General features: G+C 43.2%; 2 protein-coding genes across 6 annotated transcripts in view; both read left to right on the top strand.

Moving 5' to 3' along the window:
• Positions 1-19,088, top strand: part of PRKAG2 (protein kinase AMP-activated non-catalytic subunit gamma 2) — a 190,402-nt gene extending 171,314 nt beyond the window's left edge. For all 5 annotated transcript variants that reach the window (XM_081038101.1, XM_081038100.1, XM_081038102.1 and 2 more), the window contains 9 exons: positions 131-189; positions 2,798-2,843; positions 4,474-4,528; positions 5,566-5,692; positions 8,430-8,595; positions 8,880-8,917; positions 9,992-10,138; positions 15,340-15,433; positions 17,940-19,088. In XM_081038101.1, the coding sequence (XP_080894227.1) occupies positions 131-189; positions 2,798-2,843; positions 4,474-4,528; positions 5,566-5,692; positions 8,430-8,595; positions 8,880-8,917; positions 9,992-10,138; positions 15,340-15,433; positions 17,940-17,971 (764 nt within the window). In that variant the 3' untranslated portion in view covers positions 17,972-19,088. The remainder of the gene's footprint in view (positions 1-130; positions 190-2,797; positions 2,844-4,473; positions 4,529-5,565; positions 5,693-8,429; positions 8,596-8,879; positions 8,918-9,991; positions 10,139-15,339; positions 15,434-17,939) is intronic.
• A 9,279-nt stretch (positions 19,089-28,367) lies between these two features.
• On the top strand, positions 28,368-59,677 carry RHEB (Ras homolog, mTORC1 binding). The gene is made up of 8 exons (XM_081038713.1): positions 28,368-28,892; positions 44,183-44,254; positions 47,084-47,151; positions 52,866-52,948; positions 53,615-53,671; positions 53,791-53,838; positions 54,563-54,644; positions 59,167-59,677. The coding sequence occupies exons 1-8, from the start codon at positions 28,841-28,843 to the stop codon at positions 59,257-59,259; spliced, it is 555 nt and encodes a 184-aa protein (XP_080894839.1). The 5' UTR covers positions 28,368-28,840; the 3' UTR covers positions 59,260-59,677.
• Positions 59,678-71,750: the final 12,073 nt, after the last annotated feature.

Raw genomic sequence — 71,750 nt, 5'->3', positions numbered from 1 at the left:
TATATTACACAGTGCTTGATACATATGCTTTCAAAGCTTTTCTAGTAAATACTCCAGGTTTGCCTGTCTTTTGAAATCTTTCTTTTATGTTTTCATAGTTTCCTATTTAACACATAATTCTTTGTTCCAGGAATGCTAACAATTACAGATTTCATAAATATACTACATAGATACTATAAATCACCCATGGTAAGTGCCAGAAATCCTTATGTCACTGATTGGAGCTGTGTATTTCTGTGTGTGCACAGGGTTTGTGTATGTGTGTGTACATTTTAAGATGTTGTGTTTGTTTGTTTTTTTGGTAGCGGGGTGGAAGTGCTGGTGGTTGATTTTTCCCAGTCTATGGAATGTGCAGGGAACGTCTGTGTAAATCATAGTATGTTTGAAGCTTAAAGAAGGTAGTTTCAGGAAAAATAAAAGGCACTAGCTTCATTATTCAGCCTTCAGGAGCTCTCAGGTTAGTGGAAATCTGTGTGCTTGTTTATTGCCTGGAGGCCCTGTCAGTTTCGCTGAGTGTAGGGTCTTGAACAGCGTTGTGGGCATGTTGTAGCATTGCGATGCGGCCCAGACCCGTGGATGAAGGTGGCCCCTCACACCTCTCTTGCCCAGGTGGCTGTCACCACTGACGCCCTCACTATTTGAGTTGAGAATGCCACCGGGCTATGTCATGGGCCTGTTGATGGGAGTGCAGTGTGGTTTTAAAGAAGTAAGAAATTAAAAGTGAAGAAATTCAGTTTTGACATTTTTCTACCAGTTGAAAAAAAGACTGCTATGGGCTAATTTTAGTGGCAGATCTCCCTGGTCCAACTGTTTTAGAAGAGTGTAGTTTGAAAACCATATGTGGTCTTTATCTAACAACTCTGATTTTCATCATTCCACCAGCTTGTTTGGTTTTGGGTTTTGCTTTTTACTTTGGGGAGGGGAGCAGTTTGTTGTGGGTTTTTTGCCAAAAGTAGGGGAAGGAGAGAGTTGTATATTTTGTTTCTTTAACTAGTACTCTTGGGTATCTAAAAGCTAAAAGACAATCCAGTTACTACTGTTTTTACATGTAATGGCCAATATTGCCCAGTAATTAAATTCCTTCATAAAACGAGTTTCTTCATACATCACACTCTTAAAGGGAAATTTTACCAAAGACCTTGTAAGTATTCCATATTTATTCCACGTGAAATATCTGATGTCTTAAATACTACCAATGCAGGTGAATACTGGTTTTCCTTATAATGGTCATAGCTCTGCTTTGGACTAGCAAAATTAGCACAGAGTATGATTGTTAAGTGGTTAGGTTTTGATAAAATGCAGCTAAACCCCACATGACAAATGTCAGCGATAGTTCACTAAATCAAAATTTCTAAAATGCAGTTGTGTTTTAACATGCAGTCTGATTTTTCTTAATACTTGAGGATACATGTTTTTTTCTCCACGTTTCACTTCATTTTCTGATTATGAACAGAAAAATGCTATTGTGAAAGCTATAGCTTATTTCATTTTCTAAATATTTATCATTAGTATATAAAAACACAATTGATTGTGTTTTGATTCTGGGCCTGATTATATGGACTGATTTTTTTCTCCAGTTTATAGGTTACGTTTTCCTGCTTCTTACAAATCTAATAATTTCTAATGGATGCTGGACATTGTCACTGTTGCGTAGCTGAATTTCTGTACTGTCTTCCATTAAAGAGTATTGGAGTTTGGGCAGGCAGTTAATCTGCTTGCAAATCAGCTGGATCCTTTCGAGGTTTTGTTTTTTTAAGTTTTATTCAGATAGAATTCATATACCCTTTTTTTCACCCATTTAAAGTGTACAATTCATTGTCTTTTTTATAGTCACCCACTTATGCCGCTATCACCACAGTCAATTGTAGAACATTCTCACTGTCCCTAAAAGAAACCCCACACCCCCTACGCCCCATCCCCTCCAGCCACAGGCACCCACCAATCCCTGTCTATGTGTATATATTTGCCTGTTCTGGACGTCTCACGTAAATGGAATCAGGCACTCGGGGGTTCTTCGTGACTGGCTCCTTGAAGCTTCAGGAGGCCAGGCTTGCTTATTGCAGGAAACCCCCACCCACAAGGCTCCCTATAATGCAGGTGTACGGCGGCGTCAGTTTTTTAAAAGCGGAGTTGGGAGTGGGAGGCTGCAGAAGGGGTGGTGGCGAGCTCCGGGGTGTTGAGTAGCAGGCACGTTGTCTCATGTGTCCTCACAGAAGCTGAAGTTGGAGGGCCTTTTGATCCAGTCATTTAGGGAGGGACACAGATTCAGAGAGGTTACGTAATTTGTCAATAGCAACTAAGAAGCGGTAAGGCGGGTGTTGAGATTTGAAACGGCTGAAGGCGCCAAAGTGGCTTTGTATGACACCAGGCCATCTAACCTCCCAGGCATTTTTCCCTTTCTACCTCTGTAAAGACTGGGTGATACATATGGTCCAGACACCAAGTGATCCGACAACTTAATTTTAGCCCATGATCTAACCAATGGCCCTTTTAAAATTAGAGATGCTACCAACCTCCCGTATCCTCAGAAAGAAGGAATGAGTGTGTATGTCCGTGTGTGTTTTAAAATTTAAGTGTATCAGAAATTTTCAAATTAATGAAAATACAATATTATACTGGTTTATGATGTCTTAAATTTATAAAACATTTATCTTGAAAGGTATTTTGTTTATATTGCCAATATTTCTGAATTACCTTGATTGTTTCCATCTGCTGAATTATGGGACTCAGCAGTAGTTATGAAATAATTTCTTATGTTGTATTAACATTTGTAAATGAGGATTTTTCTTATCTTCAGGTACAGATTTATGAATTAGAGGAACATAAAATTGAAACATGGAGGGGTAAGTACTGTTGGGTATTTAAAATCTTTCAATAGAAGAGAAAAAGTTCTACTTAGTGTGTTAAAATGTTTTAATATCACAGATCCTTTTCTCTGCTTAATGATAAACTACATTAATTAAAACACTTATTTTTATCTTAGTTTTGATAGCATGCCATACTACTGTACATAGTATCTGTCCTCTCTGTTTAATAGGAATGTATAGAGAAGCTGTAACAAGTCTTTATACTAAGGCTGGGAATGAGACGATGAGTAAGCTAAGCAGCACCCAGGGCTCTGCCGGGGCCCTCCCCCCCGCAAGCCACCATTCACTACTAAGTATTACTCCCTCAAAATGTGCCTTTGTATAGAAAACACACCAAAGCAATGTCTAAGATTGACAAAGGCAAAGATCTGTTCTTACGTAAACTTAATAATTATTTCTTTACAAATCATGGAGACACATAGGACAAGTGAATCCTAAACTAAATGATTTGCATCAGATAATATGAAAAGAACTTCAAAGTAGCTTTCTTTTGTTTGTAACCCTGAAGTGTACCCTTTACAATCATAACACCCTCTTCTGAAATGGAGCCAGTTTTCAAATTCTGATTTCACGATTGTGAAATTGTTCTGTCTTAATGAGACCCGTCATGCTGGTAGAGAGGGGACCGAGGACTCGTCAGCAGGAAGGCACAGATACAAGCGCGAGATGAGAAGCACTGAGGCGGGAGCCTGCGTAGGTGTTCAGGGAAAAGCCTGGCTAGAAATGGAGGGACCAACTGAAGGCAAATTTTGAATTTAAAATTGAAATTTAGCTTTGTACCTCCCATAATCTGCTTGGTATGATGAGCAACCTTTGTGGCTGGCTGCGAACTCTGAACATCGGTTAGAATTCCCTAAAAGACCAGGGCTCTTTCAATTTCATATGGTTTGATGGCTTTATTGATTCCTAAACATAGTAAGTTGACATGGGGTCCATATCTTAGCACTGCCTTTTATGAAGTGAACATATAACTTAATACCCAGACAGATACTTCTGGTCAGATTCTACTGTACAAGTAACAGTGGATTAAATATTTACATTTTGACATTGCATGGCTGTTGGGTAGTAATAATAAGGTCAGCACACCAGAAACCTCAGCAATTATAGTTGATCTTTACAAAGATAATTTCCACATACTAGAAAGATTCCTCAAGATGCAGTAGATTTTGAGCATTAGTTTGGTAAAATAAAACTAAAGAACAAAGTCTGTTACAAGTTTTGTTTTATTGTTTAACTTACAAAAATTGTTTTTAAAGGATTTTATAAAGACTTCTTCTCTTGAAGGTGATGGTAACTTGGTAGAATCGTAGTGACCTCTGCTGGTATTGCTTTTTTAAAATCAGATTTCTTCATTCTTCTTCTGATTTTTACATCTCTTGTCATACTGTTTCTAAATATTTCATTTTTCCACAGAGGCAACATCCTGAAAACAGTTTGGTAGTTGTTTAAAATAGCCATAACTATAACAGTAGTTTTCAGTATATTAAATTTGATTTGGGTTTTTAATCCTTTTAATTATCAATAACTTGAAGGGTATTATAATTTATGTAATAACTGCAAACAGTAAATGTGTTACTAATTGCATATTTTCTTTCTATAAATACAGAGCTTTATTTACAAGAAACATTTAAGCCTTTAGTGAATATATCTCCAGATGCAAGGTAAACTTGTAAAGTTTTTCTGTTTTGAAAACATTCATTCATTCAGGTTCATTTCCCTTGTTACCATGTTTGATTGATTTTTTTTTAATATAGATAAGAGCCAGCCTCCTTGATTCCAAATATTAAACTTGATAAATCTAGAGACAATAGAAATCACAGCCATTCTTGGGGCAAAGGATGGATAATGGATTAGGACGATGGTCGTACTGAGCAGCTTTGAGACCCAGACCCCTTGCAGCAGAAAGCATCCAGGGAGCTTGTTAATACTGCAGATTCCTGGCTCTTCCCCCAACCTGTTAAATCAGTCTTTGGAGGACAGTGCCCGGGAATGTGCAGTAAAACAACTCCCCCAGTGGTTCTGACATACACTGAAGTAGAAAGATCAGTCTCTGTTAGACACTGGTCCAGAGGCAGTCAAAAGGATGGGCTGCCCTCTCAGTAGCCATACATTTTGTTCTTCTAGACTCCATACATTTTGATCCAAGCTTTCTGAAAGACTCTGGTACATTTCCAGAATTGTATGAAAGCGTTCTTAAAACTCTAGAGCACTAGCGAGAAAAGTGAAATCCTGATTTTTACTATTTTATCTCCAAGTCCCAGCAGACAGATACACTCACCATGCCGCCTGGTTGGCAGTCACAGGAGAGGCCAGAGTGCCTGGAAGTGAGCTGGCCGAGTAGGGAGGCAGCAGCAGGCTGTGCCATCAGCGGCCAGCCCACCACAAGGCTAGCTTTCCCCCCGGGGATAGTAGCTTCTCTCATTTCTCAACTAAAAACATTAAACGCGCTACTAAAAAACTGCCAAAAGTTTGCAGCTCACACTTGTATGTGAGATTCATTAACGTAGATGGTGAAAAAGAAATTCAGAAAAATTTACTGAGCTCTCCGATTAAAACTTTTCCAAAACACTGTTTTAAGTCAACCAACCGTTATTATTGTAACATAAAAACACTGAAAATGCTTTTAAAGCAGGGGTGGTCCAGAGTTGTCTCGTTTTTCTCTACAGCCTCCTAACAACTTTAATGGCTTTTCCTGCAGCCTCTTCGACGCTGTGTACTCGTTGATTAAAAATAAAATCCACAGATTGCCAGTTATTGACCCGCTCAGTGGGAATGCACTTTACATACTTACCCACAAAAGAATCCTCAAGTTCCTCCAGCTTTTTGTAAGTAGTAGTCAGTGTTTGTAAATACACGGTTGTATCTACTTTAATTTACTTCATGTAAATTGGTTCCTGTTTCCCTCGGTAGTAGAAGAAATGATTAGTTTTGGGTCTCTACTTCTAAACTTCAGTTTCTCGACTTACTATTTGAATTGTACATTCTCAGAGTGGATTCCAATTAAAAAGCAATCACCTTTCAGTGCCAGTATCAAAGTAATAAAAAACACTTGGCATTCTCAATTTAAATTGGAATCTTTTATCACCTAAAATAGGGGAAATAAAGCAATTTGCAAGTCAGTCTAATTAAGGAACTGCTATACAAGATACATTGAGCCCAATATTTATAGCAAATTCCTCATGATGCTTTATTGGTATCATGGTTTTGGAAACACGTATTCAAAAAGTACTGTCCTCAGAGTTAACTTCTTATTAACTGCAGCAGTAAGAGGAAAACCCAAAGCAAATAAAATTTTGGCGAGAGACTACTATCATGTTGATCCAAATTAGGGCTATGTTTTCTGTAGGTTGTCTCAACTGCATTTGAAATGAGATGGCTTCATAATCATCCAAAGTTTAGACCCTCTTTGGTTGGCCTTGTGTTAAAGGAAGGACCAGACTGTTTACAAGAGGGCTTTATCTTTTCTTCCCTTTTAATTGCATGCACTCAATTTGAAGTTATAAGTAATTGGTCAACTAGGACGAGTAGGAGACTTCATTCATGGTTGAGAAGAGATCATTTGAAGAGTCTTTTGTAAAAAATACAATTTAATAGACATGAAAAGTCGACATCCAATTACTTCCCATTTCCTTCTGCACAGCTTCAAATAAAGAAATAGACTGGCATTCTGGTGACGCAAGCAGCTACAGCTCCTCACCCTAGAGCACTGCCACTTCTGCTGGACAGACGCTCAGAGGGCTTAGTTACTGGGAGCAATCACCTGTCCATCAAACAGTCCTATATTGTAATAGTCAATGTGTAAAAATAATACTCTTCATGAATAAGTAAATGCTAAGAAAGAAGATAGGAAGGAGAAGAGTAATTTATAGAACAGCGTGAAGTTTGGTAAAGGGACAGTCTAGGGAAGGAGAATTAGGGACGTATCGATATTGTTGGTCAGACTTCACATCTGTCACGCACAGGCACTTGGTCTGTTACGGGCTACAAATGCAGTTGCCATGGTATTGAGGTTTAATGCCAGGGGCAGGGGTGGGCTCTTAACGCAGTTAAGGGGTCTTAGAGTAATCACTGTAAAATAATATTAATCACTAGAGCTCTCAGTACTATTGAGCATTTTACAATAAGTCAAGCACTGTCCTAAGACTTCACAATAAATGTAATTCTCACCACCACCCTCTCAGGGAGGTATTTTTATTAATCCATTTTATAAGTGATGAGACGAAGCGAAGTTGAGTAACTGCCACGTCACTGCTGCTGGTGGTGGTGGTGCCGCGTGTGAGCCAGCAACCCTGCCAGGTGGCGTGTTAGCTCCTCTGTGCAGGGGCGCCTGGCTCAGAGGGCTAAATGCACCCCGAGTCTCCCAGATGCTGAGTGGTTGGGTTCCAGCCCATTTCCACACCGCGCTGCTGCAGAAGAGGAGAGACAGTTTGAGACAGGCCTTTGGTGATTTTCTCTTCTATAAAACATCCGGGAGGTGGCTTCTGCCGGTACTGTCTTATATTTGGGCCAACATGGTAGTTAGAATCGTGCTATTAGAATATTCAGCTAGAGGTTTTCAGATAAAAACACAGAATTTTTAAGAAATTTCAACCTGATTTTTACTGGATTGTGAAATCATTTTCTGAGAAAAAGTAGCATTACCCTTGGAGACATGTGACAGTTGGCCTAAGTGTACAGTATGGATTGGAACGGGTTATCCAGCACCCAGATGGCCCCGATGACCTAATAGGTCTCTTTTTTTTCTCTAAATTTCTAGGAGTCTCATGATTTGAATGTTGATGAACTCTTTGACTTGAACATTTTGTTTCTTCTAATTGTTCATCTTTTCCTGATAATTATAAGGTACACCAGGAGGATGGAATCAACTGTACCCTTTATAAAAGGTGGATTTTTGAAACCATAGACCTTATTTTGTTTTAGTCAAACATGATCCTAGATGTCTCTCTTCTGCCTTATCCCTCCTCCTTTAAAACAGCCTGTGGGGGGGAAAAAGTTAACTTTTAAAGGTTTTTTTAATTGTTCAGTTGACTTGTCCTTTATTCCGAGTAGACAAAAATTGGAGTCCTCCAAAGGAGAATTCAGGATGTGGAGGTGGGATGGTGTGAGGACTATTAGTAGCTCAGACGGCCACCATCACACACTTGGGTTGGAAATGTGTGGCTTCTTAAAAAATACTGCCTAATGATGACCACAAAACCAGGGATTTAGCATGAATAATTAAGAATAAAGGCTTCTCGGTGGCTTCTGGGTCTTAATTGCCAAATAGATATGTTGTACCCTTCTGCCCTCTTTTTCAGTAGGTGAAGAGAAGGGGAAAACGTTACATACAGTGTTAGACCTTTGCAACATTTTACTAAGTAGTGAAATGTAGGACACATAAATGGTTTGAACAAAAGACAATTCTTACGTGTAACGTTTTCATATTAATTCAGACTTCCAGGTAGATCATTAGGAAAGACTGACATTAATGTGTTGCGCATAGCTTTTCATTCAAGTGTGGACATATGCACAGGGACAGGTCCATGTGGGCTCTAGAGCTTGTGTGTCCGTCCTCCCATTTAGATGTCTGACATGCCAAAGCCTGCCTTCATGAAGCAGAACCTGGATGTACTTGGTATCGGGACCTACCACAACATTGCCTTCATCCACCCGGACACGCCCATCATTAAAGCCCTGAACGTGTTTGTGGAAAGACGAGTGTCCGCCTTGCCTGTTGTGGACGAGTCAGGTCTGTGTTTGGCCATAAACAGGGTAGTTACTGCTAAATGACCTAGCACATGAGATACGTGGGGGGGAAGGGGGGAGAGGCGGGGAATGAGCTCAGCACCAAGGAGCACTCAGGATAATAAGAATTGTAAACCGGCTTATTTTCTCATTTTCCATTAAGATATGATTGCATGTCTATTTAAAAATAGACAAGCTTATGTAATTCCTAGTGATTTCCTAGCTAAGATTGATTTTAAGTGTTTTTTGTTTCTAAAACATTATCCTAACATGTATTTTCATTTTTAGGAAAAGTTGTAGATATTTATTCCAAATTTGATGTAATTGTAAGTATTTTTGATTTTGTTAAACCTGTCATCTAGAATGCCTTTAAAATGTTAAATAATCTGTTTTTGTGCTTTTTTCTAATTGAATGATTTCTAGCTCTTTCGAGTATGAGGATCTTATAGGCTCCCATAGATAACTGTACCTTTAATATTCATTGGTTTAGTGATGAATTATAGATTAGTAGCGGTTTATATTTAAACAGTCCTATTTCTATGTAGGAGACATTATTTATTCCACTAACAGGCATGTGTTTGGTGCATACGTGAACTTGTAGATACTGGTCACATACCTCCCATTGTTTGATGATTGGGAACAACTGTTCTAGAGAAGACAGAAAATGTATTAAATAGAATTATGCAAAGTCCTAGTTTTTAATCCCTGGTTTAAATCTACTAGGTTAATTTTGGTGCTATATCTTCCCTCTCGATGCTTTTTTCCCCATTCATTTTAAATGCACTTCCTTAGAGTTCTACATTATTTCTAAGAAAGGGAGCTGAAACTCTGATAGCCCCCATGTGCACATCATTTTTTGCCATAGTATGAACTCCTGCATGAAGTATTCTTTTGTAGCTGTCTCAAACCCTTTTGTTTCATCCTATTCTGCTTAACATAATAGACACCCCAAAAAAACCAAAAAAACAAAACACCTGGCTTATTGGAATTTGGTTGAGTGGGACCTGCTAAGTAGATGCGTCAGAACCGGAGGGGCTCCTAGGGGGAGTCCGCGGATGCAGGTTCCCCAGCCCCATGGCACTTCTCACCCTGTGTTAGTTAGTCCGCCGCTCAAAAGACTTGATTCGTTCAGGTATAGAGCCTTGTAGGGTAAGAATGGGGGCATCTTTGACAGCACACGCAGCCAGAACTTAGCAAGGCTGCTTCATGATTGGGTACACCTTGTAAGCTTTAATCATTATTGATAAGATAATGGCATGTTATAAAGCTGGGATGGTGGTACTAAATTAAGATAAATATTAATGTGCTTAAAAATCAGGTTGCTTTAAACTTACGAATTTTGGTCATTAACATGAATGGAAATGAAAGGATATGTAATTGATTCTGTTACTTTATTACAGAACCTTGCTGCTGAAAAAACATACAATAACCTAGATATCACGGTGACGCAGGCGCTTCAGCACCGTTCACAGTATTTCGAGGGTGTCGTGAAGTGCAGTAAGCTGGACATACTGGAGACCATTGTGGATCGAATAGTAAGAGCTGAGGTAAGATGGCTGTACCAGAGCCCCGCTCCCCCACGCCCCTGCCCCCCACACACCCCCGCTCCCCCACACCCCTGCCCCCCCACACACACCCCCGCTCCCCCACACCCCTGCCCCCCCACACACACCCCCGCTGTACTGCAGCAAGTGCAAACTAGGGGTGGTGCCTCAGGAATTTTGAATCACAGGGACGGCCCCTGGGGCCGCCTTCAAGGTCAGTGGCAGGTGCAGTTTCCCTGTTCCAGAACCTGGTGCATCACTTGGCACATAGTAGGTCATCTGTAATTGATCGCTGAACGGAATTGAATTCCTAAGTCCTGCTGTCATAGTTGAATCAAATAAACTGGTGAAAATACATTCGTGGTTTAAACAATACATACTTGAGGAAACAAAAGGCCCAAGAGCGTGAGGGCCTGCTAGGGTATCTATGAGGTTAACGTTCAGAACCTCTCTCTCTCCTGATTTGGACGGATAGTAAATGTCTAGTAACTTCGTCTACTGAACCTCGGCACTCGTGTCCTGTTACACTTACTGCCTGTCGGATTTTTTAGTATACTTTTCCTAACACTTTAAATAAAACATGCATGAGATAATTGTATAGCATAGCCAATTCAGTATACCCATTCCCCAAGTCATTGTTTTCCTTTCTCATTAGACAGGGAGAGGGATATTATCCTGCTCGTCACTCGACGGTACTAAAGGATACAACTATGTTCCTTCTGGAGCAACAACTAATAGGCAAAGTCAATTCATAATGATGAGTCTGCTTTATGCTTATTATAAATGCAAGAATACAGTCCAAGGAGAAAAGCACCTGCTTATTTTTCAGGGCAATAACAGGCAACCGTAACTTGCTTTCTGAACGTTATATGTGTAGTAGTATGTTGAGTCAGGCGCCGTCATGATAGAAACCCCCCCTGTTTACCATGTGTGTTAGAGTCCCTCCCTGCCCCATCCTCTTCTGAGGTGATTCCCCCGGCATCAGCTGTCACAGCTTTCAATGTGTTTCACTAGCATCTCTGGGTGTTAATATACATGCATATACATAGAAAATAGGCTAGAAAGATACGCACCACTCTGTTCCCAGCAGCTGTTTTCTGGGTGACGGAGTTCTGATGGTGCCAAAGTTCCTCCGTGTTGTTAAGCGCTTGTGTGAGCTTGTATTCCTGTCACGTAGAAGGAAAAGGAACTGGCTGGTCAGTTCATCTGGTGAACAATAGAAATTTCATTGTAATATGAAATGGGTTATTGAGGAAAATAAAGATGGAATTGAACAGTTTTCTCAAGTTATGCATCTTGATGTTTTTCCTCATTAAAATAATTTCTTTCACCAGATGACTCCTCACTGGGCGACAAAGACCAGTTTTTAGCTTCTATGTATCTTGCTAGGAGAAGGGTATGGAGTATCAGCTGTGATTCAGTTTGTTTATATGGCATAAATGTCACACAAGCTTTTAGATAACCGCAGACAAGGAACATTCACAAAATTTAGACTCAGCAACAGATGACAAGAAAATATTTTTGGTAGTCATCTCTGTCTGGTAATTAATTCTCCAGATGAAAGGGTTTTTCCTTGACCTTCAGTAGTTCAAAATTTAATAACAAAATGTGTCTCTTATAGATTCTAAAGCATGCTCTGTTCTAGATGTACACTGTCATTTTAATTTATAATTATAGTTGATAAGTAATTGTTATGTCACAGGATTATTGAAGAACCCAGTCTTTTTAGAGATGTATGTTGATTGTCATGAAAAAGATGACAAAGTGATTTTTTTTAACCTAAAGCAAGCGATGATGTCAAAAGCAGCCTCAGCACGGTATCACTCCAGAGAAAACACAGAGAGGTCCAAGATGGCGGCGTGTAAGGGGACGCTGAACTTGTCCCTCCCACCAGCACACCGAAATACATTCCTGTACATAGAGCAGTTACTCCTGAGTGACAGCTGAGGGCTGACTGAACAGCTTCTGAGCAGCAAATGAGGGAAAGGGACTGAATGGAGAAGGCGGGGACACTGCAGGAGCTCTCCCAAAGTGCCAGTGAGCACCACTGATCACGTCCCCTCACCTCAACAGGACAGGCAGGAGCCCTGTCGGGAGCTTTGGCCTGTCTGCAAGGTCATTGCAGCACGTTCCCAGCCACACTGCCCAGAGCCCATTTTGGCTCCGAAGAAAGGGAGCAAGCAGGATCAACAGGGCATCACCACACACACCTGGTCTCCCTGCCCAGCACTGCTCCAGCCTGGCAGGCCAGCGCCCCAGGTATAAATTGATGTAGCCACTATGGAAAACAACATGGAGGTTCCTCAAAAAAATTAATAGAACTGCCCACCTGGCTCCAACCAGCTTGCCAGAGTCACTGGGCACACACAGCCTACACAGAGGTTGCTTCTACACAGGGCCACTTTTTTAAGACTGAGAGAGAGCTATTTTGTCTAATTTATATAAACAAAGTCAAACAAAATGAAAAGACAGAATGTCTTAAATGAGGAAAGAAGAAAAATCCCCAGGGGAAAAAAAAAATACCCTAAAGAAATGGAGATAAATCATTTGCGTGGTAAAGAATTCAAAGAAACCGCTATAAGTCATAAGAATGCTCAGGGAGGAATAGAAGAACTCAGGGAAGAACTTCAACAAAGACTTAGTGCAGTAAAGAACTAAGCAGATCTGAAGAATACAATAAGTGAAATGAAAAACATACTGAACTCAGCAGCAGACCATCTAATACAGAAGAATGATCAGGGACCTGGAAGACAGACTAGTGGACGTCAAGCAATCAGAACAGCAAAAGGAAAAACAGAATTTTAAAAAATTAGGATAATTTAAGGAGTCTGTGGCACAACATCAAGCATATAAACATTCACATTGCTGGGATCCCAGAAGAAGAAAGAGAAAGGTACAGAAACTTGATTTGAAGAAATAATGGCTGAAAACTTTCTTAACCTAGGAAAGGAAGCAGACATCCAGGTCCAGAAAGCACAGTTTTCCAAATAAGATGAACCCAGAGACCCACACTTTTACATACTGTAATTAAAATGGCAAAAGTTCAAAACAAAAAGACAGTTTTTAAGGCAGCAAGAAGAAAACAACTGGTTACATGACAAAGGAAACCCCATAAGGCTATCAGCTGATTTATCAGCGGCAACTTCAGAGGGCAGAAGGGAGAGATAGGGCATCTTTAAAGTGATGAAAGAAAGCAACGTACAACCCAGAATAATTTACCTGGCAAGGTTATCATTCAGAATTGAAAAAGATAGTTTGCTTGGACAAGCAAAAACTACAGGAGTTTATCACCATTACAAGAAATAGTAAAGGGTCTTTTTTAAGCAGAAAAGGAAAGTCCATAACCAGAAATAAGACAACATCAGAAAGGAAAAATATCTCACATGTATAGGCAAATAGTAAATAGAGCAATTGAGACATATAAAACCTACTACAAAGGTTAAGGACTTAATTGTAAGACCGGGAACCATGAAACTTCTAGGCGAAATCATTGGCAGTAAACTCTTTGACATTGGTCTTAGTGGTCTTTTTTTTTTTTTTTTTTTGATACATCTGCTTCGGCAAGGCAATTGCCAAAAGAAAAAAGAAGTAGGACCACATCAAACTAAAAAGCTTCTGCACAGCAAAGGAAACCATCAACAAAATGAATGGACAACCTGAATGGGAGAAGCTATTGGCCAATAACACATCCAACAACAGGTTAATATGCAACATTTATAAAGAACTCGTACAACTTAACACTGTAAAAACAATGCAATTAAAAAATGGGCAGAGGACCTAAATAGACATTTCTTCAGAGGACGTACAGATGGCCAATAGACATATGAAAAGATGTTCGTCACTAATCATTAGAGAAATGCAAATAAAACTACAATGAGATATCATCTCACACCTGTCAGAATAGCCATCGTCAAAAAAATCAACAAGTGTAGGTGAGGATGTGGAGAAAAGGGAACCCTCATACATTGTTGGTGGGATTGCAAATTGGTGCAGCCACTATGGAAAACCATATGGAGGGTCCTCAAAAAAATTCAAAATAGAACTACCTTGTGAACCAGCAATTCCACATCTGGGTATTTATCTTAATCCAAAACACTAATAATTTGGAAAGATACGTGCACTCCCATGTTCGTTGCAGCATTATTTACAATAGCCAAGATATGGAAGCAACCTAAGTGTCCATCGATAGATGAATGGGTAAAGATGTATACGTGTATACAATGGAATATTATTCAGCAATTAAAAAATTGAAATCTTGCCATTTGCTAAACACAGATGGACCTATTACACTAAGTAAAATAAATCAGAAACACAAATACTGTATGATTTTACTCACATGTGGAATCTAAAAAAAAACACACACAAATGAATAAACTAAACAGAAACAGGTTCATAGAGAACAAGCTGATGATGGTCGCCGAAGGGGAGAAGGGTGGGGTACACGGTGGAAAAAAAACAAAAAACATAAAAACCATTTCCCCTTCTTTCCATCTCCTTCCTATGCCCTCCATTGTGTTTGCCCTCCGAGGTAATTGACTGGAAGCAAGTTCTAAAGTTTTAAATCCGTGAAGCGTGCTGCTTTCTCATTCTTGTCCTGCTTTAGGATACTTTGGTATAGTAATACCTCAAAACATCCACTCATTTATAAAAGACTTTCGAGTAAAAAAAGAGATGTGAATATAATCCATTTCACTTTATGATGGTTCATTTCTCCTTTGAATATTGTTATTAACATATAACTTAATAGAGAACTTCATAGAGAAAAGACAGGATTAAAAAATAAAAAACATTGTAAGGGCAGTAACCTATTACTTAGTTTCAGTGCTCATTTGACCTTCTTTCCCATGTAAAACAGTATCTGATACTTATCAGAAATGGATACTTTTTAAGAATTTAAAACTGTTTAAGAGAATATTATATCTACATTGTACTTCATGTTTTGAGTTGTGTCTTTCATATACTAGTATTTGAAACTCGAAAACTCACCAGGACAGGGCTGGCTAGTTTTTCTTAAAAGTAGTCGAGCAAATCATCATTGTTTCAACATTAGAGCCAAGACCTTTATAGTGTTCTTTACGCTGTGACTTTCTCTCATTTGTGGATGGATTCATTCTATAGTATATGAAAGGGAATTTTTTCTAATATGCGTTGCAAAACTTTTTATGTAAACTTTCTCACATGGCCCACTTTTCTCTCGTTTGCAGGTCCATCGGCTGGTGGTGGTAAATGAAGCAGACAGTATCGTGGGTATTATTTCCCTGTCCGATATCTTGCAAGCTCTGATCCTCACACCCCCAGGTAGGGTCGCCAGCTTCTGACTTTCACCTTCTCACCTTCACCACCTCGAGTTAGGACTGCAGAGCACAGCACGCGGCTGTTTCTCCACTTCCCACCTGCAAGTCCTGGCTTTCTGGGTATCCTCTGTGAACCATTTGCATTTTCTTTGTGGTTTTAAAGTTCTCCTCTTCTATGGGGTGAGAGAGAAAAGTTTATGGGAAGTATTCTGACTTAGCGTCATATCAGTGTCCTGACAATCGAGGATTCACTGTTGTGTTCATCGTAACCTTTTCCATTAAAAAGCTAAGATCTCTTCGGTTTTGCTATATTTTTAGGACTAACTGGAAAACAGGAGGGAAATTCTTTGGGTTCTAACTATTGAAATCTTCATCTACCCTTTAAAAAGAAAATAAGCTTTCTAGTGTTTTAAGGATACAAAACAAAAGACCTAAACACAAATTTTTTTCATTGATAGTATATGGAAATTACATTAACTACCAAACAGTGATGGCTGACCTCATTTTTTGCCAGATTCACTCTGAGCGCGCCCTCAGGTCACAGTCAAGGAGCACAGCAGGGAGAAGGGGACTTGGGGAGGGTGGAGTTGGGGTTTCGGTGTCACACGGTTAATAGTGGGCTGGGCTGAAGGGGTCCTAAAACTACCGGCCCTCCCTTCCTTTCTCCTTTCCCCTCTCCTCCCCACCCCCATTAAGAACAAACAATGCAGCCTTGGGACGCAGACCACAGCCAAGACCGAGGCCCAGATGGGAGGCGGTGAGGGGAGAGTGAGTGATGTGCACTCTGGAGTTAAGCATTAAAGTGTGCGTGCACGACGGGATTGATTTTCTCACGTTCAGAAATCAGACCAGCTAAGAGTAGTTTTAATATCGACCTGTAACCTAAGGAAGCCCCGTCTCCGGTGAGAAAGCATCCCATTAGCTGAGAACACGAACGGCCTGCCTGCAGTGGAGCCAAAGCAGCCGCGGCAGCCAGGACCCGTTAGAAATGGACATTGAGGGGCCCACCCCACATCTCCTGAATCAGAAACTACACATGGCCCTGCTGCAGCCACTTTAAAACTTCAGATATTAGAGAACTTGAAACACATGTCATCTTTAGAATGACGAAATGTTATAAAATGCCGAGGTGAATGTCAGGTTGTTCACAGCCATACACGGGGCCTCATCCAAACACCTCTGAGCAGAAGAATGGCCAGGTTGCTTATGTCTGTCCAGGGGTGCTACAGGCATTGACCGTGGACGCGCATTGACAGTGGCCGACCTCACAGCAGCGTCCAGCAGGAGCAACCAGGAGGGATCACATTTACAGCCAACCAGGCACGTTAGGAAGAGGCCTGCTCTCTGGGCAGACTCACCCCCGCGGGCACCTAATCTGGCACCTTCAGGAAATGACACCCCTTTTCCGGACGCTGGCCCTGGGCCAAGGCACAGTTTGCCCAGTGGGGTCGGGCTAACTTCAGCTCGTCTGTCCTTGCCCCCAGGATGCTCTGTGCATTGCAGACTCAGTGCACAAGTTCTCTGGCCTCGCGGTGCCTTCGTGTTGCAAACCATAAGAACGTTGGGCTGGAGGAGTTGAAACTTCCATCCAGATTTGGTATTTCAGCAAATCAGTCATCAGTGCCCCTTGGCAGGGAGGAACCTGTTGCGCCGCGAGCACCTGAAGTCCCTGTTACCGGACATGATGTCATAAAGATAGGGTAACACCGTGTGCGAAACGCTCTTGGTTTGGGAAAGTGCTCCGTGCTCCGAATGACTGGGTAACTAGTGAACACTAGGAAAGCTCTCTTGGAACGCAGGGAGTGCACGTCCCATCAGCAGCTCCTTCTGACTGCACTGGGCACAGAGCTGGCCTGGGACGAGCATCAAGCAGGGGGTCCAGCCTGGAGAGCCCGGCCAGGTACTCACACTGTCCAAATGAACCTGAATGTCTACACATGCAACCAGTACGTAAGCAGTGATGGTGGCAGCGACAATTTTGTAGTCCCTTTTTTTAGCCCCTTTTTTCAAAAGTCTGTGTCTTCTGGTATCTGATGAGAAATAGGACAGAAGCTGCTGCGATGAGAAAAATGGTAGCAGTCCCTACCAGCCCATCTTAAAATATCCTAGCCAGATAGGAGTAGGTGTTACATGCAATTATCCTGAAACACGTTCTGATGCTTCTTTTTACACTTTTACAAGTATGTGCAATGGGAATACTTTACACCTTCACTGAAACGTGAATACATTTCTTTTAAAATATTTTAGCAGAACCCTTCTCTTTCCCAAATTAAATCCTGCGTATTTAGAATTACAGTATATAACACAGATTAAAAGCATGCTGCAGTCATGGTAGCAGTGGCTGGGGAGCTTGGAGCCCACCTCTCCATCCCCACCAGCCTCTGGAGCGTCCTACTGAGGCACTGCCAGGTATGTAGAAACCGCCGAGGTGGAGAAGCACTGCTGCTGTCAGGGAGGGCGTGCAGCCGAGTTTTATGGTGCTCTGAAACTTTTCGTTTTCCCTCTGCCAGGTGCCAAACAAAAGGAGCCGGAAACGGAATGACGGCTGTGAATGGACAAGCCCTTGTAGAAGAACTTGAACAAAGATTCTGGGTCACGCTTTGCCTCCTGAACACTGACCACAACAGAAGAGAGGAAAATGGCTAAGAATGTATATCAGGGTTTAGTGATGGGTGTTTCTTCCAGTGATGTGGAAACTAAGCATAAAAAAAGGAAAGACTGTATGTGTGTGAAGATTCGGACTTGCATTAAAAGACTGTTTTTCAGACCTTTGTCTGAAAGTTTTCGAATGCTGTATGTCATTTAAGTGCACTGTATCCTGAAATGTTTGATCATTTTTCATTTCAAAGAATTCACTGGTATGTAACAGGTAACGTGACATAAGGCGAGTGTGTGGCATATTCAGATCTAGTGCCTTATGTCAGAACTCAGCGCTATGTCATCACTACTGCCCATCGCAGCGGGAGCGTGGACTTGTGTGAACGGACACTGAGCTCGCGTGTGAATGTCTTTGAACCTTTACCAAATCAGTTTGTTTTCATTAGATTCGTTGAACAGCTGTAATTTGAAGATAAATAATTACTTTTTAAAACTTTAATGACAGTTTTATGTCTAAGTGTTCTGAACTGTCGTGTAAACGAGACTGCTTTACAACAGCTTTATTTATTTTTACTTTCATGCAATTTTTTTACACATCTTTTGGTGGGTAAATGTCACCATGCCCATTAATAAACCATTGGTTGTTATTTTTAAATGGCAAATTTTTCATTATTTAAGTTTGGATCTGGAAAGGATGTGACTTCTAAAATAGCCGCTGTTGGGATTTCAAAGCTGAAGTTTCTAAAAGCATGTGTGGAAGCCCGCTCTGCTGGACTGGGAACAGGCAGCGGTTTGAGGAAACAAAGTGCCGGGAAGATGTCTATTTTTTTCTTGTGTACTGAAATGTAAACTCATGGTGTCTGTATGACTGCTGATGCAATCGTTTGTCTAAATCTTATTGTGGCATATACAGTATTGTCATACAGTTGAAGAGAAACAATGTTTCCTAATGTAAGTGCTCTGAAAATGCTGACACTGTATATATGAGTATAGTTTGTTTTTTTGTTTTGGGGTTTGTTTGTTTTTTCAGATTGAAAAATTAAAATAAATCTTACTGTCTACCATTTTGTTAAAGAAGTTCTTTAAAATACCATGCATTTCAGCATATATTAAAATTCCTCATGCAGTTTCATGAGGAATATCTGAGAAATATATATGAGAAATATATATATATATGAGATATATATGAGAAATAACACTTAGATATTTCTCCCCAAATAAAGGAGAACATGAATTCTCATATCCTTTGCTCCATTATCAGAAAAAAACCTTAATGATTTGATTACTAAATTTTCTATTAAACAGAACATATTTCATTAAAAATTGCCATGTAGATTTCCTGTGCTTAGATGTCAATTTTTTCAATTCTTATTAGGTCAAATATGACACAGCATATATATATGTGTGTGTGTGTGTGTGTGTGTGTGTGTGTATATACACATATGTATATATACACACACACACATATATGTACACATATATATGTATGTATGTATATGTATACACACACGCACACTGAGGGTGCCAATAAAAATGTCTCCAAGGGGACACTTTGGTCAGCGTTGCTCAAGCAGTAGTTCACCATAATCAGAAGTGTCTGGACGCTGATGGGAACCACTCTGAGCACCTCTTGTCATTGCAGAAGTCAGACGTGACTTGTATCCATCTTTTGTTATCAGTGTATATTGAGTATTACAATTTTAATACAGTTTTCCTTTCTTAAAATGTGTATACACTTTTTTGGCCCCCTCTTGTTAAGTTACAGACATAATTTAATTCATGTCTAAAGACTGTATTAACCTAACGACCTTTATTTAATATTAGCTGGCAAGTTACATCTACATCTCAGCAAACACCGAGATGAACCTACACTCCTAATCGGGGTGGAATACTTCAGCGCTGAATGTATGGATTGCTAAGTGCTATCAGGTAATCCATTGCTAACCCAGGGCACAAAGCTTATTCCCAAAATTCTCCTGTTTCACTGTTAACTATTTGCAGATGACGTGATTATATATATAGAACCCCTACAGACTCCACCAAAAGAACTTTTAGAAACAATGAATACAGTAAGTTGCAGGGTGCAAAATTTATATACAAAACTAAAAATTATATACTAACAAATATCAGAGAAATCAAAACAATCCCACTTATAATTAACAACAAAAGAATAAATACCTCAATAAACTTAACAAAGGAGATGGAAGACCTGTACACTGAAAACTACAAGACATTGTTGAAAGAAATTGAAGAAGACACAAAAGGAAAGATATTCCATGTTCATGGATTGGAAGAATTAACATTAAAATACCTATATTACCTAAAGCAATATACAGATTTTATGTAATCCTTATCAAAATCACAATGGCATTTCTCACAGAAATAGTACAACAATCCTCAGATTTGTATGGTACCACAAAAGACCCTGAATAGCAAAGTAATCCTGAAAAAAAAAGAACAAAGCCAGAGGTCTCACACTCTGACTTCAAACTATACCTTGTTTACCAAAAAATAAGACCTAACCAGAAAATAAGCCCTACCATGATTTTTCAGGATGACATCCCCTGAACATAAGCCCTAATGCGTCTTTTGGAGCAAAAATTAATATAAGACCTGGTCTTATTTTCTGGGAAACATGGTACTACAAAGCTACAGTAATCAAAACAGTATGGTATTGGCAGAAAAATACACAGACAGATGGAACAGAATTAAGATCCCAGAAATAAACCCACACATATATGGGCAACTAATTTTCAACAAAGGGGCCAAAAACATACAATCAAGAAAGGAAAGTCTCTTCAATAAATGGTGTTGGAAAAACTGGAAAACCACATGAAAATAATGAAACTAGACTGACACCATACACAAAAATTAACTCAAAAATGGATTGAAGACTTGAATGTAAAACCCAAAACAATAGGATACATAGAAGAAAACATGGGCACTAAACTTATGGACCTTGGTCTCCGAGGGGTTTTTGTGAACTTGACCCCAAAGGCCAGGGAAATAAAAGCAAAAATAAATGAATGGGATTACATCAAATTCAAAAGCTGCACAGCAAAAGAAACCATCAATAAAACAAAAAAGACATGGGAAAAAAGGATGGGAGAAGATATTTTCAAATAATATCTCCGATAAGGGGCTAATATCCAAAATATGTAAAGAACTCATGCAACTCGACAACAAAAAAAAATCCAGGTAAAAAATGGGCAGAGGACCTGAAGAGACACTTTTCCCAAGAGGACATACAAACGGCCAACAGATAGTGGAAAGATACTCAACTTCACCAGCTATTAGGGAAATGCAAATCAAAACCACAATAGGATACCACCTCACACCTGCCAGAATGCTATTATCAATAAGACAAGAAATGACAAGTGTGGGAGAGGATGTGGAGAAAAGGGAACCTTGGTACACTGCTGGTGGGAACGTAAACTGGTACAGCCTCTATGGAAAACAGTATGGAAGTTCCTCAAAAGTTAAGCTACCACATGACCCAGCAATTCCTCTTCTGGGTATCTACCCAAAAAATTTTAAAACATTTATTCGTAAAGATAATCTGTACTTCCATGATCATTGCAGCATTATTTACACTAGCAAAGACATGAAAACCTAAGTGTGCTTTGATGGATGAGTCGATAAAGATATGGTACGTATACACAATGGAATACTATTCAGCCATAAAAAGATGAAATATTGCCATTTGCAACAACATGGGTGGATCTTGAAAGTATCATGCTAAATGAAGTAAGTCAAAAAAGGACAAAAACCGAATGATTTCACTCAGGTGGGATATAAAACAGAAAGCAACAAATGAACAATAACAACAACAAAATACAAACAAACGAGAAAACAGGCTCATAGATACAGACCAACAGTATGGTGGTTTCCAGAGGGTTAACGGGGTGCAGGGAGGACGAAGAAAGTAAAGGAGGTCAAATATATGGTGACAGGAGACTAGACTTAGGGTGGTGAGTACACACTAGATTAGACAGATGTCATAAAGTTATACACCTGAAATTTATATAGTAACCAAAGTTACTCCAATAAATTTAAAAAATAAAAATATTTTAGGTATAAAAAACTTGTCCTGTTTGAATATTTTTACTGTTTACAATATAGCAACTGAAGGACAAATTTTCTTGAACTATAGGCAGCTGGCTAATTTTATGCGTGCATTAAAAACTGTATGCTCATGGAAAGAAATTAACAGCCAAAATTTCTTGTACACAATAAATTAAAGCTGGCTTCTTTCTTATAGTTTATCTGGGCACATCACCATTTTTCTTTTTTGGTTTTACATCCCATCCATTTTGTAAGTTTCCTGTTTGACCCCTACCTTGGTCCTGCTGACATCCAACCAACAAAGGAGCTTAGACCAAGCCTGGCTCTGACCAGTCCAGGGAAGACTTCCGTACAGCATGCTGAGGCCAGACCACTTTCTTCCTCCAGCCAAGAGCTGCCTCTAAGGCTTTTCATTGGTTCTTCTCCAGCTGGCTGTTCCTCTCTCTTCTGTTAACAAGTAAAATCAACTGTAGTTGGTTTTCTTTTCTTCTGGTTGGTTTTCTTTTTCTCCTTCAAGGTCAAGCAGTAAGAGCCTTCCCAGCTTTAGAAGTTGCAGGATGGAAACCTTTTAGTTCAATGAAGCATCTGACACACCTTTCATCTTTGTGTTTTGGTTGACTTCCTTTAATTTCAAAAGATTCATGTAGTTAATCTTTCCTCCATCAAAATCAAAGAAAAGTTGGCCTTTCCTTGGAAATGAAAACTTTAACGAAAACCACATTAAGGAACAAACGACAAGACAGGAACTACTATTATGAAAGACGTCAGGGAAAAGTAAAATATCAGAATAATTTGAAAACACGGTTGAAAGTTTGTATCAAATCATATGCTGTATGTCACACTGAGGACAGAATCAGACATTTAATCCAATCCCAGAAGAGAAAAGAGGGAAGGCAACGGAAAGGGACAGACGACAGGCTGAGCCCCCACCACCTGTTAGCTTACCTGGCCCTCAGCTGGCCTTCACGGCACAGGAAGTAGGTATAGGGTAGCTTGTCCGAGACTGTAGATTTTAGGAGGGGGTACTTCAGAACTAAAGGGATTGCCTTGGTGAGAGACCGTTTCTGGAATAACACACCACTCAATGTTTCTTTTTTCATGATTGAAGATACAAATATCTCTTGTTAAAGTCTGGGAGACTGAGCCAATTGTGTCTTGTCCTGGGGCAAATAAACACTATACTTCATGGTGAAATGTGGAGTGCTTCCCCTGTAAGATCAAGGTCAAGACAAAGATATCTGCTCTCATCACTTCTCTTCAGCATCACAGTGCAATAAGGCAAGAAAACTATATAAAAAGCATCCAAAATTAAAAGAAGTAAAAAGTACATGATTATGTGGAAAAGCCAATGGAATCCACACAAAAAATCTAAAAGTGATAAATGAGTTTCGCAAATTTTAAGGATACAAAAATCAATTGTATTTCTAGCAGCAAGCAATCAAAAATTTAAAAAAAACCTTAAATCCTATTTGGAACAGCATCAAAATATATGTATAACCTGTACACTGAAAAGTACTAAATATTGCTGAGAGACATTAATGAAGACCTACATAAATAGGGTAATTAATATACTTGCTCATGGGTCTGAAGACTCGATGTTGCTAAAATATAAATCCTCCTAAAGTCGATTTATAGATTCAAAACAGTGCCCGTCAAAATCCCAGCAGGTTATTTTGTAGAAAGTGACAAGCAGATTCTAAAATTCGTATGAAAATGCAACGGGATAGTCCATGACTCGGTAAATACTGAAGTAGATGATGAGCCTGGGGCTCAATGTACCAATCTCTTAACTTTTATACATGCTTGAAATTGAAAAGAAAAAAAAAGTTGCAGAAAAATTTGTAACGTCTTCGGTAGTGTTTTGGATGCTTAGTTGTTGTGGGATCCTTACTACGTCTTGAGCTAATATCAAGGTCTAATTACACGTAGTCATCATTAATGCCAGTGGATGCGAATCCATATTTTAAATACGCCTCTTGTTAATTTTTACGTGTTTGTAAACATTTTTGTCACGTGATTAGATTATCGGGTTTACCTTTAATGTAGCTGATAAAGAGCTCATTCAAGGAAGAGGTGATGGCTCTCCCATTTTTCTTAGTGTGTGCTCATATTGTGTTTTTATTCTCATCATTAATTCATGGTTTCTTTGAAGGAATCTTCTAAGACCAATGACCATTTTGTTAGATTTAATTTAGTTTAACAGAACTTACGTAGTAGATTCTGTAATTCCTCAGAACCAGAGGCATGAAAAGCAATACATTATAATATTCTGAGCACAAAACAGTGAGGGCACTACTGCCAACCCCTCCCTCTTGTGGAAGTGCCACCCAGGATACCTCTCAGACCAGTCATGACCTAGCACCATCTGTCTTGTCATACAGGCTATGAGGGTGCCATAGTCAGTCCACACGTTACATATTAGCAAAGCTCAATTCTTTATTTTTAAAATAAAAATGTTTTAAAAATAGGAGTTCTATTTTTTTTTTCTGCACACCAAGGAAAGAAATTCCAACACTGAGACAAACCCTTCACACAGGAGGAGGAAGCAATACTGAACATGTCCCTCACCAGTAATTACATCCTTCGGTGGCCATGAACACTGTGACTAAATGCCACATCTAAGGCACATCTGCAGAATGTAGGTGACCCAAGCCTCTCTGGCCAGAGCCGTCCCTTGTTTTATTGTAAGGAATTGGCCGCTTGCGTCGTCCTGAGTATCCCCCACGTGCTGTCATCGCGCAGGCTTTGGCACAGTTCTGCTCCGGCCATGTGACCCTCAGAAGACTTGCTCTGCTGGGCACGGCAGCCCATCTGCTGGCGAAAGCTGCTATCAGGTGCACTGTGGCTTGAGGGGCTTGTGGAGAAGACCCATTTCTTCCGCAGCCCAGCAGCAACTAGACTCGAACTTCTAATGAAACTTTATTGAGAATTTTATAGTTGATGTGTTAGTTTTCTAGGGCTGCTGTAACAATGTACCACAGACTGGTGGCTTAAAATAAAATAAATTTATTCTGGAGGCCAGAAGTCCCAAATCAAGGTGTCAGCAAGGCCACGCTCCCTCTGAAGTCTCCAGGGGCGGATCCTCCTCACCTCCTCCAGCTTCTGTGGGCCCAGGCCTTCCTTGTCTTGTGGCAGCATCACCCCAATCTCTCATCACGGGGCTGTCTTCCCTCTGTGTCTGTGTGCCTGTGTCTCTTCTCTTTTGAGGACACCAGTCATGTTGGATTAGGGGCCCCTCTATTCCAGTATGGTCTCAATTAATTACCTCTGCAACAGCCCTATGCCCAAATAAGATCACATTCTGAGAGGGTTAAGACTTCAACATATCTTTTTTTGGGGGTTGAAGATGTGGGTAGGGCACATTCAACCCCTAACAGTTGAGAACAATTTACAACTACTGCATCAGCCTGGACCTGTCCTCAGAGCTCCTTCCTGGGTCAACCTGCTCCGCCATGCATGTCCTCCCTACGTAGACTTGGGCTGGCTGACCTCACGCCCCTCTCCTGGGAGCACTCCATGCAACTCCATACCACAGGTTTGGGCCAGACTGATCCCTGGCTTCAGAGAGGAGGAGATTCTTTCATCCCAGTGTTAAGTCCAGGATTTGCCTTCCCCAGGATGGCCCCATACTAGGATGCTGAGGGCAGGCTTAGTAAGGACCTGCCGAGGAAACCAGGACTCCCTCCACAAGAGCAGGATCTGTCCTCTGGACTCCAACAAGATGACCACACAATGAAACGACCTTGGCCTGTATCCCCAAACCTGCACTGTTTGATTTGAACAATACCCACGTGAGACATAACAGATCAGTCTGGTTTGGCTAATCCAAGAATAAGATGAATCTAGTTCTTTTCCATTCATCCTCTAACAAACACTTAAGAAACTAAACACTTTCAAGTCTATTTTCATTTAGAGGTACTCTTTCCCATGTGAAAAAGGTAAAATAATTTCACAAACGTCCTTTCAGGAAAAAACAAGCATTCTTTCTCAGTGGAAGGGAAAAAAGGAAGTTTTGTATATTACCCCTGGGAATTAAAAAACTATGTTGGAATTAGAAATCAGATGTCATTGGACTTGTTAATGCTCACAGCAAGTTAAATGATCCTATGATAGTGGACAGTTCCAGCTTCAAATAACTTCCATTAACTTCCTCATCAACCAACGCAGGTGGTTTAGGCCAGCGGAAGCTTCCGGCCCATCTGCAGGTTTAGTATGAGCTCTTCACTCGAGCGATGATGGTAATGAGCTGAACCAATCATGTCCTCTCTCTGGAATTTAAATGGAAGAGACGGAGTTCTTGGTTCCCAGGGAAACAGAAGGCAGTGGAAGAAAACACAGAAGTTAGCATGCAGGGTTCACAAGACAGAGCAGCCCTGAATAGAAAGAAGCAAAAGTTCCAGCTGCTTAAAAGGTTAACAAGTGATCTCATCAGTGGAAGTACTTTGCATTTAGAAGCAAGTCCACTTCTCCCACCCATGTTCCTGTAAGATTTGGCTGCAATCAGTTATTTCTATGTGAATTCATACCGTCAATTCCAATTATTTTAGGTAATCTGAGTCATTTCTTAAACCGAATTCTCCCCACTCTGGAATAAAGGAATGTTCAAAACTCCTGGGTCTGACTAACCTTAAAGGGCTTTAAGACGATTGGAACATTTCTTAAATGAATTTGTGCTGGACAACTGCACTTCTTGGACTGGATTCCTAATATTCCTAGACTAGGGCAGTGCATTCAAACTTTTTGAGGCAACCTCAGTAAGAAATAGATTTTACCATGGGACTCAGTGCACAATACACATATATACATATCACATCTGTAAATATCTATCCACACAACAAAAATGTCACGAAACAATACTTACTGTAGGCAACATACTATTTTCCATTGTGTTCTATCAAAAAAAGAAAAAAGAAGGTAACACCCACTAAGCTGATTTCACAACCCACCAGGGAGTCGAGTACTATCAGTTCAAAATACTGTGGTTGGGGATATCCAAACCCACGGGCTAAAAATGACACATGTCCCTGGAGAGTCCATTTTTAGACCTGAAGATTTTACATATTTCAACGAATTCGACAGTGGAATGCAAAACTCCATTGAGATAAAACACAGCATTGCAAAGACATCTCTCCCAGCTGCATGCCTGGAGCTTCAATCTGTGGCCACCCGCCTCCCTCCAAGGAAAAGATGCATGTGGCCCTTCTCGCAGGAGTAGGCGGGCGGGGCAGAGAGGGGCTCAGCCCTAACGCCAGGGTGCCAACTCCACAGGCACGTGATGGGACAGTCACCTCCAAAGCTCCACACCCAGGAGTCCCATCTTGCCGCTCGGCTTCCTGGGCGCTCAGCCTCCGTGTTCACGGGAAAAGGCCAAAAGCCACGCATGACCAGCAAGCTGTCCCACTCAACAGGTCAACCGTGTCAAACAGCCGGAGGACGACAGGGGACATTCGTACGAGTGGCGGGGTCGCCGCTTTTTCAGCAATCACCGAGGGCACGAATATCGACCATGACGGAAGTCCCCCTCGCGGGAAACCTCCCGACTGGCCTGACTCCCGCGGCCGGGCTTTCCCCGTCACTTCGCAGGACGCGGGCCCCGCCCGGGCTGCTGTCCCCGCGCTCCGCGTCGCTGCCCCGCCGAGGGCTCTGCTCCAGCACCAGGAAAACGGCGCTGGGACGTGTCTGGGACGTCCTCAGCCAACGACAGCGAGTGTTTCAAGTTTGTCTACTGAGCGGGGCCGCGTCGGCACGTGGCAGGGTTGAGACCGGAACCGGGGAAACGCACACATTTTGAATGAAATGAAAAACAACTTGAATTAATGCACTGTCCGTTCTTCTCCCGGCCCCTCACCTTGGATGACGTTTAGTCACCACGTACACCTCCAAACCCAGACTTAAACGCCAATATGCAAAGGGGCTTTTAAAAAAAACCAACACGGCCAATCCACGGGCCAGAAGGGAACAGCCACGCGCCTCGCGTCTCGCGCCTTTTAACGGCCGGGTGGGAGCGAGTCCACCGACCGCTCGTCGTTTGGCCAATCACCGCGCCCCCCACAGCTTGCTCCGCCTCTCAACCTGCTCTAACCAATCACTGGGAAGCTAGCTTCTCTCCGCTCCCGCCCGACCCCACCCCGGCGACTTCCGAAGCCTTCAAACCTCACTGGCGCACAACCGCGCGGTCGCAGCCTGTGTTTATTTTTAGCTCCAGGGCGAGCAGCCCCGCCCTCAGGCTCCGCCTCCTCGCCACCCCCAATGGGAAACGGAGTTTCCGTCGCGTCATCGCGCGGGCGGGCGAAAGTTGTCCAATACACAGTCGAGGAGCACTGGCGTAATTAAAAAGCGGCGGAAGACGGAGGGAGGGTCATGACGCAGCGAGTTTCAGTCGTGACATTTCCGGGGGTAGCTCGGCGTCGCCTTTTTCTCCCTTTAAAGTAAAACGGTGCCCGACGCCCCCCTGTGCTTTTCGGGGGCGGGGGCGGCCGCCGCGGTGGGGGCGGGGGCGCGGACGCGAGTCGCGGGGACCCGGCGGCGGCCGGAGGTCACGTGGGCGTGTTTGGGGGCGGGTCCTCGCGGCGGTTCCGGGCGGTTGGGCGCGCGAGCTGGGAGCCGAGGCAGCCGCGCCCGCCCGCGCCCGCCAGCCCCGCCCCTGGATGCCGCTCTGCCCCGGCGCGGCCGCCGCCGATCGCAGCACAGGAGCCGCCGCCGCCGCCGCAGTTGATGTGGTTGGCCCGGGCCTGAGGAGGCCGCCAAGATGCCGCAGTCCAAGTCCCGGAAGATCGCGATCTTGGGCTACCGGTCCGTGGGTGAGTGGCGGGCGCCGCGCGGCCTCCTGGCGCCCGGGCCCGGCCTCGCCTCGGCGCCGGGACGCGGCGGACCCGGCCAAGTTTGGGGCCGGCGCGGCCATGTGGCGGCCGCGCGTTTCGTAACCAGCCGCCCGCCGCCGCCACCTCCATTTTGAGCGGCGCCGGCGGCGAGGCCGGGCCCCGCGGGGAGGACGCGTCTGGGGAGGCCGCCGAGTCGCAGGTTCGTTCGGGCCCCGCGTGGCGCGGGAGGGGCCCGCCGCAGGGCAGCCCCCCGGGGAGACGTCGCACCTGTCTCGCCGCCTCGTCGCGGCGGGCGGTCGCGGTCGCTGCCATCGAGTCCGTGGGGTTTTAACAAAGGAAGCCTCACCTCGGGTTGTTCCTGTCTGTGAAGTTAAACGCGTGGAAGAACACCCGGGGCCTGCAGGACGGTTGGCTCCGGAGAGCGAGTTTCCTCTGGAAGAGACCCCGCAAGAGCCCTCGTCGGTCGCCCCGACCCACGTAGGAGGCGGGGAGGAAAACATTTCTGATCTCGCGGCGTCCTGGTTTTTTTTTTTTTTTTGGTTTTTTATTGTTTTGTTTTTTTTTTGGTTTTTTATTGTGTTTTGGTTTTTTTTTTTTTGTTTTTGTTGTGGTTTTTTTTTTTTTTTTTTTTTTGCGAAAATAAGGTCAAGTACTTGTAACCGGGCTGGTGAAGTAATTCAGAAGTTTGTTGTGGTGGGTTTTTTTTACCCCCACCCCCAAAAGGTTGACATACTGAAAACTGTTCCCGGCAGCCGCCTTTTCCCCGAAGTGAGGGGCTGTGGTGGGCGTGCGGGGTGGACCGCGTACCCGAGAAAAGGGGTCAGAGAACAGGACCGGTCAACTTCACGGTGCTTCAGGGGCCAGGCTTTCTTGTCTTTGACAACCGGAAGCCTGGGGAGATGACATTTGTCTTTCCAAGTTGTGTTGGAGGAGTAGCTGTCCAAGGAAAGGGGCGCTGGAGTGCAGTGCGGGGAAGGAGCTGCAAGCCAGGGTTTGGCGTCGGTGGTGACGGCAACGGGGGAACTGGACCTGCTGCAGGAAAGCTTGTAACTGCCCGCAGCTCTGGAGGAGCTCCCGGCGGCACTTTCTGTTCCCTTCCTCCCCCCGTTTTCCACCGTGGGTTCCAGGGTCTGTGCTCTTTGGCCGAGATCAGCTACAGCGAGCGTGCTTACTCATCCTTTTATCATCTCTCTGTCAAAGGGCTTTGGGATGGGGGCATCCATCCAAAGCCCTTTGACAGGGGGGGGGGGCTCCAAGAGTCACAGCGATGACTGTTGTGTGATGCAGCGCCAAGTCATGGGTGTACGAGGGGGAACAATAGGTGACAGCCGTAACAGCGGCCGCCAAAGGGACCCGTGCATCAGAGTGAGGCTTTCACAGTCACGAACAGCGCTCTCCCGAAATGTCCGTGTGGAACCCCGCATCCATCCATTATTGGCAGCCTGAATCATCCAGCCCTTGTTTCTGTGTTCTTATTTCCTCCTCCTCTGTGTTTTGAAGACTGGGACTGGGACATGTCTAATCAGATACTTAGTGCCCACTAAATGAAGATAGCAGTCTCTGAATAATCACGTTACGGGTGACATGTACCTAGGCTACCAGATTTCAACTCGAGAAGGTCCCAAAGATCCTGCCTTATTCACACCTTGAAATTCTTGAGGTGGGGATTCTGGTCTTCAGTAAGCAAGTCAAGTGTTTTATCCCTCTTTTGCTGAAGAGGTTCCTTATGTTCAATTGAAGTCCCTCTGTTTTCCTTCTCATCATCCCCTTCCTAAAGCTCCAGATGTGACAGGTCGCCGGTCAGCCTTCTCTTCACAAACGTTTATTTTAAACTGTTTATTTTAACAAACAGGCTGTTAAAATACGGTGCTAAGTTAGCGTCCAGTGGGACACAAAGTAAGTTCTAGTCCCTATTTTCTGTGCCCTCAATATGTCCTGTTACTATATTCTACTCCATTTTCTCCATATTTATTTTCAAGTGTAGTGATGATTAAAGTAAAAGGTATTTTGGAAAGATTAAATTACTCCCAGTTTTTGCATTTGATTTTCAAGTTCTTAACCTTTGTTTTGTGGGGTCTTTTGTTTTGCCAGCAAGGAAAAAGAAAGTGGGTCCCTGATTCCATGCACTGGCCAGTCTTCAGAGAATTATCCAGTGTATGGACCTCTAGGAGGTGACTGACGTGTGTGCTTGCGAATGGTGCTATACTAGAGAAGATTGAGCATATTTGTTTCTAGGTTGTGTTATTTTGTGATGCTAATTTGTTGTGTCAGATTGACTGGGGGTAGAAGTGGTAGATAAAAGGCATAGCTAGAAACCATGCCTTTCTTAGAATGGTCTCCTTTTTTAAAAATGTTTCTTTTTTTTTTAAGTTTACCTTCAGGTAAAAACTACTAAATGCTATGATTGTTTTATTACTTGACTTTCAAATTTTGTATTTTTTTTTAAACACTGACAAAACTTCCAGTAAGGAAAATAAAATTCTCAGGTAATTTATACAACTCTTCTTTTCCTGAAGTACTTTTTCCTGTTGTTTACCATGTGACGCTTTTAAGGACACGTCACCAAAACGCAAGCTGGCTTTCAGGGAGTGCTTTGTATTAATTGTTGTAGTGGTGGCCAAATGTACCAGCTCCCTTACATCCATTGTTTCTGATACAAACAAGTATTCCCATGAGAGGGGGTAACTAAACTTAATCAAGTTAAAGTTGTAGTGTGGGGTAACTATCTTCAAATAAAATCTGATGCATCTTTCACTGGAATCTTCTACAGAGGCTGTGATAATCTAGTTAACCACTAGAGCATAATCAAAGGTTGCTTGCCATATATCAGCCTCTGAGGTTAACAAGAGAAATGGGATCACAGGAATGTGAAAGATCGTGAGAAAAATGAAACTGTGTGGTTTGATAAAAGGCAATTCAGCAGAAGTAACTCAAATTATTACCTTGTCAAATGTTTTATGTAGTAAGGAAGATACATCCTTTGATTTGGGTACTTCATAGGGAATGATGTCATTAAATTTGTTATAAATAGCATATCCAATTGTATTCTGATTTACTATTTTTAAATTATCTTGTTCTTTTCTGATACATTTAATTGGAAAAATTGAAAGGTCAAACATTGTTTGCCGTGTGAAAAATCTATTAGTATGTGAAATTGTGTGTTCTGGCACTTAATAGCATTTTGAAGTTGTGTACTCGTGGGTGGGGGGGGAGTCCTGTAGTGACCACTTTTTGTTGAAGCTTGACATTAACTGTTTTTCAGTCATTCATTGTTCTGTACAAGAGAATAATCAGAGCTTACATTTGTGGTTACAACTTTCCAGTGCCAATTGTTATTTGAATGTCCGTATGGGTTACATCTGCCCATATTTACCTTCGTTACCCACAAAAGAAACTGCCTATTTACCGTCATTCCCATCTTCCCCTTACCTCAGCCCCTGGCATCTACTGATCTTTTGATTTCTATGAATTTACCTATTCTGGACATTTCATATAAATGGAGTCATACATGCATGGTCTTTTATGACTGGCATCTTTCATTTGACAAATATTTTCAGGTTTCATCCATGCTGTAGCATATATCAGTAATTCAATTTTTTTGCCAAAGAAGATTCCATTATTTGAAATATACACATTTTATTTATACACTCTTCAATTGATGGGCATGTGGGTTGTTTCTACATTTTGGCTGTTATGAATAATGCTGTCATGAACATTCCTGTTCAAAGTTTTGTGTAGACATGTTTTCACTTATCTTGGGTATATTTTAGGAGTGGAATTACTGGGTAATGTGGTAACTTTATGTTTAACATTTTGAGGAACTGCCAGACTGTTTTCCAAAGCAGCTGGACCATTTTACATTCCCATCAACAGTTGAAATTGGTTTCAATTTCTCTTGTAATTGTCTTTTTTATTCTATCAATCATAATGGATGCAAAGTAGTATCATACATGATTTACAAATATTTTGTATTCTGTGGGTTATCTTTTCACTTTTTTGATGATGTCCTTTAAAGCAAAAAGTTTTAAATTTTGACAGTCTAATTTAGTTTTTCTTTTGTCATTTTTGCTTTTCGTATCTAAGAAACCATTGCCTAATCCAAGGCCATGTAGATTTACTACTGTGTTTTCTTCTAAATGTTTTGTACTTTTAGCTCTTACATTTGGGTCTAAGATATATTCAGAGTTAATTTTTGCATATGGTGGGAGATAGGAGTACAAATTCATTCTTTTGCATGTGGATATCAAGTTGTCCCAGCCCCTTTTGTTAAAACTGTTCTTTCCTCATTGAATTATCTGACACCTTTGTCCAAAACTAAGTGACCATAAATGTAAGTGTTTTTATTCTGGACTCTATTCCTTTGATCTATGTCTGTCCAATATGCATTATCACTCCATTTTGATTACTGTAGTTTTGTAGTAAGTTTCAAAACAGGGAAGTGTGAGTCCTCTAACTTTATTCTTTTTCAAGATTGTTTTGGCTTTTCTGAGTCCCTTGCATTTCCATATGCATTAAACTTCCTAAAGGACTCTTATCAATTTCTGCAAAAAAGCAACTGTGATTTTGATAGAATGTTTTACGGTTTTGCAAGTACCTTTAAAAGTCTGCTTTTAAAAACAGCTGAATTCTCCTATCTGCTTCTGAATTCATTCCATTGCAATGTGATACTCTAATGAAGTATATGAAGGAAAATCCAGTTTTGCAGAGGTACGTAGTTGGGAAAGGGAGGAGTATTTTAATAGCTTTCTTAGATAATTGTGGATATTCTTTGATACTCACCTAAACTGCCAGAGGTGGTGAGTGTCTTAGAGGTTAGTTGTAGTATGCAATCTGAAATCATATGGATGAATTTTCTGTTCTGTTACATTGAACTCTATTGGTTTGTTTTGCATTTTGAATGGATCTACCCATGCCTGGTTTTATAATATTGTACATTGGTCATTTGGAAAATATTGGTTCACTATTATGTAGATCCTTCCACATTTTGACACGTTTCAACACAGTGTTTTTTAAATCACTTTTTTAATATCACCACCGGTCTCCTCAGAAAAATCTAGATAATGGGAAGCTGTTAAGCTCACCATAAGGGATGCAAGTTTTTTCCAAAATCCTAATTTCCTTTTGAGAGTTTGATTTTATTGTTAGCAAAGTGCTAGCAGTTATACTTGGAGTGACAGTCTCATTTCTTTCATTTTCAAGAAAAGGCCTGCCAAATACCCACATTTGAAATAATGATCTTTTGTTGGTAAAATGGTGTTCCATGATAAAAGTGGCTGTTTCAGATCACTTGTCAGACAATTGCACATGCGCTTTACTTTGAGACAGCCATCACGCTTATGCATACACCCGCTTTGTCATGCAGAATATTAAGAAGACATGTTCTTAAGGGTCAAGATTTAGTAACATTAATTTTACTGCTTTCTCAAGGACACTGTTAAGTGAATTTTTTTTTTTTTTTTTGTAATGTAAGTACATGACCACTCTTGATTCTTGCTAAGGGTACCAAGCCCGAAGTTTTACCCGCCATTGCTTTTGCACCATTAGTACAAATATGAACATAGTGACAAAGGCAGATAATAGCTTGGCTTTGTTATGAAAATAGTTTTGATCTCATGAGCCTCCTGAAAAGGTCTCGAGGACCCCCAGAGGGTCACAGATTACACTTTGAGAACCATTGAACTGTGGGTACAGAATCTTGCTAGACAGCTGCTCAGTGTTCGGCAGAGTTGACTCTGAGAGAGTGGCTGCATCCTAGATGCTGTTCAAGGGAATGTGGAGAGCACAGTCTTGGGGAGAGGCCCTGCAGCGTGGGAAGAGGCAGGCATGGGAGCAGGAAAGCAGGCGGGCGTGGCCAGAACATCCTGAGGTGTAGGAAAGGTAGTCAGGAGCTGGCTTTCCCAGGAACATGAGGGGATCATTCCTTCTGAGCAGTAAGTTACTAAAGCCTGAGGAGACTTAGCATATCTCAATGCCAGTTGACTTGACCTCTGATCGTGGTGCAATTTGGGGTGTGTTGTTTTTTTTGACCTAATAAGGGCGAGGCTCCCAAAGAGTAATAAAAATTGCCAAGGGTGGCAACGTACCAGGACCTATATACCACTACTAACGTGGTTTTCAAATATAGCTATCGGGATAAAAGTAAAAACAGCAACTTTATCACAAAATGAGAAACAGCCATCTCTCCCTAAGATGATGAAGTCAAAAATGTACACCACTTTCCTTAGCTTAGGGTAAGGAGTTAGTAACTTCAGTATTGTTCATGAGTAGATGAGTTATTTGAATAAATCAGAACTGAACTTGGGCATGATTGTGTAAGTTAAAGCATTATGAAATCTTTAGTGATCACATTTGAGAGAACCTTTATTCTTGTGTCTAGTTTATCATAAAGTACCAAGTTAAGTCTTACCAGTTGCTAGAGTACTCATTGTCTGAAACTGGGAACTGTCAGAATGCACACTGCTCGGTACCTTTTACATGAATTGCATGATTGATTTAGAAATATAACTTAATACCTCAAACAGAAAGGTCCTGGAATACTGTTTTAGTATTTTACTATCCTTAAATGTATATTGGGCTTCTGATGAAAAAGAGTTTTATGTAGGACATCTGAATTTGAAGTCTAAATTGGTATTAGTTTAGAACAGAAGTGCTAGAAACCTTGTATAGCTCTCTGTGGACAAGTGGAAGTAGGGTGATTTAAGGATCCTGATAAAATTAACTCCTACGTGTCCTTGGTTCGTTGGTGGTGGAACTGTAATATAATTGAGTTCCCCCTTACCCCCTCCATTTATCTTGTTGTGCTTGCTTGCTTGCAGAAGGACTCTGGGGACTTTTGAAACAGAAATTGGTATTTTAACAAGACCTGTGATCCTGCTTTTTGCAAGATTAAAAGTTGGATGTTAACTCCTTAGTTAATACAGTTCTATGAAATGGAGTTGCTTTTCTAAGACTTGTAAGTCTTAGATGGAAATGCTTCTTAGATATTTTGCTTTTTTCCAAATTTAAATCAGTCACTTTTGGAATTTTTAATTTTTTTTCGTGTGACTTTAATTATTATGAATAAGCAAGTATGAGCCCCTTCAGTACAAGGACACTGAAAAAATCCCCTTCTCGGACTCGTGTAGGTGAGGCCCAGCTTCTCAGCTAGGTTGAGCTTACCAACCACCAATATTTCTGCCTGAGCAGGAATTCGTCATTTGGAAATTATTTCAAATTAGAAACAAATAAAAAACATGTTTGTCATGGCTGTTGAGGAGAGAAACTGGCATTTAAAACCAGCCAATCAGACTTCAGTTTCCAATCGGGCTCGTAAATACCTTCAAAGTCATGTCTACATGAGAATGTCCAAACCTGTAAGAGAGTGTTTGAGACAGACAGAATACACCTGGAAGCAGGATCTCAACAGACGGAGAAAATGCTTCCCATTTGGAGTTTATTTTTAAAAGAATGTTTTAAAGTATAGGTTCCTTTTATTCTTGTTCGTGACTTGTCTGAGTGACTGAATAAAAACATAAATGGCAGATTCAACCATGGTGGCCAACATCAAGACAGGAGGCTTGGCAAACTGGACAGCACAGTGAGGTAAAATACGACAGTCCACGGCGTGAGTGGGGGTGGGAACACACTATGGAATTTCCACTCTGCCTGCTGGGAAGTACCAACATGACGTCTGGTGCATTTCTGACCCAGCTTGTATGGCCCTGGGTACAGCAGGGGCAGGAGTACATGGCGCTGAGATACGAGAGCGTCACTGAAGGACAGGAGGACCGCAACACTCAAGCCACAAATGTGAAAAGGCTTCTATTTATGTGTCAGAAAAACTGTGTGTATAGGTTGAGAGACCTGGATTAATTTTCTGAGCCTTGTCGTTGGCCTTGTTCTCACTGTGAACTCTGAACCACTGGGAGAGCGTTCCCTCCAGTCTGGGTGTCACATGGTGGGGAGCATTGCCAGCTGAGAGTGATGGTTCTTCACTCGGAGTTCCTGAGCTTTCCCTGAGATTGCGTGTATGTTGTTCTGGGGAGAGTCTGGGGCTTTGATCATCCATCCACCCAGAGGATTTCAGTGCCCTCCAAAAATTGAATTGCTGAAATGACTGGTTGAAGGAGGACACTTTGTGGCTTGTATGTCACATGTTCAAATAGGTGTGCGTTAAGTGTTTGAAGAAACAAGTCCCTACTGTGTAGCAGGTACTGTGTATTTAGTGGCAAAGACTATTGCAGGCCTGATCCCTGCCCTCAGGGAGCTTCAGCCTAGTGAGGGAGCCACGCTGCTGCTGGTTTTAAAGCACTACTGGTGGGGTGCGTGTGAACTCTGTGAGCAGGTAGTATTAATGTGTCTGTTTGGCAGATGAGGAAACTGAGCTACAGAAAGTTTAAATGATTTGCCCAAGGTCAGTTATTCAGTGTCTGAGCCGGGATTTGAACTTACTCAATGGCTCCAGAGCCAGCACTCCTTAACCAGCTGCTATACACATTGTAATTTAAATACAGCTGGGAGAAATGCTTTGAGAGGAATTATCCAAGGGAGAGCTAATGGAACCATGGGTGGGGGTGGGAGAACTGTCCCGAGAGAACTGTCATTAAAGCTGGAGTTGGCCAGGCTGTGGGAGGGGCACACAGGGGCAGGAGAAGAAGGGCAGAGGCTTCCAGTAGAAAGGAACTGCGTGCAGGGCTCCAGGGCGTGAGAAAGAGCTTGGCATTGGGAGGAGTAAAGAGGAGGCCGTGTCCCGGACTGGTGAATGAGGGGGAGAAGACTCAGCTGGGAGTGGCCAGGAGGTCACATGGGACTTCTGGGTGCCCAAGAAACAGTGGAAAGTCACGAAGGATTTGAAGCAACAAGTAAAATGATCTTCTGCACCAGGATTGGCCAACTTTTTCTGTGAAAGGCTGGATAGTAAACATCGCAGGCCACGTGGCCTCTGTCACAACTACTCACTTCTGCCTTTTGTAACACACAGCAGTCACAGACAATATGTAAACAAATGGACATGGCCGTGGGCCAGTAACACTTCATTTATGGACACTGACATTTGAATTTCATTTCATTTTCAAGTGGTATGTGATATTATTGATTCTTTTTCAAACATTTAAAGATGTAAAAACCATTCTTAGTTCATAGGCTATACACAAACAGACCGTGGGCCCAGTCTGGCCCCTGGTCTGCAGTTTGCTGATCCCGTTTTATCTACTCAAGGAGATCCCTCCCACTGCTCTGTGGAGTGGATGGGGACAGTCCGGGAATGGAAGGGGGAATGAAGTTCACCATCAGGGTGTCATGGACGAGTGTAGTGCAGGTGAAATGGAGAGACAGACCGGAGATGTCATGAGAGGAAGAATCAGTAAGACTTTGTGATGTGGGAGAAGTTAAGGGTACCTTCAGGTGCTTAGCTGAGTGCCTGAGTGGGCAGTGGTGCCCCTGGCTAAAATGAGAAATGGTAGACGAGGGACGGGGTTTGGGGGTGGACCGGATTCACTGCATACCTGCCGGGTCTACACACTTGCCTTGTCTCCCGGCTATAGAGGCCTCAGGGATCCACCCCATTCTGGTGGATCCCTTGTTGCATTGAACTTGGGTGCATTGAACTTGGGTTAGTGGAACTGTAAGTAACAGATCCTTTTCTGGAGAGTGCAGTCACGTTCATGGTCAAGCATGGAGCAGCCGACAGCTGCAGCGACCATGAGGTCTTTCTGTAGCACCGAGAGCCAAAGAGGGAAGGGACATCCGCCAGGATACCGCCTTGGATTTTCAAAGATACTGGGTTGGTGCAAAAGGAATTGCGGCTTAAAATGCAACAACCACAGTTACTTTTGCACCAACCTAATAGTTAAATATTTCAGAGGCACCATTAACAAAGCACATGGAATGCAATAAACCAATAGAAAAACTAAGTGTTTCTTGGTTCTGAGAAACTAAGAATAGTTTATAACTATTTCAGGAGGAGGGTTTAGAGGAGAGCAGGAGGGAATGAATCTTGAGTACAAGGGGCTAGAATAGCTTTTGTGGGAAGAGGGGTGGGATGATATCTTCCTTTGACAGTTGTGATAATGTAAAGAGGCCAGACAGACAGGGCTGCGTTGCATAACCTAGGAATGCAAGGAGGCGCCCACGAGGGCGAGTGGAAGATCGAGGTGGTCACAGCAGGTTGACCCCCAGGTTAGGGACCACCGCTTAGTCATGGCTGCGTCTTAGTGCCCTATGAAGTGTTGTGTGATCTGAGCTGCTGGAAGGAACTGGAGGATTTGGGAACACCCTGGAGGCTGGAGGAAATAGGTGATTTAGGGTGATGGGTTAAATTTGAACTTGTTGCCTGAGGACAGTGGTTCTTAAACTTGAGTATGCAGCGAATGGATGGGTGAGGGGTTGTTAATATTCCCATCCTGTCGGTTTGGGTGGGACTCAAGAATGTGAATTTGTAGTGAGTGACCGTGTGATGTCGCTGAGACACTTTCCTGCTGTGGGAGGAAAAGGAGCAGTGACAGAGGATCCCTAACGAGATGGGGGGAGTGCGCACCTTCGCTTGAGAATGGTCACCAACCCACTTGGTTGTGGGACTTTTCTGCAGCAGAGCTCAACGGGTTCAACAAAGCAAATGACTAGATTAAGACCACAGGATTTCTCAGGGAGCCCAGAGAAAGGAAATTGGAGGGTTCTGACAAAAGACGAATGGACAGTGACTTATCTTGGGACAGAAACTGACAGGGAAGCAGCAGTGGAGATGGGCGGTTCAGGGCGCGATGTTTCAAGTACTCGATTTCTAAGCTTTCTGACTATAACCTGTAGTGAAAAATACATCCTACTTTGTGACCCAGGCCGAAATGTGGCTATAACTGAAACAACAACGTCTCTAACACCTTTATTACTTGCATTCCCTCCTGGTGTTCCTCTTTTTTAAAAACCAGTGTTGGTTGTAGTTCAGGGTGTTGATTTCATGACCTGGTGGCTTCCAAGCCCTGATTAGAAGACGCTGCTCCCAGAGATGGTCTGGGTGAGATGCTGGGAGTCAGAAAGTGGGGGCCCTGAGATTGGTCCGTGGGAGGCACCGGTGTTGGCGGTGGAGTCGTCTGCCGTGGTAACCAGTGTCACGGCGCGCTCCTCGGGTGGGTCTCTGACGTGGCGCGGAGGCGGTTAATGGAGGCAAGGCCTGTGACTGGGAAGCCTCCATCCACCTGGACGGAAGTGATGGCAAGAATTTGCGACGAAAAGGAAAGCAGCCTAGGAATGGGCCGTGTCCCAGATGCATGACTGGACCCGCAATGGACCCTTCTGCCCAGTGACTTGATGGATTAGGGGCTAGATTGTATCCCAGGGAACAAGGGACATGTCAGCTTTTCCAGACTGTGGGTTTGACGTGGGGAGGGGGCCGGTAATATACAAGTAGTTACCTTTTTTAGGAGAAGCATGAAAACTCGTTCAAACTTCATCTGAAAACTGTTAACAGAATTTTGTGTAAGCAGTACCATTTTACAGAAATCATGAAGTGTGCGATTCAATCCACAATTTTGAGAGGTTGTCTTCTGTAGTGAAAATACTGGATTAAAAAAATGACTGTGCCACGATATTGCAAAAATATATGTAACAGTACTGTTTTTACATGGTGCAGTTTAGGTGAAACTTTTTAAAAATAATTAAGATTGTTAAAGTTAGGATAGTTTTTAGTTTGCAGGAAGAGTATTTGGACGTTAATGTGAGATACTGGATTGATGATTTTCAAACCGTTCATAATTATGTGTTAGGTCGTCCGATGAGTGATTCGTGTCTCTGTCTGTTGACAAACACACCCCTGGGTATGTGCTGCTGTCAGTTTAGTTCAGGCCATTCCTGTGGTATTGTCACGCAGCATTCTGCCAGGAGCTGACCTGGGGTTTGAGATGCCCCTCCGGTTGCACATGTTTATGAGCCTTCTGAGAGCATAATCATTGCTGAAATAACCAGTGTTCCAGAATCTGAATTTGACAAGGACAGAGGCCAAAATTTGTAAATGTATGAGGTTATTGGGGAAATTTAAAAGGTGATCAAGTGCAGAATATAATTTGCTCTAGTTCAACAAGGCCTTTTGTAGCTGCAAGCAGACAGCATGGAAAACTTGACCAAAAGAGCTGAATTACTTGCTTCAGAGGACAAGGACGTCCCTTAAAGCCACAAATTACTAGAACCAGAACTGAAAACACTATGTGCGGTGGAATTTATTTACTAAGATTAATTATCATGTAGTGCTGACTTGTAAAGATTTCAACACTAGTAGTCTAATAATACTAATTTTAATGGAAACAGCAGAAAACCACTGTCATGTCAGCAAATGTAGCCTTCCGGTCCCTTCTTAATTTAAATAATTAACGACCTCCCCCTAGGGGAGAGTCCAGTGGAGGGGAGGCCCTGGGGAGAGGAAGCTTTTCTGCAGTCCTGCTTCTGCTAATGAATAAGGCCTTTCTCCCAGGACCATCTGGTTGAGAAATCCAGCTTGCTCCCTGAGGTCTGGGGTTTTCAATTCTCGTGTCCCAGTTACTCATGAAGATGATAGTTTCGCTGTCAACCTCCATTGTGATTTGGGTTGGACTCCGTTGTCTGCTCTTGCCAGAATGATTACCTATGTTTTCAAGTTAAGTGTGACTTGAGCCTGTCAACTGGTGTATGTCCTTTGTGATACAAATGAGGACGTCTCCGTTGGCTATGTCCCAGGAATTGTACTTTGTAACATGTGATCCACTTGTTAGCTGTAGTCTCTCTTACCGTCTTATTTAATGTGTATCATTTTCCTTTCATTTGGTTGTGGTTTCCTAACTTTCACCTCCTGAGGCTATTCTCACCCTCCCTCTGCCCCTGCAGGTAGGGCTGTGGAGACAGCCCTACCTGGTGCCAATGAAGGGAACCAAATAAGAGTGATTCCTACTGGTTTCCCCCAGCTCTGGAGGAGTTTTCACATGTATCATATATAACGCCTTTCTTTACTATTTTTAATCCAGCTCTACTTCCAAAAAAGTTAGAAAAATCTTTTAAATTCCTTTCTTCCCTTTTTCCTTTGTAACTCTTACCCGTTTATCTTCGGGAAAAAATTGTCTGTTCTTCCCTTCTTTCCATTTGTAAGGCAAAAAAACCCCACTTACCCTACATAAGGGTATCAAAAGCCTACCAGAGTGCCTGGAAGTATTCTTGAGAAGCCCTAAAAAAAGGTTCTTTCTTTTTAATTAAATTTCTTTTGCGTGAAGCAATAACATTCAATGTAAAGAAGAATTTTCTTATTCTTTAACATTTTTCAGTTTTGCTAACATTACAAAAGAGGGGTTTTTTTACTTGCTATTTACATTTCATAAAACAGTTGTGCTATATTCTGAGCTAAATGCTCCTTTATGAGCTAGCTTACATAACATGGTTTCTTTTGAACACAATTCATTTGAAATGTGTGCAGTTCCTGGACAACTGCCGTATCCCGATGCCACAGGCAGGCGCATGCCTGGGTACCAATAAATACCAGATAATTGTTTCTTAACTTCTGTTAAACTATGTTTCCTAGTCACATGTATAAAAGTGAGATCTTTTGTAAGATCCGAATGTATGAGCGAGCCCTTTGGAGGTCTGAGTTTTAATTCATTTGTCCAGAAACTCATGTGTCTGCAGGGTCTCCATAGACTAATTAATGAATTAAGATAATTTCAGATAACTGCAAGCGCTCAAAAGAAAGAAAACAGGATGGTGTGATAGAGTGACTACGTGAGGGAGTGGGTGCCACCTTCATGGGGCAGTTTTAGTGAAGGCTTCTCTGAAGAGACGTTTGAGCTCAGACCAGAATGATGACAAAAGTGAGTCAGACCTTCAGGATCTGGAGATGCCAGAACAAAGGTGCTAAGGCGGTAGGAATGTGGCCGGGACAGACGGATGTGACAGGCGCCTAGGGAGGGCCTGGGTAGGGGGAAGTGGTAGCAGACAGGTTAGGGAGGTGGGCAGAGCAGGGGCTGGCCGAGAGGGCCTGCCATCAGGGGCCATGGTTTGGAGCAGAACAGGAACGTGTAGTTGCCAAAAGCTCTTGTAGTCTGCTTTGTAGAGAGTGATTTCAGTTTTCAGTAATTCTAGAGACATTCCTGAGGAGCCTGCCAACCTGGGGGTGTTCTAGTTGTCTCCCAGCAGTTCCCACTCTTAAGCCAGCTTTTTCATGAGTAAATGTCAGTACATGGGGACTGCGTGTGGCGTGAACACGTTGTGCCCCTGTGAACTGCGTCTCCGCGCTGTGGAGGAAGGCAGGCAGAACTGAAACCCCAGCACTTAGCGAATCCCGCTCTTGGCTCTTCCGGCAGGACCTTTGAGATGGAAGTTGATAGGACAGCATATGGAGGGTGTGTTTAATAATGCTCTGAGGACGAGAGAGAAGGAAGGGCTTGGGGGAGTTAGGGAGGAACCACTTCCTATTTCCTGGTGACAACATAATCTGGACTTTGTCCTCACACTGTTTCTCCACAAGGAAGCCTGTTCTAAAGATCCCCGGTCGAGATTTAGGTAACACATAGAGGGGCGAACACTTAGTTGGTGCTTTGTTAGCGTGCAGCAGGCTCAATTATTACTGGTGATAGTGGTGAAGTCCAGACCGTTTCTTAATTGTCTCCTGTGTGCCAGACACTCCTAGGCCTTTGATCTGAATGATTAGGACGGGATTTCTACCTTCAAAGAGCTTTTAAATAAAGACTTCGTCATTTTTTTTCAGCTGACTCTCTGTAAAAGCTGTACCTGGTAACACTTGTAACAACCATTAGGAAGGCGCTCAAAGAAACTAATCATGTTTTATTAATTTCCATATTAAAATTAATGGCCAGATTTCAAGGACACTAGAGGAAATCAGCTTAACTTAAACCTATTTAAGAGTTTACCTTTAACAGCATATGTAATGTGCTTGTTGGTCAGCAATGTTTGTTAATGTCACAAAAGTATTTAATTCATAATAGCTTAATTGCCTAAGTGCTAATTAAAGGAGTGTTTTCTGATCTCAGTACCTTCACTTTCTTCATGTTTTATTTTGTTTTTTGTAAGATTAATTTTTTTTTAATTTTTATTGGGGACTGTTGGGGAACGGTGTGTTTTTCCAGGACCCATCAGCTCCAAGTCAAGCCGTTGTTTTCACTCTAGTTGTGAAGGACACAGCTCACTGGCCCATGTGGGAATCAAACTGGCCACCTTGGTATTATGAGCTCGCACTCTCACCAACTGAGCCAACCAGCCGCCCTAAAATTAATTTTTTTACCTTGATATGCCACTATATGCTGAGCTGTTGCTTTCTTTTATAGGGAAATCCTCATTGACAATTCAGTTTGTTGAAGGCCAATTTGTTGACTCCTACGATCCAACCATAGAGAACAGTAAGTATTGTTTTCAAGAATTTATAAACTGAGAAGCCTGCCTGTTGCATACAAACAGCCATTGTGTGTTCCTGGAGGCTTTGGTGGCAGGGTTATTCCATTAAACATATAGCTCTCCAACTCGGATCTAAAGAAGCTTCCAAAAATTTTGCCCACTATACAGTAAATCACGTTATTCAATTCCACAGGAATCCAGAGTCCTCATTTTCCAGGCTTTGCTTTAGGAAGATAGAAATAGTGTGCAACCTTTTTTTTCCGCTCAACAGTACGCTTTCTTAGGGATTCTAAGCTTGAACAGAAAGTATGGAGACGCTTCTGATCCTTTGTATCCTACTCTCATGCCGCCACAAGCCGCCCCAATGCCTTCCAGTTCGAGAGATTTCAAGAAGGCTGTGGAGAAGTGAGTTGTCATGGGGTTGGAGAGAGCAGCTGCAGCATTAAAACAAAGCCTGTCGGCCCCTCGGGCCATGCGCAGACAAAGCACTGAAGACCAGACCAGTCACAACTTTTATCTTGTCCAGTTTCAGTGGTTTCAGAATCTTCCTGACGGATTCTAGGGCCCTGAGCTAAGTCTCAATTCTAGGGCTTGTGGATGAGAATCTGAAATAATTCCATTCGGGCAAATTGTTGGGAGCTGGTCTTGTTTCAGGCCATCTTACAACCCCAAGTAGCTTGGAACCAGTCTTTTCAGCTTCTTGACACCTCGGATTTGTCACTAGGAACATAACACATTTAAACATGGGAGTCGTGAACACCTGATTGGCATATTAGACATGAAGCCGCTGTAACAGCCAGGCTCACAAACTTGAACGGCTAGATTCGCAGATTTCACCAGCCCAGAACTTGCGAGAGAGACTTCAAAAGAGGCTCTCAACAAGGGGGTTGACAGACTACAGCCCGCAGGCCAAATAGGTTTTTGCATTTTTTAATATTTGAAACAAGTCAAAAGAAGAGTAATGTTTGTGACATGTGAACATTATATGAAATTCAAATTTCAGCATCTATAAATAAAGTTTTATTGGAACACAGCCATGCTCATTCATGTACATACTGTCTATGGCTGCTTGTTCTCTACAATAGCAGAGTTAGTGAATAGTTGCAACAGAGACCATATGGCCCACAAAGCTTAAAATACTTACTATCAGGCCCTCTGGCTAAAAATACTCAGCTGTCCTGTGTGTCCCAGTGTGCGGGTGACAGGGAAGGTACCTGACAGCGTGTCTGTGTCCTGTCTCCTTCCTTCACTGGGGTGTCAGCTCACGAAGGTCGAGGACTGCAGTCTCCAGCACCGAGAGCAATGCTAGTGGTGATAACGGGCACTCGAGAAATAGCTCTGGAATGAATGAATGGTGTTTTGTTTCGTTAATCTTTTCATAATAATTAGCCATACTTCATAACAATGGTTACCTAGTTCTAATCGAAGGTTACTGTTTTCTTGCTCGCCATCATTTCTTATATTATTTTCATTGAGTCTGAAATGTACCTTTTGGTCTTATCAAGGGTATCTGAGGCAGGTTTTCACACAGGTACCATATGACTGCCTCCTGGCCGCCAGGGATTGAAAGCATTGTCACGCACTACACCTCCCAAGTTCAGGGAAGTTGTGTGGGAAAAAAATACAGTAGAATTTTTTCTTGCAATTGATGAAACGGGTTCTATTGGGTATTCCCTATCTTGAAACAATCTGATTTAGTTTTCATGTGATTTAACTATTTCCTTAAGTGATAATTTCCAGAGAAGGAATGATATCAAGTGTGGCAGTTGGCTTGAGTAGTCTGGTCTGATTTTCACTCTCCTATCGTAGCACCCCTGCTGGCATCGGAAAAGTCTGATGCTGGTATGCTTCTCCTGGATTATTGCTTCTCTTCCAGCGCCCTTTCTTTCCCCGGGGAGCTCATCCTTCTGCTAAGATCTCCTTTCTGTCTTGTCGCTTGCAGTTTTCTCTCCTGTCATCTGTCTGTTTTTGTTTTTCCTTTTGGCTGTGGAACAAAGTGGGCAAAAGTGCACATAGATTCTGCTGCCCAGCTTTGATCAAGTCGAATGGGCAGCCAGGACATTTGAGGACTCCTCGTGAGCCAAGATGCTGGGACAGCGTGCAGAAATCTCTTCCGTTTAGTTGTCAGGGTTCCAGATGCTTCCTTGTAATAGTCAGTTACTATTAATAGTTCTTTCCTCTTTTGTCTATATTTGTTTGAAGTCTGCCTCCTCAGAATTCTGAATTGTCTTTTCCGGAAGATTTTTGAGTCTGATTTTTTCCCCCCTTAGTAGGGAAAAGAAGTTGTGACAGATTGCTTGGATCCTTAAGCTAAATGGGAATGATGGCTTCACAGAGCACATCTGTTCCATTGCAGTTTTATCTGTCAATAAAATTGTTAATTTTTTTATGCTAAAAAATGTAGCATTTCAGTTAATATTAGCTGTTTGTGCTCTGACACCAGACTTCCTATAAATTAATGAAAAGTTTTGTGCTTTTGATTCATTCTAGAAATCAAACTTCATGTAATACATTTCACTTTTTCACAGGAGAACAGACTGTCCACAGATAGAACACTCAGATTACTTTGATCAGATATGAATTATTACTTGATTTCAGTTTCTTTGAAAACATTCATTATTTACCCAATCTTGATTTTAGTCAGCCAGTGTTTTTTGGTTAAATAATGGAAGTAGGGAAGCATCTATAAACTCAGAGATCTTTTCTGCTCTGTGAAATGTTGTGAGGAGATTAGTAGGGACTCTGCTTCCTTGGTTGTCATTATTCAAGCTTTAGTGATCTAAAGTGAATTCCTCTTTTATTTAGCTAACATGTGACTTCCTTTTCCCCTGTAGCTTTCACAAAATTGATCACAGTAAATGGACAAGAATATCATCTTCAACTCGTAGACACAGCCGGGCAGGTAAGTAGCTCTAGGAGCTCAGACTCTCCATCATACAGCAGCTACGACAGTCCTGGCTCTGGCTTTGATGTTAAAACACAGCAACAGCAAGACCGAGAAAACCTCAGATGATATATGTGTGACTGACTATCGATAGGCTGTCTACTTTACCTTTTTTAAAATATTTGTGGCAGTTTCTCAAATAATTACTTTGGTTTTCTGCTTTAGAATTGTTTTAACTATATCCATAACATTGTGAAGGTTTATGTTTATTACAGGAGAGTGGTTTTTCTGTTTTCTAAGCTTGAATTCTATATCAGAGACTCGGGTTAGTGCCTTTTCTCCCTTTGTAGTATGTGCTCTCCTTCCTTAAGAACAAAAGTACATTTTTTCTAGGGGAAAGGCATGAAAAAAGTATGGGGCAGAAACGAGTTGGTGTATAGTATTATTATATATGATTACAAGATTAAGAGGTTTCGATTTGATTTACTAGACAGTAGGTAATTGTCAAGGGTTAAGTAACCCAGAAAAAGAGATTCTTGGGTTAATGTGACAGTGATTTGGGGAATGGATCGCTAGGGGGATTGACTGGAAGCAAAGGGTAAAAAAAATTAAGAACTTAAAGGGAACAAAGAAACCCCTTTTGACAGCTTAATTTCCCCATTACCATAGCACCCAGTCCAACTTTTACTAGAAGCCATTCCATTAAGCTGAATTTATTTCAGTTCCCTGGAGGATGGGGAGCGAGAGAAGCTGCAGTGCCAGTTTCTAACACCTCACGTCTTCTTGCATCTTACAGTCAGCGAAGGACTAGGCTAGCAGGAGGATGAGTATATTTTAGTTTGGTTGGCCGTGTTAAATGGAGGCTTTTTTCTGGAACTTGGAGACATTGGGATAGACCTATCTTGGTTTGGAATGAACTCCTTCTACTTTGTTTTGAAGTGAACCTGGAAGGAAAGTGTAACCCCTAGTGAAGCAAGAAAATAGCTGCATTGAGTCGTCATAGCACTGGAGAAACCCTGGAATTCCCTGTTCTGGAAGCTTCAAATAAAGTAAATCAAATGTGTGTGCCAGAGGGTTATGACATGTAACTCTCATTCACGCTACACACTCCTACCTGGTGGTGGACATAATAGGTTTTCATCATCAGACTTCAGGATGGTCTTCTTAGAGCAGAGCCAGACTAGGATTTCACTCCACCCCGTTACCTGTCCGTTGACAGGATGGGAGTTTGGAGCCTGTTGGAATAAGGGGAGCAAGAGAAGTCTCCACGAGGGAGTAATGACATGGAGGACGCAACTTATCTTGGAAATTAGTGTGCAAGAGTCTCTAGAGTAAGACCTGGTGTGGGATTCTTAGGGTTTGTAGCTCATAGTTAAGGTGACTGTGTAATTTATTGCCTAAAACAAGACACTTTTAAGAGTGAAGGGTCACTGGTGTAATTATGTTGGGACAGCAGGTATAAATTGAGAGTGTCCTAGGCAAAGAAATATGGCCACAGCATTTATAGTGGGACTCTGAATTATCAAGATTTCAGTTTGTTTTTATGTCTTTTTTTCGAGTATTCATTAAACTCATGGAAGGTGGGAGTGAGGATGTAAATTGATGAGAAATCACTTCCATGTGGTTACCATAGAAATACATTTCATAGTAGTCCAAGAGAACCAATACTTCATAGTTGTTTGGAGCGTGGGTTCTGCACTCCCAATGCCTGGGTTTGAATCCTTGCTTTTCTTACTAACCCCGTGACCTTGAGAAAGTTAATGAACTTCTCTGCCTCAGATTTTTGTCTGTAAAATGGTGATAATTTTGTGTGCCTTCATGGGATTGTTTTGTGGTGTAGAGATTTGTGAGCTTAAAGAGAATTTGATCCTTATTTGTAGATCTTTGGTAGCCTAGCATTGCAAATTGCAACTCGATATTAACAACTTGAGTGGAGAAATGCAGGTGTCTGTTAAACTTGTAGTAGAGCTGTCCTTGAAAACATTTCTTTGGCGAGAACATTTCTTTATATTGACCCTCCTGATCAGAGTAAAAGGTATGTTCCTCTGAGGTTCTGTTTTGCTCTAAAGCATAAAATGTACACTTGTCTACCATATGCCTGCAACTGCTTAAATGATACAGGAATACAAAGAATGACCCCAAGAAGAACAGAGATCTCAGAGTAGGTGTACAGTGGGAAATCGGCTGGAGCGAGGTCTGTTACTAGCTCCACTTACCTTGCTCCTTTGGATTCTGCTACTGCCAGATAAGAATGTTTAGAGGATTTTTGTACAACATACATCCAGATTTAGCCGCTTTGAATACTTTGTTCTCATGCTAGCTAGTAGATCCCAGTTGGGAGACCAGAAAATAAAAGGTTATGCTAGTACTTACCACTCATGGCAGTGTGACATAGGCCTTTCTTTCTGCTGCAGTCCCACCCTCGTTCTGTAGAAACTGGATGGGATGACACAAACGCTTACTGCTCCAAGATCTGTTTTTAAATTGGATTCATATGGGCTGGCTCTGGGGTTAAGACAGCTAGTAGGAAAGGTGATTAAGGGGAAAATTCTTTAAAAGTAATCTAATCATTTTGTTCACTAGCTTGCAGACTTTAGGAGTAAAAACGCACATAATAAATTGCTGTATATGACAATAAGTGCTGTTTACTTAGTATATGTTCTAGCCAATAGAATTGCCCGGCAAGGGATGATGCTGAACATAGTTAAATACAAGGTGATTATTTTCAGTTTGTCTGAAATATTTTGTTTCGGTCTAATTTCAGTAGCCTTAATGACAAGTGAGTCAATGACAATCGATGTTATGTCAGATTCCCCTTTTAAACAAAAAGTATTAAGCTTGTTTTTTTAAAATAGTGATAAATGCACGTTACAAAAATAAAGTAGCACCAAAGAGTAAATAGCAAACCTTAAATCTTTCCCATTCTAGCTACCTTAGCTCCACCCCATAACAGCAACCTGTCGATCAGTTTCGAGTATATGCTTCCAAGATATTTTGTACATGAACATGCAAAGGGAGTTTTAAGTCATTTTTTTACACAAAAAGGAACATCGCTCTGTATCTCCATCTTGGAGATTATTCCATATGAGTACATATGGCCTCTCTTTTTCTCCCCAGGGCTGCAGAATATCCCGTTGTTTTGGCTCTATCGTAATCTAACTTGACGTACAGTTAGGTTGTTTCCAGCCTTGCTCTCACCAGTGGTGCTGCCACCAATACCTTGTGTCCTTTTAGACAGATGGTGTGATGTAAGAGGATGCGTGGGTGGACTTGCTGGGTCACAGGGTCACCGTTTACATGCTCCCGGCAGTGAAGCCGAGTGCCTGCTTCCATGACTCTCACCGACACCGTCCATCTGCTAGGGAAAATGGTATCTCAGCATTATTTTAACAAGTATTTTTCTTACTAGGAAGGATTTCGATCATATTTGCCCATGTTGGAGGGTATTTGTCTTTCTTTTTCTGTTATTTATCCTGTTTATTCATGTACTTTGCTGTTGGGTCTCTGCTTACTGATTTGAGAGACCCCTTAATATGTGAAGAAAATTAGTGTTTTCTATATGATATGCAAGGTTTCGTTTTCAGTTTGTTTTCATTCATGGTTTTGTTTCAAAGGTTTTCAAACAAAAGAACTTTGTCATTATTTTTTCTTAAATTCTCACATCAACTGTGCACATAGTTTCAATTTCCATCTTTAAGTCTTTGATTCCTCCGGAATGCATTTTCACTGAGGTGTGAGTTAGAGATCCCGCTTAGCCATTTACCCCCAGATGGCTCTGCGTGAGTTCCCTATACATTTTGTTGAGGGTTACTTTTTATCCTTACTGATTTGAAAGGCCAATATTACCATATCCCTAGGTCCCATATGTGTTTGGGTCTGTAGATTTTTAATTCCTGAAGCTTTATGGTTTCCACCCACCTGCCTCCACAGTTGCTATTCTTTGTCAGAAATTATGCTTCTATCCAGGATTGTGTTCCATTTATATATTAATTTAGCGTTAATTAATGTGTGTCCTCCGACGATTCTGCAAGTTCCTGCTGGAGACTGGCATTCTGTTCTGTTTAAGTCTTATCTCTTGGGAGTATTTTAACCTTTTCTTCAGATGAATCATATATTTTTATTTTGTTTGGTTTATTTCTAGGCAGTTTGTCCTTTTTGGTTGCTGCTGCAGCTGAGAATCTTTTTCCTTCATTATACTTTGTAACCAAGTTGTTTTTTGCACCATGCTTCTTAAATAGGATTACTCTTTATTTCCACATCTTCCCTTCAGGGAAAAGGTAATTTGAACTTTGGATCCACTGTAGCTGAGCTGGTGACTAAAATCATTTGGAATTTTGTTTTTAATCTGGGTAGAAAGATCTGTTGTTCCGTTAACAATTTGTTTTTAAAAAATCAACACTAAAATGGATTCAACTTAATGGAAGTTACACTAATAATGAAAACAAGCAAAGTTTTTATTTTGCACATGTAGTAAGCTCTCTGATGTAGAAATGCTGCTTTCTGATTAATGACCACTATTTATGATATCAAATAGTTGATAGTAAAACTTAATTTTTGTTTTTAAAAGACACATTACCATAGGGCAGTAACTCAAGGTCATCGTGAACATTGGTTGTAACCACATTGTGGAATTGCGAAGTTAACAGTCTCTTGATCTAATAGTGGCTGGCCTCGATGTTTCATAATAGTGCCTGGGACATGTGGCATACTGACAGTTATATTTCGACTGACGATGAAATGTTTGTACCGGACAGTGGTGTGCATTAATGAACGCTGCATTGACATTAGAACCTCATGTATGCTTTAATAATTCTGTATCTAATGCAGTTTCATAAAGCTTTATGAAACCAGATACTAATACCGTGGTTCCCCAAAAATAAGACGTAGCTGGATAATCAGCTCTAATGTGTCTTTTGGAGCAAAAATTAATATAAGACCGGTCTTATTTTACTATAAGACCAGGAATACAATTAATATGGTATGATATGATATGACATAATGTAATATAACACTGGGTCTTACATTAATTTTTGCTCCAAAAGACGCATTAGAGCTGATTGTCCAGCTAGGTCTTATTTTCGGGGAAACACAGTACACGGCTGCATAACGTGTGCCTTTGTTTTTAATTCCTAAAGTGGTTCAGTAAATAACTCGTTATAACTCATTTGATCCTCCAAGTCTGGGCTCCCGCTCTGATTGAGTGTCGTGCCTTGGCTTCCTTCTCCTCTGGCCCCACTGACGACCAGTCGGTTGGTGTTCGGGCCATTGTGACTCACGTGCAGAAAACAGGGCAAGCGGTAATAACAGTAATTTGATATATGAAAACACAGATTTATGGAAGAAACCAGCAGCACTTGTCAATTTTCTGTGAGGTCTGAGAGATTCTGGACTTTTCGTGCATACAAGAAACGTAGTCGTGCTTCTCCCTGAAAATGAGAACACGGAACCTGTCGTCTTTTCAGTCCTTCCATCCTCTTCTCCCAGGATTTGTGAGTCATTAGCCTTCCCCAAAAGTCTTAGAATAGCCAGTCATTTTTGAAAATTACCTTAAAGCACATTATCACCCCCACCCCAGCCAGTCATAAGTAAATCTTGAGTGTGTAGGCTATGTTTCTAGAATAGTATTGTAATCCACTTTTTGTTTACTTTGATTTTTTTGACCAGGTAATATGTGAAAAACTTGGGGTAAAGAGTGCTCGTTATGCCATATGATGATTTTTTTTCTTCCACAGGATGAATATTCCATCTTTCCTCAGACATACTCCATAGATATTAATGGTTATATTCTTGTGTATTCTGTTACATCAATCAAAAGGTAAGACTCTTGCTCTTGCTTGAGTTTATTTGCTATGTAGAGGAAGCATTAATCCTTATAAAGGGTCATGCTGAAATTGGTAGTAGTAACAGTCAGACTTAATTATTAAGCTAAATGTTTTTTAGTAATTGTTTTGTGGCGCCAACAGATAGTTTAGGGATGAAAATTATCCTGATAGATGTTCTCTTACACTGATGGAATAAAAGCTCTGTTTCTTACCTAAAGCTGCCTAGATTGACCATGACTGAACACAGTATGAGCTTTCTGCTAGTTGAAATAGGAAATACATAAATTGATTCCCTTTTGGTGTGTTTTCACCATATTAATGTGGAACACAGTTGACTGGTAGGTTCTCTCGCTGAGGAACTTTGTACAGACGATTACTCAGATTAAAATTTGTGTTTATGTGGTTTGTCAGGTCAGTGTTAGACTTTTACCATTTAAATGTCATACATATTTAATTTCGAATATTCTCAATAAGGGTTACTGAGTGTTAAATATATGCACATGTGAAATGTTGTTAGGAAAAAAATAAAGTTCATTTTATATTAAAATGGTGAGTCTGTGACATTTTCTATTTTTCCCCACAATAAACATTACATCGCAAACATTTAAAAACATCAGCGATAAGATGGATGTCTTAATTTCATACTTTGTCTTTTATAGTTTCGAAGTGATTAAAGTTATCCACGGCAAATTGTTGGATATGGTGGGGAAAGTGCAGTAAGTAGTAATATTTTATCTCTTGTTAGATATACTCATTATAACAGTACCATCTGAGCAATAAAATCTGGCACTGACTAGTTTACTTTGGCTTTCTTTTTTTTCTCTTATATTAACAGAATACCTATTATGTTGGTTGGGAATAAGAAAGACCTACATATGGAAAGGTATGTAGCTTTTAAATAATTGCTGATTTATAAAATCAAGTATAAGGTGATTTATTCGCTGAAATTCCAGTTTTAATTACTGTTTATAGGGTAAGAATATTTTTAGCTATAGCGTATCTGTGTTCCTTCCTGCTGTAGCACATACAGATACAGCATATCTCTATAGCAGTGATTGTGCTTAGAAGCAAAACTGCAGTGTAATCTCACCTGCCTTGAATGTTTCCTCTAGAAACAAGAGAGCAAACACTACAGAAAATTATCTTTAGGTTCTTCTATCACTTTGTGTAAAGCAGACTCTTTAAAAGACAATGGTAGCAGTCATTTATTCAACATTTTTGAGTACTGGGGGTTAGGATTAGAGTGATGAAGAAAGCCGGCAAGGACCCATCCCTTTGGATCCTAATTCTAGAGAGAAGACTCCGGCAGCTAGTGTACAACAGTCAAACTGCAGGCCTGCCACAATTACTCTGTTCTTGGGTGCTTCCAGCCTCGCTGGAAAACATGGGCGTCCTGGAGAACAGTCGTGCCCTGTGAGCTGTCGGGCCTTGCTGGAGCACAGGCAGTCTGCAAGGCACGGTCTATTCTGTTCCCCAGCTCGGGCGTAAGCAAAGTGCTCGTCTGTGTCACACACTGGCGTGAGGAAAATGAGGCCCGTTTCATAAGTATTGATGTTTTATAGAATCAAGAGCAAAGCTCTTTAATTAGAATTTTCTTTTTCCTTTAGGGTGATCAGTTATGAAGAAGGGAAAGCGTTAGCAGAATCTTGGAATGCAGCTTTTTTGGAATCTTCTGCTAAAGAAAATCAGGTTCGTAGTTTTTAAAGCTCATTCCCACTGCGTCCATCCCTCGCAGGCGTGTTTCTCTTAGTCAGCATTTCAGCACCAATTTGATCACTTCTGTTTAATCTTGATCCTTCCCTCATTTCTATTATCAATTTCTCGGTTGCTTTAGGAGATACTATTTATGTTTTAATTCAGTCAGTATTCTACTTACGATGGGACCTGGAGTATTTATGGGATAAACAGAAATCAATAGTAAAAGAAATTCTACCTTTGGGAACATATATTATCATTTTTGTTTTATACTAAAGGCTGGTTTGGAAATAAGTCCCGATATAGAAAAGAGACAAGAAAGGTCTTAAATCACTATGGCAATAATTTTGTACCCACATTTCCCCTCTTTTTCTGTAGCATGCAGCTGAGATAGATGCATGTGTTGTTTTTAACACAAACTATTAAGACATGTTTTACAGACACTTCTGACCAATTTCAGCCCTGCAGATGTTCCTTGAAAGGTGTATCCGAGGGAGGACTATTCTGTGTCAGAAGGTGTCACATAGCGACTTTCCTTTCATGGCTTTATTCAGATCTGCAGCGCCCAAGCTTGTCTCCTGCCTCCATTTTCTCATAGTGTATTTCTCTTTGCTGCCGTTAATTGTCTAAAGCTACAAATCAGATGCTGTCAACCCTCTACTAAGAGATTGTCGATGTGTTGCCATCGTCTGTGGAGCAAGGCTCAAAGCCCTTAGCGTGTTCACGATTTGTATTTATCCAGTTTCTTCTCTCCCCACATTTCTGTACTGTTTAGTCACACCAAACTACCGTGTTTCCCCGAAGATAAGACCTAGCCGGACATTCAGCTCTAATGTGTCTTTTGGAGCAAAAATTAATATAAGATGTGGTCTTATTTCACTATGAGACCGGGTCTTATTTCACTATAAGACCGAGTCTTATATTAATTTTCGCTCCAAAAGACACATTAGAGCTGATTGTCCGGGTAGGTCTTATTTTCAGGGAAACACGGTACTCCCACCTCCTTAAACACAGTGGGTACTTTCAAAATGCCTTTCCTTTACTCGTGTTCTTCTCTGGCTTAAAATGTCCTTTCTCTCATTAACTGCTTACATTCAAATGGTGTTTTATTTACTTTCTACATGTTATCGTGTCTGATCCTCCGATGAGATTAGCTGGTTTTCTTTTCTGTGAGGAACCTACAGTTCAATGAGGGCGGCTGGTTCTGGCAGAGGATGTTGGGTACAGTCACCTGGCACTCCTGTTTCTTAGCTCTGCCACGTCTCCCCATTATTGAGACCCCTAACCCCCCACGTTCTGCTTCCATTTCACCTTCATTGACCCATCCCACTAAAATTATTAGTAGTTTCTTCCCCATTCTCCCCTTACGTCATTCCGAGACCCGAGCCAGGATCATGGGCCTTCAGATTCTCCGTGGCATCCAGCACAGTGGTTTTGTATTTAATGGTTGCTCAGTCAATCCAGGTACCATTTAATAGTCAAATCCATGTGTCCCTGTGTCCAGATAATGAGGGCTATGACTTCTGTGTAATTGGTTTCTAGGTTCCAGAGAACAGGGGGTTTATATGAGTGTATTCAGTTCCCGAATACAGAAGTGACAATTCAGATAACAAGACTTAAGATAGTAAGAGATACCCATGTTTTCTAACTGAATTAAATCAAACATTTATTGGGTAGATAATCTGTCATTAAGATCATCTAGTTAAACCATCTCGTTTTAGAAGTAAGGAGTTGAGATCCAAAGAGGTAAATGACCTAAGATCACTATGTGTGGTATAGGAACTTGGACTAAATTTTAAATCTACCCCAAATTTAGCCCTCTCCCCTCCATACCGTGCTTTCTGATGGATGAGAAGAGGGGGCCGTGTACATGACCAAAGTATAATAGAGACTAAAGTCTTCCTGGGGGAAGTGGATACTGTTCTGGGTTAAAGGCTCTGGATGTGAACTTGATTGGAATCTGGTTCTAAAATCCCTGGCGTAAAAGACACTTTTGGTCAGTTGAGAAGATTTGATGATGTTTTGGCTATATTAGGGAAATGATGTTCATTTTCTTCGGTAAATGATGGTATTGGGCTTATGAAGAGATATCCTTATTGGGAAATGCAAACCAAAGTATTTAGGGGTTAACTTTCATAATGTCTGCAACTTACCTTCAAATGGGATGTGTAGGATGGGTGGACGGACAGAAGGAGAACAAGCAAATACAGCAAAGGTGTTAACATTTGTTGAGTTCGGGTAGAGGGCCTAGGTAAATATCGTAGTTCTTCGTGTTTTTCTGGATGCTTGAAAATTTGCATAACAAAAATTTGAGGTAGAGGAGTGCAGTTGAATGGCCCCAAGCTATCTTTGGTTCTGTTTGCTAACTTTACTGTTTGTTTCACTTAAGTGAAAACCCGAGGGTCCTAAAGCAATTATTCTGTTAGCCATTGTAATTAAATAGGTATCATGAGCAGTGTGCACTATTCACATAGATGTGTGTAACCGCTGTGAAGTGTGTGTGCCCACGTGCCTTACTGTTACGTGAGTCGGGCAATTCCTTTATTATTCCTTCCAGCAACCTGGAAGGCGTAGGTACCTTATGGAACCTCCTCCAGTGTATTAAGAGGGGTTGCTTAGTAAGGTACTGCCTCGGGTTAATGTATCTTTCTGAGACGGGCCTGTAATGGTTTGCTTCAGGTACGTTAGTCAACTACTGTTTGGTCGTGGGTGCGGCTTTCTCTCTAGTTTATGTCGTGCTTTACTATAACTGAAGGTTGTAGTATGCTTCTGGACAGGTTTACTCTTTAATCTTTTAGTTTCCTGCAGAAGGTAGTATACTGCTTTTTGAATACCCAGAGAAAAGATGAATCGTGCTGAAGCCTTAAGCCAGACAAGCTCAAAGATCAAATGTTACCCCCACTACTTGTATGTGTCTGCTCTAGGGTTATCATCAGATCAACAAATACCTTATTAGAAAGGATATGAATCCTTTAATAAAGGCGAAAAGATTTCTGTTCCCAAATTAGGTCAATACAGTAGAGATACGCATATCCGTAGGAAGCTACAGTCCTGATTAAATCCCTCAGCGGCAGGACTAGACCGTTCTCCAGTCCTGGTCAGGTCTCTTGTTAGGCCCTGCCCACGTCCTCATTGCACATGCTGGAGACAATCGGGACCCTAAACCGAGTGAGCAGTTCTAATCCCCAGCATCAGAGGTATGAGTGGTGCTAATCCACAAGCCTGCGCAAATGCTTCCGACCACTTGTCTGTTTAGGAAGAAGAATTTGTCTATAGATGTAGTAGAGCAGAGACACACACACACACACACACACACACACACACACACACTAGCGGTCACGTGATCAGACCAATTTGAGCTCAACATTTTTATTGGTAAATTTTCACATACCGCCTATTTGTAATTTGTGTTACTTACCAAAAATCCAATATTTTAAAGTGAACTGTCCTAAGCAGAGTTCAGTTTCCTTGATAACAGTGCCTGGTACTAAAAATGGCTCAGTCAGTGAGAGTACTGTACTTGTCTACTGCTGAGCTGCGGGGTGTTTGCAGTTTGGGTTTATTTACTGTGGAGGCCTCCGGCTGTGAGTCCGCAATTTGATGAAAGATAACATACTTTGGCAGAGTCAGGTCACACAAATAATCAGGGGGAGTTCTAAGATTGATCCAGAAATCCAGAATCCAGGCACGCTGTATTTTCTTAGTAAGAGTTTGGCATGTATCTTTCCAAGCATGTTTCCGTGCATTATTCTTAGGATGAGTTAAATAACAGCTTGTTTGTATAACCAAGGGAAAAGAGGGGTGTTGATAATGGAGGAGGACGGAAGGAGACTTGCGGAAGTCGGCGACTTGAGCAGAGAGGAGGACAGGACTTGGGGCTGGCGTCAGCTCGGTTAGGGTTTTCCTTCCTAGCAGCTGGAGAGACGGAGCAGGGTACATGGGTCTGTGTGTGGCCTGAAAGAAGCAAGGCTCGAAGGTGACATATTTCATCTCACGGCGTGAGAGTCAACACCGAGAGTTTGAAGGAAGTGGGGGAAAGGGTCCGAAGGAGGGGCGGGAGGAGTGCGGGGAGCCCTGCCTGCCTTTGGCCCTATAGAACCGGGGGTAGAGAGGGAGCGTGGAGGGGCTGCAGGGGAGCGGAGTCCTGAGGGAGAGGAGCACCGGCTGGTGAAGGGGAGTTTGGCTGATCCTGGACCCTAAAAATCCAGAGGCACCGTGGGAGGGAGGGAAGGGCTGGAGTGGGACCGTCGCAGGTGGCAGACGGGGCCTGGGGACGAGGGCTTGCTGTGCTGACTGATGGAAACAGGACCAAAGGCATGATAGGAGGTAAGCTCTGGTGGTGTCACGTCAGAGTGAGGAGGGAAGGCCAGGGCTCCTGCACTGCTGGGGCGGCCGCTTCACTTCACACCTGAAGGAGGGGGGCATGGCAGCGGACCCATAGCCCTGCCAGCGGTAAGAGTGCTTCTCAGGCGTCCACTGCACAGCTAACAGTCACTCGTTGCTCTTCCTTTTTCAGACTGCCGTGGATGTTTTTAGAAGGATAATTTTGGAGGCAGAAAAAATTGATGGGGCCGCTTCACAAGGGAAGTCTTCCTGCTCCGTGATGTAATTCCACTGCAGGACCTGAGGACACGGACCTGTCCCACCTGAAGATGCAAACTGCCCGTTATCCTTGAAGATAAACTCTGCTTCGTTTTTCTTCTGTTAACCTGAAAGATTTCATTTGGGTCAGAGCTTTTTCCCACCCCTTCTTTCAGATTATGTTAAACTCTGACTCTGTCCACATGAGTTCACTTCCACTTTCAAATTTTAAGCAATCATATTTTCAATTTATATATTGTATTTCTTAATATTATGACCAAGAATTTTATCGGCATTAATTTTTTCAGAGTAGTTTGTTGTTTAAAATAATGTAATCATCAAAATGATACATACTGTTACACTACTGTTAACTAGGCTTCCATATATCAGTGTTTATTTCATTGTGTTAAATGTATACTTGTAAATAAAATAGCTGCAAACCTTAATCCCTTGGGCTACTCAGTGTGGCTTTTAAAGAAGAAAAGCTTGTCCTGCCCAGGGTTTCTCTCCTGGTTGGGTTCCAGGAACTGGTGGAGGAGGTGGCCGCGGGCAGAGGCCAGTGGAGCCGTCGGGCCCACCGGACGGCAGTGATGGTTGGGTAAGTGCCAGTATTGGGGTGGATCTCTGTCCATTAAAGCTGAGTGGCCTTAGGGGTCTGAGGGCGCCGTTCCCAGGAATAATGACTCCCTGCATCCCCAAAGGCCCCGTCTTGGCTGGAATGCTTCGTGCAAGTAGGGCTGCGGCGGTTACTCGGCAGAACCTTCTCGTCACCCTCTGGCTTATTTATTTGGCTACTTGAAGAAAAGGAGACATTGAGAAACACATATTGTCTCTCCTTGTGCTTAGCTTGATGTCTGTCCATGGCAGACAGGATCTGATTTAGAAAAGAGGTTTCCCTGCCACCATCCCCAAACCTCCAGTAGTGTAAGAGATAGGGGACATTGCCCACTGAGTGTCCTGTGCAGGGGCTTCGTGACCCTTCTTCAGACCAGCCCACATACCTCCTGCTCTGCAAGGGGCAGCTTTGAAGGACAAAGGACTTAACGGTCATGGTGGCCGCTGCTGTGACTGGAAGGCAGAGTGCAAGTTGAGTGGTTTTTAAATGATGCCCTTTCCCAGTGAAAATTACACACGGCCAGTTCTAACGTTTAGGAAATGTTACTCTATTAAAAAATACAATTTTGCTTTGTAACGGATTTTTTAATGAAAAATTAATGGTTTTAGAATATGCCGTTATTTTGGATCTTTTAAGTATTTTTGTCTTACCGTTCCAGGATGAAATTTGAGGCTTAGAAGACCTCCACCAAATACTCACCTTTTAAATAAAAATAAATTTTGACCGTATTGTATCATCCATTACTTATTAACAGGGTTTATTCTTCGGCCCGATATCATGTATCAGTACTCAGTGTGTGGGGCCACATTACATCCAGGTCCAATTCATCCAGTCAGCCCTTTTCATCTGAAAAGTGATTTCTGTGTAAATGCAAACTTGCGGCAGCACATCCGTACTGGAAACAGTCCACTCTCAGCGGGGCCTTTCAAGCCTGGCCCGGGTCTCCTGTTTGGAGGTGGGGTGGGATTCCTTCCCAGGGTGCGCTTCACCCATTCACTCATGTTCTCGGAGCTCCTGCTGAGTGCTAGACACTGTTCTAAGTGCCGTGAGCACAACAGAAATCTTCACCCTGGCAGAGCTGGCGTCTGACCTTGACTTCGAAGATACCGCAGGGTGGGTACATCCTGCTCCTCGGTGCGGTGGTCCCATTGCTTGATGGACTGAGCTCGTCACAGGTTCCAAGTGTGGAGCTGCGGCTCTGGACTCGGAGCGATGGCAGCTTGTGACCCTCGGGAAGGATAGGAGGTGGTGGGTAGGACCAGAAAACAGGCTTGGACCTGCCAGGTTTGGCTTAAGTTTATGACTATATTTCAGCACTTCGAAGACGTTTTTCACACTTGAACATTTCTGAAGTCAAAATGAGTGTTACCGTCGGTGCTGCAGCCTGTGGCACCAGGTCGCTGGTGGCACTCTCTCCAGAATTGTTCGTTACCTCCTCATCACCAAATCCAGGTGCTACGTTCTGGTTTCTTGACCTTTCAATGGCAGTGCAGCTGGCTACCTGTCCTTGGAAGTCTGTTTCCGTGACACCACATTTTCCTGGTTTCCAACCAGCTCTGTTGCTGTGTTAGTCTCTCTCTTTCTCTGTTTCCTTTGCTGTTAACCTCTGAATAGACCCCTTTTCCTGTTCACACCCTCTTCCTTGATTCCACCCAGTCACAACTTTCACTAGCATGTTACCTGAAGACCAAAATTTATATCTTCCACCCTGGCCTCTGTGGGCTCCAGATTTATCTTGTCTTAATGTCTCGTGTTATGATGTATTACGTTCAAAATTGGACTCTTGATTTTCCTCAAAAACCTGGGTCTCCCTTAGATACTAAGTCAAGAGATTTGGGGGCCATCCTCTCTACCTCTTCCCTCATATCCCCTCCTATCCATTCCGTCAGCAAATTCTAATGGCCCTGCTTTCCAAAACCCGTCTTGTATTCTATCCACTTTCCTCCATCTCCACTGCGTACTGGCCTACTGTAATATCACACCCTCCAGACCAGTTACGCTGCAGCCCAAATCAACTTGTTTGAAACATTGTTTTATGTGACTTGCTTCAAATCCTTTAATAATAATTGTGCCAAGATCCCAACGTCCTACCCCTGAGGACTAACCTTATCTAGCTGCGTCTTCACCGTCAACCTCACCTGCCACCCTGGATATGCCAATATCCTTGTTTCTTCTGTTATGTATGTTTTAGTTCTTTTCTTAGTGGTTGCCCTAGGAATTACAATTAAGTTAGTTTGGATTAATACTGACTTCAACAGTATACAAAAATTTGGCTCCTATGAATAACTCCATCCCTCCCCCTCATTTGTGTGTTGTACAAATCACATTTTTACATATTGCATACCCATCAACAGATTTGTTATTACTTTATGAAGTCTTTTAAATCGAATAGAAAAAAGTTACGGTAAAAAAGTGTGTTTGTCTGTCTGATAATTACCTATGTAGTTGCCTTTACTGGTGCCATTTCATTCTTCATGTGAATTCAAGTTATTGTCTAGTGTTCTTTGATTCAGCCTGAGGGACTCCCTTTAGTATTTCTTGTAGGGCAGGTCTGCCAGCGAGGACTTCCCTCCATCTTGTTTATCCGGGAATGCCTTCCTTTCCCCTCTGTCTTTCAAGGACAGCCTTGTCGGATGTAGACTTCTTTTTTTTCTATTGGGGATGTAGGCTTCTTGGTGGCGAGGCTCGACAGCTCTTTCAACCCCCCGTGGTCAGGTCTTTCATGAGCGGGCACAGCCTACACACAATCAGTTGTCCTTCTGGGTTCCCAGGAGTGTGTTGCTCTTCTAGGGCCCAATCTTGGGCATCTCATTTTCCAGTTTTTTGTTTAAAAAAACAAAAAAATTTTTTTGTTAGCTTGTTGCCCCAATATCTAATAAATTGCTGATTGTTTTTGACAAACACCTCCAGGGAAAAGGCAGGTCAGATAAAGACAGGTCTTGGTGGGGTTTTCCAAGGAACTACCAGATGGGACAAATAATGACAGTTCTGAGCATGGGGCTTTGAAAGCCCTCCAACCACATCTTGACCCTTCCAGGGGCTCCTGAAGAAGGTCTGGCAGCAGGGCAAGTGGAAATGCCGCAAAGCTCACTGCTGAGAAGCAGCCAGTTTTCTAAATGCTCCCCACATTGTGGCAAGGCTTTCATTTCGAGTTGTGAAAAAGTTCATTTTTTTGGACAGTTTTTGCCAATGTTCTCACGGCGTTCGCAGAGCTCCTGACTGCCGTGTCCCAACGGTGTCACCACGGCCTGCTCTGTAGCTCCTCGCCTGTTGAATGGATGAGCAGATGAGCCTGACTATGGGGCCACATCCTGGACAGGCTCCTTTGAACTTCACCCACATGGGTTGCAGTGTGGTTGAAGTTACCGTTCACACAGTGCATCTCCATGGGGGATGGCCTTTACCTCCTGAGTCCATCCTGATGGGCTCAACACTGAAGGATGCTGGGTGCCCCCTGCCATTGTTAGTGCAAGCTGCCTCGGACTCAGTTATCAGGACTGGTTATCAGAATATGCCACTGCCTTCTAGATTATTGTCTAAATGGAAACCGGTTTAACAATTCTTGGAGCGGTGTGGACTCCCAAGAAAATGTCTGGCTCCCAAGGGCTGGGCCCCATCGGAGAAGTGTGCGTGCAGCCGCCTCTCTCCCTGTGCCCCGGCCTCACCAGCACTGCCTGCGGCGTTCCCAGGAGTAGTGCATGTTTGTAGAAGGCCTTTCGCTGCCATGGTTACTCCAGCAGACCAAGACCACTATGCATATTAACAGAGGTTGCCACTAAGGCTATACCAGCAGGAAACCAGAAAGCATTCCTCAGAAAATTCCAGAGCCACGCTATCTCCTTCACCTCCCCCAAGAGGGGAAAGTTATGTTAAGCAAAAGTTTCAAAAACGTTTACATTGAGCAAAATTTTTTGTTAGCCATCCTTATTACCTTTCCTAGAATAACCAGAGGAAGTCTGTTCTGGAATTAGAACCGAAAAAAAGCTGAGAGCGAACTTAGCATCCCTATTTTCAGAGGAGGGACCTGCGTCCAGAGGAATCTCCCAACTCTTAGTCCCTTGTTGTTTGCACTGCACCATGTGTTAACAGCCCATGAGCCTGACACCCACAGGTAACCCCGAATAAAGGAAGCGTCAGACTAAGACATGAGAATAGCAGCTGTACTCCCAATTTTGCAGCTAATGGGTGTCTTTGGGCAACTCCCTTACTCTCTGCTTTTGATTCCTGCATCTACCATGCTTCCCCGAAAATAAGACCTAGCTGGACAATCAGCTCTAATGTGTCTTTTGGAGCAAAAATTAATATAAGACCCGGTCTTAGTATAATGTAATGTAATACTGGGTCTTACATTAATTTTTGCTCCAAAAGACGCGTTAGAGCTGATTGTCCAGCTAGGTCTTATTTTCGGGGAAACATGGTATGAAACTTCCCTTTCCAGGGATTGTTGTAATGGCCACAAGTATGAAAACCTTGGCTGTTCCACAAAGCCCTGTAAAATGCAGTCAGTCCTGCAGATACGGCCCTGACCCGGACATCCAGCCTGAGGTCTTTCCCCTGATGTCAGGGTCTCCACTGCTTTCTGGAGCTCCCTGAGTTCCCACAGTTGTGTATCTCCAGCTGGCTGCTCTAGAGGTTGCAATCTTCTAACCTGAAAGGTCTTCCATTTTTCTTTTTTAAGGTTTTTATTAAAAATATAGTTACACCCAGCGAGGTCACTTCAAGGATAAAAATTTTGAGAAAAAAACAAAAACATTCTAATAAAAGAAAAAAATGGTAAAAAGAAAATATAGCTACATAAAATATTATATGAGTTTCAAGGGTATACCATAGTTGTTCAACATTTATAGACCTAAAGAAGTGATCATGTTGATAAGTCCAGCAACCATCTGACACTGTACCATGCTATCGCAATATTACTGACTGTATTTCCCCATGCTGTAGACTACATCACCGTGACTTGTTTTCTACCTGGAGATTGGTACCACTTTTGCCCTTTACCTCCCCGCTCCTTAATTTTTCAATTACAGTTGATACACAATATTTTGTATTAATTTCAGGTGTACAGCATAGTAGTTAAGACATTTCCATTAGAAGTGACCCCTGACTAGTCTCGTACCCACATGTCACTATACATAGTTATTACCATATTATACACTGTACTCCCTGTGCTTTACTTTACATCCCCATGACTAGTTTGTAACTACCAATTTGTACTTCTTAATCCCTTTATCTTTTCCACAAAGCGATCTGTGGTTTTTTGATGCTGTGCTAACCCTGGAGCACGTGGAACAGGCCACACTGCTAACTGAGAGCATCTGCCTCCAGTTCCCAATCTGGGTTAGCTCCACAAAGAGCCAGGACACCCCAAAGTGTCCTGCTGCCACCTGCTGGGTCCCTTAAAGTTCAGCCGCTGATAAAGATGGTGCGGTGCGGTATGTGAGTAGGGTGAGGCAGGGTGTCGGAGAGTCACTAGAGTGGGAAGAGTTGTGGTCACCAGGTTAATGTAGATTCTGGTCTGGTGCCAGTGCTGAGCGTGGAGCTACTCAGTAAGTCTCAGAGCACACCGGAAGCTAGTTGTTGCCCGCCTGGGGCCTGTGGACTCTGACAGTTTTCAAAGAAGTGCAATGCAAGAGTGCAATGCATGCAGGGCTGGCTGCTCAGGAGAAAGTGCCTCTGGCTTTGGGGGTGTAGGGTGGGGAGGTATCCCAGTGAATCAGCAGGACAGAGCTCCAGAGCTCACCCTAACCAATGAGATTCAGGTTTGGCTGGAAGTGTGGGGGGCGGGCTCAACACATTGAAGATGGCGCCCGCCTGCTGGCTGTATGGGCAGAGGACCTCCCAGGAAAACGCTGACTGTCCTCCAGCCCTGGCGTCAAAGCCACACACCTCAGTCTGCTCCTCGTATGCTTCTGACGTCCCGAGTCACCGCCCCACCGCTGGAACCCAAGGTGAGTGCCTGTGAGCGAGTGAGTCTGTGCGCGGTTGTTTAAGAGGATATCTGGGTTTCCTGCAGCCTTCCATCCCTGCGGGATGGTTGGCATCCCCAGTTTTTTCAGTCTGATGTTGTGAGGGCTCCACTTCCTGGCACCAGAACTCTGAGCAGGGGAGTCTAAAGTCAGCTTGGGGTCCTTCACTCCTCCAGGGGAACCTCCGCCACTCCCTCCCGATTTTGAACCTCCACACAGAGGTTCGGGACGAGCCCGGTTTGTATCTCCATCCCTCCTACCAGTCTCGACATGGCTTTTTTTTTTATATCATTTGTTATAAAACTTCTGTTCATTCAGAGCTCAGATGGTTGTCCAGGTTGATTGTTCTGTAATTTAGTTGTAATTTTAATGTGTTCGTGGAAAGGAGCAGGTGCAGTGTTTACCTGCTCTTCCATCTTGGATCTGTCCTAGCAGGTCTTCCATGTTTTCTGCCCTCGTCTTCCGAGATTCCTTCTCAGGTTTTGGGTTCAGGGCTATCTGAAAGCGGGGGCCTCCCTAGAAAAGGGAGGTTAACCTGACAGTGTTGGGTACTGCTCTGTGGGGTTTGGCCATGTCCACAGTTTGCAGACTGCTGTGTGGGGAGTGGGGCTTATCCCAGTGAGTTGGATTTGCCCCACCTGGTTCTGGTGGGGCACAAAGACACTGCTCTTTGTGTAAGCGTTTCTGGAGCTAATTGGGTGGTGATGTGCTCTGTTGTGGTCTGAAGCCAACCTCCAAGTGTGTTGGTTCTGGGGCCTCTTGGGAGGGGCTCCAGGGCAGGCCCAGGTCACATATGCCTGTGACCACCTGGGGAGTACCTGGTAAGAGCTACAAAGCGATCTGTGGTTTTTTGATGCTGTGCTAACCCTGGAGCACGTGGAACAGGCCACGCTGCTAACTGAGAGCATCTGCCTCCAGTTCCCAATCTGGGTTAGCTCCACAAAGAGCCAGGACACCCCAAAGTGTCCTGCTGCCACCTGCTGGGTCCCTTAAAGTTCAGCCGCTGATAAAGATGATGCGGTGCGGTATGTGAGTAGGGTGAGGCAGGGTGTCGGAGAGTCACTAGAGTGGGAAGAGTTGTGGTCACCAGGTTAATGTAGATTCTGGTCTGGTGCCAGTGCTGAGCGTGGAGCTACTCAGTAAGTCTCAGAGCACACCGGAAGCTAGTTGTTGCCCGCCTGGGGCCTGTGGACTCTGACAGTTTTCAAAGAAGTGCAATGCAAGAGTGCAATGCATGCAGGGCTGGCTGCTCAGGAGAAAGTGCCTCTGGCTTTGGGGGTGTTGGGTGGGGAGGTATCCCAGTGAATCAGCAGGACAGAGCTCCAGAGCTCACCCTAACCAATGAGATTCAGGTTTGGCCAGAAGTGTGTGGGGGGCGGGCTCAACACATTGAAGATGGCGCCCGCCTGCTGGCTGTATGGGCAGAGGACCTCCCAGGGAAAACGCTGATTGTCCTCCAGCCCTGGCGTCAAAGCCACACACCTCAGTCTGCTCCTCGTATGCTTCTGACGTCCCGAGTCACCGCCCCACCGCTGGAACCCAAGGTGAGTGCCTGCGAGCGAGTGAGTCTGTGCGCGGCTGTTTAAGAGGATATCTGGGTTTCCTGCAGCCTTCCATCCCTGCGGGATGGTTGGCATCCCCAGTTTTTACAGCCAGATGCTGTGGGGTCTTCTCTTCCCAGAACCAGTATTCTGAGCAGGAGAGCCTGGAATAGTGTTGGGGTCCTTCTCTTCTCCAGGGGAACTTCCGTGACCAAGGTGTCCCTCCCGATATTAAACCTCCACACACACTTTTGGGATCCGCCTGGTTTGCCTCTCCATCCCTCCTACCAGTCTCGATGTGGCTTTTTCTCTGTATCCTTAGTTATAAAACTTCTGTTCATTCAGAGCTCAGATGGTTGTCCAGGTTGATTGTTCTGTAATTTAGTTGTAATTTTAATGTGTTCGTGGAAAGGAGCAGGTGCAGTGTTTACCTGCTCTTCCATCTTGGATCTGTCCTATCAGGTCTTCCATGTTTTATGCCCTCGTCTTCCGAGATTCCTTCTCAGGTTTTGGATTCAGGGCTGTCTGAAAGTGGGGGCCTCCCTAGGAAGGGGAGGTTAACCCGACACTGTCGGGTATCTTCCTGCGGGGTACTCTGTTTGGTAACCCTCTCAAGGAAGGTGGGAAGGGTCAGAGATGGCGTAACGTGCCACTCCAGTGTCCTGGACCTCAGGGACAGCGTACGTGCTACACAATTCCTGGAAAGAAGATTTGAGGGCCCAATGTGGGGAGGTCCTTTTTCTCTTTCCACGGATTCCAGCTTTGTGGGGCTATTGAGCTGCATCTTTCTCTCAGGCTTCCTGGCCTTGTGAGCTCCAGAGCGAAAGCTTGTCCTACCATCCTCAGCTGATGGGTGGCTGGCCACCAACAGTTCACATCTTACCGTGAGGGCACTATTAGCATCTGGCCAGTGGGATCATACACCCTCTCATTTAGAGAGATGTGCAGCCCCGTATTCACCCTGTGCCAGCTGTCGTAGGCAGACACAGCCAGCCTCAGTTTGGAGGGGCGCACTGGGCCCCCACATTAGTCATGGGCTCTGGAAGTGCCCAATCCAAGAAACTAAGAATTGTTTCAACCAGTGATCAAGCCAAAGTGGGAAAAGGTCTTTACAATGCGTACACCTAGCAAAGGAACAGATGACAGGTGTACACACACACGGAACAGATAACAGGTTAACACAGAAAAGCAAAGGAACAGATAACAAGTTAACACACACATACACACACACATCAATAAGGAAAGACTCGGAAAAAACGGGCAAAGGATATGAACAGCAGTTTATAGCAGAGCAAAGCCAATGGACAGTGTATGGACAGATACTGAGCAGCTAGACACAAATCCACCTCGGGTGCCTAAGTTGTTAGTAGTGCCTTTTGGAAAGGTCCCTGCGGGTTCCAGTGGAGTTGAAGGTGAGCTCAGGCTTCACCCAGCATGATTTCACTCAAACCCCAAAGGGGCCGGGATTGGCCCCTGGGGGGCATTTGGAAATTTGAGGGTTTTTCCATTTGTCAGAATGATGGAGGGCAGGCCTTTACTGGACAGGCCCAGGGACACGATGTCCTGCAACTTGCAGCGGGGGACTGTCCCACAGCTTCACCCATAAACATACAGTGTTCTTTGCTTGGCTTTAATACGTACTGAAGTTTCTAGTATGGGAACTATGGTACGTTTAGCTCAATTTTGCTATGAACCTAACACTGCTCTAGAAAACAGAGACCACAAAAAAACTAAAATAGTTAAGAAGCTTAATTTTCACAGTTGAAAATAAGGGAAGAGACTTCTGCTCCTTTTTCTTCCAGAATTTCTTTCTCTGTCCTTTTCACTTGTATGTACACCTTTTTAATGGCTCAGTCGGCTTCTTGCCAGTCTAACAACGGAGGACTGTTTCCTCCAGGAGCTGAGAGCCATCTTTTTGAAAGGAATAATCAAGGAAGATGACACCCCACCTCTCAGTGTCCTGGGAGGAGAGGGGCTTAACTTTAGCTGTCACCTTACTCGGAATTGCACAACCCATCTCCCAGAATAAAGACACAAAAATCAGCCCTTTTGTCTTGAGAACGTGTGTGTGATGAGTTGCCCCTCCCTGACTGTACCTGGGCTGAGATCTCTTTAGCAGTTTGCCTGTGGTGCTGTCAAATTCTGGTTTAAGGCTTATTCAGTAACACCACGATTTGCGTTCTCTTCTATCTTTATGGACAGGCTTTCTGGGTTGGGAGATTTCGTTTTTAATTCTGTTTTCCCAAAAGGCCTGTGTCCAGAGACAAACGTTGGAATGTGTGGTTGGGCAAGTGTGGATGCCATGGGAGCGGCAGTCTGGCCAGGCCCCCTGGGAGGCCTGTCCTCGGGTGCCAGGGTGATATGCAGGTCCCAGTGAGTGTCCTGTTTTCCTTGGACAGCCTCCCAGAGCAGGGGCAAGGTCACTCCTGTGCCCCAAGAATTGCATGACCTTCTTTGCCTGTCCCTGAAGTGGTTCACCTGTAAAATGGTGATAAAAATATACTTTCCTGAGAGCAGTTCAGACTGCTCCCCACCGTCTCCCTTCCTTCCCCTCCACCAGGACCCATTGCTTTCTGTGAGACCCCCTGGGGTCGTCCTTGTGAGCTCCTTGGATCTCAGAGCTGGCCCCTGCCCCAGCTAATCTCCCGAATCATTGGGAGTGTGTGAACCCAGCAGCTAGGGGTTGCACTGCTTACCCCACAAGCAATCTATGAGTCTCGGTCATGTGCCAAGAAGTTCTGCGCCCTGAGACAGTCTCAGCCGGAGTGGAGCTGCATGTTCCTGTGGACCCGGCCTTGTCAGCCATGGTCGTCTGGGGCAGAGCACTGTGGCTCACCAGGAGGGCAGCTCCGGTCAGGGTAGGTGACACCTAAACGATGGATCCAGGGTGAGCATTGATTTCCCCTGGGGAGAGGGGGTGGGGGCGAGGGATGGCTTTCAGGGAAGCAGGACAGCAGGAGCAGACCCGGAGGTGAGGCACCTGGCAAGAGATGTGGGGCCAGCCAGGGGGTGGGGCTGTTGGAGCAGAAAGTTTAAGGTGGGGCTGGCAGCTAAGAGCAGAGCTGCAGGCTGGGGCAGTGGTCAAGGGCTGTCTTCTCTGTCCTGAGTCACCAGATGGGAAAGGGAGTGGAGGTTTTGGGGCAGGCTTTGTGGGAAGGAGCGGGGTCAGGGGCCACACTGAAGGACCAGAGATCTCCCCCCAAGGGCAGAGGGGTGTGGTCCTGACTCCTCATGGACATTGGTGGGCTGGGGTCAGAGAGAAGAGGCCTGAGGAGTTGGCTGGGGCTCAAGGGCACAGTGACCTCTGTGAGTGCCGGGCAGACCCCAGGCAGGGACTCAGGGTACTGTGGGTTCAATCCCACCTGCTGGGGGGCCTCCTTGCAGGCTTACACACCAGACAGCACTAACACGCCAGCCAAGCAAATCTTTTGTCTGGGGGTGCTGACTCAGCAGGGCGCCGCCGGCTGTATGTGGGGGCCAGCGCATGGGATGGGTGGGCCACCCTGGCGCAGTCCTCTGGGAAGGTGAGTGCGACCCGAAGGTAACGTGCAGGTCCCCAGACATACCTCCCATCACCTTCTGTCTTGAAATGGGGGGGCGGGGACTGCTGCTTGATATGCCCTTTGCGACTGACAAACCCGAGCAAAGTTGACCAAATTTCTTAAAACCCGCCCTGGTGGACGGCCGCTGTGCTGTGGGACGGTACCCTCCCCTGACTCGTCCAGCACTGGCTGGGGGCCCCCCTCTCCCCTGTGGCCTGAGGAACTGCTTGCTGTCGGCAGACGGAAGGGAAGTCGTGCTCTGGCTCTCTCAGCTCCCACACCCGCACGCGTCCCTGTGGCCTCGCCAACTCCAGGGGCCCGGAGGGCAGTGCCACCATCGGTGCTGCGCTCACGACGACAGACAACAGTTACTGGCTCCCAGTATCGTCGCTTGTCCTTGGCCAGGGCCCTGCTCAGAGCATAATTCTTGAAACCCAAAGAATTATTGGAGGATTGGAATTTTCGGTTCCTCCGCAGAAAGGAGTTTTGGGGTTGATATGGTTCCTGTTGCTTAGTTCGGGGACACGTGTTACGTCGCCATAGGACACAGTCTGAACTGACCGCTGGGTTGGTAAACCTCCAGCTCCGACACACGCCTGTCACCCAAAGGAGTGACCTCCTAAGCAAAGGGACGTGTCACATTGAAAAAGCCATTCTGAGCCGTGACTCCTGGGCCAGGCCCTAACTCGGCACCACGGATTCAGTCTCCCGTGGAGTGGCCGAACCCAGAACCTGACTTTCTGTACACTCATTGCTGGCTTGTGGTGAAGCGTTGTCTTTTTGAAACCATTTCCTTGATGTTATGTTTCATCAATAAACAAAAATTGAGTTTAAAAAGTGCCGTAGGAGTTTGG

The sequence above is a fragment of the Rhinolophus hipposideros genome (assembly GCF_964194185.1).
Source record: "Rhinolophus hipposideros genome assembly, chromosome: 25".
In the NCBI taxonomy this organism is placed as follows: Eukaryota; Metazoa; Chordata; class Mammalia; order Chiroptera; family Rhinolophidae; genus Rhinolophus; species Rhinolophus hipposideros.
The sequence above is the reverse complement of the archived record's forward strand: the minus strand, read 5'-3'. Positions and strand labels throughout refer to the sequence as shown.

What these genes read in the sequence shown, in the direction of transcription:
- RHEB (XM_081038713.1), top strand. Translation starts at nt 28,841, where the DNA reads ATGCCGCAGTCCAAGTCCCGGAAGATCGCGATCTTGGGCTACCGGTCC. An exon ending in TCTGTTACATCAATCAAAAG is followed by an intron (nt 52,949 to 53,614) that starts GTAAGACTCTTG and finishes TGTCTTTTATAG; the next exon opens with TTTCGAAGTGATTAAAGTTA. An exon ending in GATATGGTGGGGAAAGTGCA is followed by an intron (nt 53,672 to 53,790) that starts GTAAGTAGTAAT and finishes TTATATTAACAG; the next exon opens with AATACCTATTATGTTGGTTG.